Source organism: Blennius ocellaris (assembly GCF_963422515.1).
Source record: "Blennius ocellaris genome assembly, chromosome: 19".
NCBI classification, from domain to species: Eukaryota; Metazoa; Chordata; class Actinopteri; order Blenniiformes; family Blenniidae; genus Blennius; species Blennius ocellaris.
Genome location: NC_137668.1, coordinates 14,219,115 through 14,290,693, shown reverse-complemented (window position 1 = coordinate 14,290,693; position 71,579 = coordinate 14,219,115). Strand labels below are relative to the sequence as shown.

Here is a 71,579-nt window from a genome sequence, read left to right as displayed (position 1 = left end):
TTTGGTCTAGTATGAAGTAAAAGTGTTGAGTGAATAGAGGACATCGTCTAAGGTTGGCTTTGTTTGCCTCAGGAACAAGATATGTCTTCATCTTGGAATTACATGTTCTTTATATTGCTATATTGTCTCTATGGGTTAAAATCTCAACCTAAGGGCGACATAGTGTGTAAGTAACTAAATAATCACAGCATTGTACGTCCTGGTTCATCAACAGAAAATGTGTATTTGCTTCAATTAATTATTACTCAGCAATCTTCTTTACTTGCATTATCAACCAGTTGTAGCAGGTTCAATTGTTTATATTGTAAACTTTCTTTAAATGGGTTTGAGCTCAGGAACATACTTCTTTGGAGCACCACGACGCTCTGATTCTAGTCAGAAGATTCACTATTTAATGAACTGGCAGTGTGGTGAGGTATTGTTTAACATTCTCGCCATTCAATGAGACGACTTGGATTCACTTCCTGCCTTGGACATCTTTGCAGTTTAGATGATCTTGTGTTTGAATGAGTTTCTCAGTGTGGCTTTGTGAGTTAGCTGTAATTAAAACTTTGCATAGAACACCTCATTAATAGAATAGTTGACTAACCCCACAATATATGGGTAACTTGTCCAGGAAGTACTCAGCCCTTTACCCAAAGTCATCTGAGATCAGCTGTCCGTGATCCCGACTTGCTGAAAGCTGATATAGAAGATGGATGTATAAATGTAAACTTCTATAATAATATAAAGATGCTTAAAGAGATATTACCCGACTCTGGATTTCACTTTGTGTTGTATTTACTCTCAGATGGATGTCATTTTGAATAAAAGTGGAGGTTTAAGTAATGTCCAAATGCAAAATTGAAATTGCTTTGTGGTTTATTGCACTCAGACAGTTTGTTTGAGAACATGATCCCTTCAGAATCCCTAAAAACCTCCCGTTGAGTATTAATACGTCGAAAATGACATTTTCTAATTTCAAACTCTCTTAAAGTGACCCCTTATTAGATAAATCTGCACAGCATATGAGCAATTTTTTAATCAAGTATATGTCACTTTAAAAGGAGAGAACATATCAGAGTTGCAATAATTTATTGACCCCAAAATCAGCCATGAGATGACGTAAACAATAATTTTGACTTAACTGCGACATTAGGTCAGGCTCCATTGAAGAAAAGAAATAGCATTTTGCTTGCATCTTATAATCCAGCAGGCTGCCGTCTGCAGCCTGTGTCTCCACTGTTTGACGTGAATGCATTTTTAAGAAGTACACATAAATTTCTCTGTTGTCCTTCGCCTCTGATTAGACTGAGATTCATTTCTGCAATGGTAAAGGTTGAACTGACCTAGCCCCGTAATCGCAGAGTGTTGTGCGTTAGGAGGGGGGGAAGCAGCCTGTGCCATATGGCTAACGATCACAATAATAAATCAATTTCAGCACCCAGTCATAATTTATCTATGAAATTATGATTTTTTTTTTTTCTTCCCTATTCAGTTGTTTCCAGTCAGTTGTCATGGCTTTCCAGGACCTCATTTGAAAAGTGGCAATGAGACAAGCAGACAGAGTTTTAACCAACTGCCGGGATTTTTTTTTTTTTACATGGGACTAATCATGAAGCATTGATTGATCGAAACACTGTTATCAGTGGACGCCCCAAATCCCACCCTCACCCTCCCGCCCTCCCCGTATGTAAATGAGTAACCTTTAGGAGGGCTCCGAGTGGCAGCAGTGGCAGATGGGCAGTAACTGTAATGGGTTGGAGGTTGGCTTGAATAAATATCCCATAGTCTGGAGCTTACCTACTGTCTACAGTGTCCAACTAGGCTTCATGACAGAGTCCACCACAAAAGAAAGGTTACAACTGCAGAATCCAAAGTCACTGAGAAAAGTACAACTGAAACTAAATGGCCAGTATGTGTTTCATGCCCTCACAAAAAAAAAAAAAAAGTCAAAAGTGCAGTAAAAAGTAAAACAATCAAAATGATAGTTTCACTTTCTGAGATAGATAGATAGATAGATAGATAGATAGATAGATAGATAGATAGATAGATAGATAGATAGATAGATAGATAGATAGATAGATAGATAGATAGATAGATAGATAGATAGATAGATAGATAGATAGATAGATAGATAGATAGATAGATAGATAGATAGATAGATAGATAGATAGATAGATAGATAGATAGATAGATAGATAGATAGATAGATAGATAGATAGATAGATAGATAGATAGATAGATGAAAATATTTAACGAGCTATAATGTGCTAAATTGGCAGCTTTAAAGGTGCTAAAAGACAGTTGCCTTTGGACAAAACCAAGCAATCATCTTCCCTCTTTAAAGTCTTTGTGTAAGCTAAGCTATGTATGTGGCTGCTGGCTGCTGCTTCGCATTTAACTAAGACACATTACAACGATATCATTGTTCTCATCAAGGCTCAGTCATAAAGGAAATAGGCCCAATTTTACAAAATGGTGAAGATTTGCTTAAAGCTACTACCTCCAATTCAATTAAATTCAATTTATAAGACATCCACTCGCAACAAAGTCAATGTCAGGCCCCTAGTAAAGTGGAGACATTCGATTATTACAGAGAGAAACCGACTTGCTCCCTCCTCAGCTGCTCTGAGCAGCAAACATTCCTTTGAACTATAAAAAAAAAAAAAAGCTCAAATAGTTGCAACAGTCTCCCTCAGCTGTGACGATAAGAGATCTGTAGAAACCTCATCACTGCAAAACCACAATAACATTGGCTTGATCTGGTTTCAGAATAATCAGAAAAATTGAAATTCACATAGACAATTCTTTAATTTGAAACAATAACTCATAAAGTCAGCAACATTTTTACCAAGCTGTTGTAGCCCTGCACGCCAGAACGAAGCAGACGACAGTAAAACTTTGGCTGGTGATTAAAAAAACGTTTGAACAGCGCAAAAGAAATGATCGATTATATATCACTTGCAGATATGCAACAGTAAAGGTCAGTTGTGTAGACCATGTGCAACAATCTGGATGAGGAAGAAAAAGCTTATTATTCTCTCAAAACCAACTGAGAGCAATTGTTTTTATTTTTTTGTAGCATCCAGCTTGTCTCTATATTCTGATGACATAAACAGAGCCGAGGTGGAGAAAACATTTTGTTGAGAAACTTTTTTTTTTTTTATTATAAATTTTTCAGAATAGCACATGAATGCAACATAAACACTGGGCAGGTTGGAGTAACCAGCAAGCACATGACGAGGTTCAGATGAAGCGAATAGACCTCCAGATACGCGGAGAGACCAAGGAAAGAAAGAAGCACAAAAGAGTTGGACAGTGAAGAAGTAGTGACATTCTAGTAGTGGCAACAGTGTGAAACAAGGACGGACATTAGAGAAGTGTTCAGTGTCTTAAGGTGGACATTAAAATCCTTGAATGTTGAAGAAAAAAAAACAAATTGTTTAAGGACATGTCAAGCTAGTTAGTTCTCATCTGACTGTATAAAGTTAGGGCTGTGAAGTTTGCATGTTGTCAATGTGCTTTTCTCCGTGGACCCCGGTTTCTCCAGACAGACTAAAAACCTCATCTGAAGAGCAGCGTTTTCTCAAAACTGAAATTGGAAACCACCCCTCTGGAGAGGTAACCTTAATATGATGGAGCTATTCCACTGGGATAATATTGTACTACGGTATATGACTTCTTTTTTCTTTTCTTTTCTTTTTTTTTTTTTAAAGAAAACCGGGATAAATTTAGAAAATGTCTCACAGTTATATAAAAAGGACGTCCCTTCAAAGTGCAATGTGCACCACTGGATTTGATATAGGGTACATGTGGGAATAAAGGAATCGGCTCTTTAAATCCTTATCCCAGTGACAGAGAAAACACAGACAACAGTGGCAGTAGCTTGTAATTGAAATCCTTCAGGGAGGGTGGAAAGGGGAAAAAAAAAAAAAGAAGAACTGAATACAATAGAGAAGGAAAACTAACAGAGACAGACAGAGGATTTGATGTTGGGACGGACATTAAAGTGAGAGAAAGCTGTAGAGACAAGTGAGGTCACCCTGCTCCTCATCCGGAAAAGTGGCAACACAGACAGAGCAAATGAAAACAGGGCAGCAAAGGCTCAGACCCTACCGGGAGGCAGAGGTGGAAATGTCCATTTTCCCCCGCAGCCTTAAATTAACATGACAGCCAGTGGCTTCTTGCTACCGCAAAAGTGAGTGATTAGTATTATCGTTTAAATTGTAATTTGGCAGTTAATTAAAGTGACCTTGGTTTCTATTGCTGCATCTGTAAACGGGCGACCAGAGTGCCGTTCCGTCTCTCAGCCGTCTGTGAGGCCGCTGTCACAGGGGCCCGCTACAGGATTAAGTCACCCCGGTGACAAAACCAAATTAAGCAGCTGTCACCGCCTACCTGCAGCTCGGAGCTTAAGATGATCAACTTATGACCGGTCGGGGAGCAGAGCCTTTGCCTACTCTCCCTCCACACATTATCGTTTTGTAATTTATGATTAGTTTTAAGGCTTCGGGTTTTTTTTTGTGGGGGTTTTTTTTTTTTTCTTTCTTCTGAGCATCATTAAAAGGGAGATGTTAAGAGCGACCTGCATGAAATCGTTGGCGCCACGTGTTAATGTTTGATGAAATGTCTGTGACAACATCTTTAAAACCCAGTGGAGTGTGTTTAACAATTAGTTGTGTAGTTTTGCGCGTGGGAAATCGCTTGCCGCGTTCTCCGGCTCAGATTAAAACATGCAAAATAAATAATTTAGCAGAAATGCAAGCGTTTGAGCTTCTCTGTGTATAACATTCTCTAAACATTGAAATCCTGCGGGAGAAATCGGATGTGACGGAGGCAAACAGAGGTAACCTTCATAACTACTGTTGGGTGACTTGACTCAGTCAACACCAACATGTTATAATACATATTTCATGCTGTGTTGCAGTGGAAATATTTGAATTGTACATACAGTGGATATAAATGTTACAAACAGTTCTATTGTTCTAAGAGGAACGCCGCTAACTCTAACAGCTTTGGAAACTACGTTTATTTAACACAACAACCGGTTGTACATTAATATTGCATGCATTCAAAACTATGAAAGGAAAAAAAAAAGGTACTTATAAATAAATTACTGCAAACTTTGAAGATTATCGTATGTCCATCCTAACCATCCATCTTCTATAGCTCTTCATCCACTCACATTCACACTTAGGGGCAATTTAGGGTCACGAATTAACGTCACATACGTGGTTTTGGAATGAGAAAACTAGAATACCCAAACAAACACCCGGTTAAGCAGAGGTAGAACATGCAAGCGCTGCACAAGGGGGTTTGAAAGGCTCACTATGAGTTCTAACTATCACATAACTAAACAGTTTGATCATTTTTGATATTAATTTGAAAGCCATCATTCTAACTAATAGGCCAACCCAAAGACTTAATTCATTTAACTTAATTAAAATGGTGTGATTTATCATTTACAGTAGCACCGTGGCCTCAAGTTACATCACATTTAGGTATATTTCACACAGCGAGACAGAAATACACAAATATATGGTTGCCAGTGTCAAACCTAAGTACTATTTCAATGTAGGCATGTGTGTGATCAGCTGAAGTGCCATTTCAATAAACCAAATCCTATTGTGTCTCCACAAGAACCAATCAATGCGGCAAAGCCGAGGACTGTGCCGAGACATTTCCGCGTATCGCAAACATACTCGCTCATCTCAGCTTCTCTCATAAACTCATCAGCTTTAAAGGCAATTTGCCAGCAGTATACTCACGAAACCGCAGCTTCACTGAGCTGAGGTAGAAACAGGTGGCCGACACAACGCAGTGGAGGGGAGGAAGGGTTTTGTGTGATGGTGGGGGTGAGTTGAAGTTGGGTGGGTGGGGTGGGGGCATCGTAACAAGCACTCATGTGACAAAAAAAAGGCCCATACAGTCTGACAGCAGGTAAATTGTATGTCAGGAAGGTCTGCATTTCAATCCTTGCGTATTTCCGACAGACAGATGAGACGCCTCCCTGCACTGCAGTCGCAAAGCGGACCGATTCACCGCTAACTGTTTTTGATTAAAACGTCAATAAGGCTGTGGGCTCCTTTCATCTCTTGGGACCCGAGCTGTCCGTCTCCTCGCCCCCCCCCCTGCAAACCAAAACCGCGAACCCCCACAAACAGGGTCCGGCTCGTGACACGGGCGGCCATTTATCTACTCTGAGAATCGTGTCAGGTAATAAGCCGCATCTCCAGAGAGCATTTAGCCTGATAGGAAAAGCTGATTGGGACAAAAGGCTCCTGAATCTCATTCTGGCTCCCCCGCAATGGGCAGGTGACTTCCAAGGTAAACACGCGTCTCTGGAGGATGAGGTGAGGTGCGAATGAGAGACGGGGGTAAAAGATAGACGGTAAAGGCAACTGAGAACGCGTCTCATCGCTGCAGCTGCTCCTAAACTCCTGTTCCACTGTCGACAACGCAAGAACCCCCCCCGGGGTGCTATTTGTCTCAATCATAACCAGAGGATACACGAGGGGCAATTTCACCTTAACACACTTGCATATGTACCAAAGTTGCTGTGGCTCATTGCTCGAGGCAACATGACAACCAACTACTGACAAAGAGGAAAGCAGCTACAAAATCCTCAAAGGTGGGGAAAAAAAATACACTCACTCGAAGGAAGAGGGAAAAAAAAAGAAGACATGAACTGATGGCATAAACAACCCGGCCTCTAGATTACAACACTTACCCAGAACAGGCACACGAGGATGCTGTCTTGTTTGGCTTTGTTTGTTTGAGCCTGAGAGAAACAGAGAGGAGAAGGCAGCATGGTCAGAGCAAGCAGCAGCTGTATCCACAGATGCTCATGTAAAAACATCCTTATTCACATGTTCCCCTCCACTTGTTTGTTTCCTGGTAATTTAGCCCTTCAGCACGCAGGGAAAAAAAATAAATAAATAAAAAAATCCTGCTTTGTTTTCATACTAACAAGGCAATTAGCAATCATTACAAATTTCGACTGTGGGTTGCCCACAGGCAGATAATGGTAATGATTTATCAAATGAATTTATTCTCCAATTTATGCATGTGTAAATCTGTATGCTTGTTAGAAAGAGAGTGAAAAATACAGAAAAGGTTTTCAACCCTGACTATATGCATTTGTTTTTCACTCACTCCCCACTTGTTACTCCTTGCGTAGCATATGTGGATAGCCTGAGTCACAGCGAGCATGGGGGGCAAGTACAGGAGGTAAGAAATAAGAGCAGACAGGAGGCATTGACACCAAAAGAGCTGTAAGCGGTACTCCTGACTCCCCAAGGACAGTGTGTCACTATCAGAGGACTGAGGGAATGAGAGGAGAGGGGGGAAAGGGATAATAAAACTACAACTTAAACAGCTTCGGTCACAGCTGAGAGAGTAAGGCTTTATGGCAACTCACAAAAAAAAAAAGAAAAAATCTGAGTGAGACCTGCATTGCACTCATATGCATACGAGAACACACTGGGAGATTTGGTCCATAAAGTTAAGTATTGATTTTGAATACATCTATCATACTCAGAGCTAAACAAATTACATTTCTTCATACTACTTTTAAAGTCCATTTCACTTATCTATAATCTAGGCTCACAGATTGAAGTCACATGCATGGTTTCAGACTGTATGTAAACTCCACACAGGATGTCCAGGGCTCAATTTGAACCCAAGAAATTTGAACTCGCATATCTTAAATTCGACGTGGGCATAGCGTTACTCCCACAATCCAAAAATATGTGTTTGAGGCAAATTGGTGACTCTGAACTGTCCACAGTGGAATGGACTGGCGGTACTCTTAACTTGGCCTATAGCCAGCTGGGATCGGCTCATTTCTACCACCAGATCTGAAAATATTGTCAAAGCTGCACTCGCCAACATGTGTGACCTGAATAATACTTTTTTTTTTTTTTTTTAAAGAAGAAAAGAAGTCAGGACATATTCAAGCAAGTCACTCATTATTATTTTGTTGTTGGTGGTCAGCCAAACCTAATATCAAATTTGAAAAATCCTCCTGAAGATTCGGGCGACTATTGACAGAAAAACATAAGCAAAAGCTTTATTGACAGTGGTTAAAAAAAATAAACTATCCCCTCCTGTCTCAGAGCTTAATGAAATTCAAGAGCCTTTCTTTTACCACACAATATTTAGTGTGACGTGTGAATCGGAGTGACCTCACACACGGCAACCACTGGCGATAATCAAGCCGTTCTATTAAGTGTTTACCTTTTAAAAAACCGTCACATAACAGATGCATCTCCTCTATTTGTGTACATGTTCATGGTCCCCAGCCCGCTGTGGCCTTATTTCCTATGCAGGTTCATCTGGATGGAGGAAGACGAGGCCTTGCTGCGAAGTGGCCCGACCAAGTCCCCAAGGCCAAACCCTCTGTTTGAGGTCCTCGGGGGGGGCAAACCCCCTCCCCTGATTACCTGCATCAGTTCATATGAGCAGCTATGACCACCATATGTGAAGCTGTAGGAAAGCAGATGCTGTTTCTCCATTTGTGAAATCAACTTTTTGGAAAGCAGTCAGCATTTTGATGGTCCAAGTGAAGTGAGTGAGAGAGTGGAGAGAGGGGAGAGGGCGAGAAAAAGAGGCAGCAGGCTCAGTTGTGGCACACCGCAAGGCCCGCTCGCACGGGTGAGTAAATGCTGATCTTGCAAAGTGTGTCAAGTCACGCATTCATCTATGCAAGTGCAAAAATTAAAAAAAGAAAAAAAAGCATGCATACACGCACACCGTCCTGATCTGTCTGTAGCCGAGCAGCTCCTTTGTCAGTCATCTGTTGATACTGATAGACATATACGTGGGTGAGGATGCATGTCACGGAGGGGAAAAGCTGAATGAAATGACAGACCCTCCCACCATTGCTCTCTACCGCTGCCTCCATCTCTCTTCCTGTCCCCAAACATCTCACCCACAGCAGCCTGGGAAGCTATGACAAGCCTGACACCTGTCAGTCACACGCTCACCAACAGGATGGAGAGGACAAGCGGCGTACACAGGTCCACATGTTAGACCAGAGCAACGGGGAACTCACTTGCAGCCACCAAGGAGATAAGTAAATAAAGGTGTGGCAATTCAATTTGCAGAATGCACGGGAATACAAACCCAAAATGTTTTGTGTGTGGATAATATTAATACTACAATTAAAGTTGTGCTGACTTGAAGTTTGAAAGGTTAGATTTCACACAATTATGTGTCACCGCAGTCACCGATTCCCTCCTGGCGACAAATTTCATTAACAAACCTGATGTATACAGCACACGCAGCCACAGTTCAAATGGAGGACATAAATTCCAGCCTGTGGGGTACAGCGGTCACATTACAACTAATCAACTCCTCTCCCCATACCCTTCCAGAAAAAAAAAAAAAAATCTTCTGTTCAGATGGGATGGGGGGGAGATAAAGGAAAATATGATGCTTTATTTCTAATCAGCATAAATTACCAGCATCCATCAGGTGAGGCTCAAATTAAAATCCTCATCTGACAAAGCAATGTGAAATGTGTGAGCTCACTCATGAATCAGTGTGATTTAATCCAATCTTGTAAGACCCTAAAGACAAGATTTCCACTAAAGATCACGGAAGTGTCCTTCTTCACCTGCTATCGCCGGGTCTTAAGGGGAACATTTGTTCCTAAAGTTCAGCTGGGTTCAAAGGCGGTCACAAAGAAATCATTATGTCATGTCGTCTTACCCAAACAAATGATCTCGTTTTGGAAAATATTGTGCCAATCTTACATGCTATAATACAATACATCTTCGGGAATACAGTAAGTGGAGTATAGCTATTACATAATCCAGCTGTGTCAGGCCTCACTGTGCAATAGTCACTGTTACTTTAACTTTCTGTGGAGTTGGAATAAGCTGCATATCTGCTGCTGTGGCGTGAGCCCACATGCTGAAAAACACTTTCAATACTGCTTCAGCAGCTCTTTAACACAGCCCTGACTTTCAAAGTTGATATTTCATCATTTTTTAGACCTGATGATTTTCATGTCACAGAGGAAAACAGTGTCCAGAGGCAAAATTAAACAACCACAGCTTCGGTAGGAAAACAGCATGGAGGTGTAATTGGAAACCTACCGCCGGAGATATTTGTTGTTTTGTTATTGAAGTGTCACGTTGGAGACGCTGATTAAGATGCTCTAAGTTTGTAAACATCCGCCAATTATTATTGCCGCCTGCAGCTTGGCTCAAAACGTCACTGTGCGCACGCACCAAGCCCCTCCCACTTTCCGCCGCAGAACCGCCTTCATTTCAAAGTGATGCGTTCACGAGTAATTGGAAACTAGGAACTCTTTAATATTTGAGTGTTGGAAAAAAGTGTCTGAAAAGCTGAATATATTGTAAAGCTCTCAGATAGAAATTTGACCTCGCTCATCACAATGTCTTTGACTTGAAAAGAGTAGTGGTGAATCAATCGATCCATCTTCTATACCGATTTAAGACAACTTTCATTGTAAAATAACACAATTAAAATCACCAAACTGGTATATAGTCTGAGCTAAAACCATACACAACCATGAACAATATTTTAACACTGTGGCCTTGAAGACAATAATGCTGATCATTTCTTGTAGTGGTAGCATTTGTTTTGAATTTATATAGACCACCTAATTAGAAAATAAAAGTATAGTGAAATATAAGTTGTAACTGATTCGTTATATGTTTAATAATGGCACACCCATTCACTCGGCGTGAAACAGAAAGAAGCATTCACAGTTTTGTATATGACTTAGTGCTAGTTAAGGAACATCTTTGTTCTGAGAATTACAAATGACTTACTTTTAAAACCAAAAAAAGAGGAATACTAATGTTCATCAATAGAAGGAGCTTGCCTTGCAAATGAAATTATGGTCCATGTGCTTTTCCGATAGATAATATTTGGAAAGAAATGAACATGTTAAAGCAACCAGATAGATATGGGTGATATACAACTTAACAACTAATTGTTAAAAACACTCTATGATTCAGCTCTAATGTCATGCCATAAATCTATTGGCAAAATAAAGCCAATTTAATTTGGGTACATTTTGAGCACATTTCTTTTAACCTTAAACGTAATGGCCGGTAATGGTACTGCTGTCTTTGCAGAACATGTAGGAGCTTCAATGCACAGATTTAAGACAGGAGTCACAGAGACAGCACACCCTGGGTATCACACCTAAAAGCCACTTCGGTGGTTTTCAATTCAACCTATGAAACTAATTAGTGTAATTGATCTAATTATTAGTTAAAGTGCACATATTTAACATTTGTAAAAATGTTTAAAAGTGGATGATTAAGAGCACTCTGTAACACCACTATAAAACATGAGAAGTAAAGAGAGACTACAATGGAACTTGTCCAATTAATCAAATAAGTGTGCCAATTAACTAAGTGAGTGCTTAAGGGCTGCAGTGGAAGAGGGGACAATTGATTTTCTGTGAAAGTACTCAGGGTCACTCATTTTATTGGAAATACGGACTGAAGATGGTCAAGAGGCTTAATAATCCACATATACAGTGAACAATAAAAGTGCCTACGGCTGAATTTTTATTATGAAAGGGGAATGGAAAGTGTGATAGAAATGTTCATATCTGCACCTTAAAAGCAAATGAAACATTCAAATGTTGGAAAAGCACGTTGGCTGGCTCGATTTCTGTCCAACATCAACATAAATGTGCCGTCTTTTGTAAATGACAATATCCTGGGCTGGTTCTGAACCCTGTGGCAGGGAGTTCAAAGACAAGAAACACATTCAATCAGGACAGCCTTGGAAGCAGCTCTCCCTGCCTAGATTGGTTTTATTGAACAGATGGCATTTCAATTTTGAACTTTTGCACTGGTGCAAAAAAAAAAAAAAAAAGCTTGGAGAGTCAGGCTGTTTTTCTCACATCATTGACAGAAGCTGCGCATCAGATGAAGGGGATGTGTGAAATAGCATTCCCAAGCATTTCTGTCTCCATGCTCAGGACACAAACACTCAGACACAGACACGGTGCGGAGGCCGGACCATGCTGCTCTATCAGATGTTAAAACAAAAAAATAACAGAGGCAGCAAAAATGAGTGCAAACCGTCCTCTGAATGTAGAGGGCTTTCATAGTAATGAGCTATATTGTATGCTGTACAACGATGCCGGGTTTGTGTGACTGCACACGTGCATGTAAATGTGTAATTAAATAAACAAAGAGATGCAAATCACGGGGGTCCTGTCGCATCAAAAAGCAGGGAACCAGTCAGTTATCTAATGTCTTTCTACCACCCTCCACTGATATTGCCCCACATTAGCAGCATCATGTTACCAATTTTCCCCCAGTACCATTGCTCGTCCTGGCAGCCAGCTTGCACACGCCGGCACGAGTCGAGAGGACAACTGGAGAAAGATCACAGTTCAGGCTCAGTCAGATGGAAAATATGGAAATCAGGCGGTGGACGGACGGACCGCTGTGTGTTCCCCCTGTTTCAGCAAGCTGCCACAGTTTGACTGACAAACTGACTTTTTGAGGGGCCTGTGCCCATTCCAGTCAGAGTTTATTGAAGGTGATTTTGATCTCCTCCATGAGGCCACAGCAGTGGTGCTGCCATCTGTCACCTTGATTGCATGGCGGCCTCTCCAGGGGGAGCGCCATGGCTCCTGATCGTTTACAGATTGTGCTGCTTTCGCCTCCATAAGGGCCACATGCACAGGGCCAGATGGTGAGCATACACGCTTATTATGAGTCTTTATCTCTGTGCAGGAAGGAGTGGAACCATTAGGCCTCCCTCAGGATCTCCACTCCTCTCTGCAGCCATGCTGTTCCTCCACAAATACAGTCCTCTTCTTCAGCTGTCACTGGCCTACGACAATACTCACACACACACACACACACACACGCACACACACGCACATGCACGGCACACACGACCACTTGTCAAAAAACAAACATGAATATTCTCAGGGCATGTGAGGGTTAGTGCTCCTGCACACACACACACACACACACACACACACACACACACACACACACACACACACACACACACCTGTTTCTAATCCTGAATAATGGGGAAATATGGCATGTGGCAAAATGCTAGGTGGGGATGTGCGTTGGTGACATTTGTTGTCATGGTAACGCACTGTCATTTAATAGGCAATGCTGTTTGATGTGTGACATCTAGGATTATTGACATATGCCGTCAATGTCACACCTTTACATAATATGTTGACAGCCTGGTGTGGGATCATGGCAAAGGCTGCGCGACCACATGGGCCAATGATCAACACTAATAAGTGCCTCTAAAGAGGCATCAGTGTGCGCCTGGAAATTGTCATAATAAAATAATCAGAGCACTACACTGTGCAATAGAGTCTGTGTGCACAAATGTCTCTTCATGCATGAGTCTGATTCAAACAGATTCAGCCTGGTATGAGACATTGGCAAGAGGCTGTTGTCCCTATCCTCTGACATATGTACTGCATGACCAGGAGGGTGAAGAGTATGTTCAGGATTAAAAACTGACATGTGTAACGTCACCACGCATTTGTCATGCCCAAAGTTCATTCACTATAAAGCTATTCCCTGTTTGGTAAACTGTGTGATTTTATTGAGAGGCGCAATGAAATTCATAATGATTCAAGCATTTACTGTGTAATGCCTTAATGAGCATTACAAAGCTCTTCACCAGAGGTAATATCCCACTTGATCAGAGATTAACAAAGAGCATTTCACCGTGCGCTTTAATGCAAAAGGCTTAACTGCTCAAAGCATGGCTTCATTTCTCTCAATTACATCTAATCTAATGTTTGGGTTCTCTCTGTAAAGATGCACTATTCAGGCACATACTGTAGTTGACCTAATGAGGGAAAATAACACTCCCTTGCATAGATAATCTCTCAAAACCATCATTGTAGGAAGGCCACAGACACAGAAAATCTTCCTGTTTCTTTGACATATACAAAAAAAAAAACAACTTTAAATTGCTGTTTGTTAAAAAGAGCCAGCTGATGTCAGGAGAACTTGCTGTATGCTCTTTATTGTCCTTCGCTGCCCCTGATTTCCTGTCCTGGAGCAATGCAGCAATGTGTTGTACTTTTAGGACGACAGCCGGCTATCTGTGAGGGTGAGCCTCCTTGTCAGTCTCCAGCACGGTGCACAAACTGACATACTGTATGCCAGCCTGTGGTCATATTTCGGCTCAGAGCAAAGCAGAAACATTATATCAACACAGACTTACACCACAGACCGGGCAAGCTGAAGAAGCCTCGTATATGTATTTCAATATCCATCGATGGAGAACAAACGCAATTGCAATAATGTTCAAACTCGTATGTCGCATTTCTACATCCATTTGCATACAGAAGTATTACATCTCAATGTACCACAAGGTTATCCACTGCAATCCCATACCCGAAGAAAGTTTAAATCACGGACTGCCGCCGCGACACGCCACAAATTCATCATAAAACGAGGGAGTGCCTGACAGGCTTAAACGTTGCACCGTGACGTTACGACACTAAATTCGAACGGGATCACAAAAGAAGGTCAGTGAGGCCCCTCAGGGGTTGGACTGTACTGAGCCTCACCTGAACGGGACCCAAATGCTGACCAGTGGGACGTCGGGGAAAGTGCCACAAGCACACGGCCTTGTGGGCCCGTCACAGACTGAAGGTGTCACCCAGAAAACAGCAGTTAAATTAAGCTCTATGGGCTCCAACCAAAAACAGCCTGCAGCATGCAAGTGCGTTCCAACCAAGCCATTTTTTTTCTTTTTTTTTTTTGCCCAATAAACCTGCGGGAGTGTAGAATGAGGTGCTGATCTTTCGCTTCGGAAGGACATTTGTCAGTCAAATGTGATTAGAGAAGCTATACCTCTCTTGCAAAGAGTATTTTGTTTTGATTTTTGCATTAAGGGCCTCATAGGTGTTGGATGCCACGATAGAGAAGAAATCACAAAACCAGATATAATCTGTGTTTTATTTGTTTTTTTAACGCATCGTTGGAGAACCTCTAACCCCGAGGCCCGGCTGAAGTCAAAAATTCTGACATGAAATAGACATTTTCACACAAGACAGAGATGGAGTCATTGTGAAACTAATAATTTATATTCCTCACAATGCATCAGCCATGTTTTATAGGGGATTTGGTGGCCAAACTTCCATGTAATTGAAGAGGCATTGCTAGACCCCACTGGAGACATACCATCGGAGCACACCAGAGCTGAGTTACTTAGAAGAAGCTTCTCCTTGTTTGCGTTGGAATTAGCTCTGAGAGCACAGACACACATACACACCCATTTCAGCACACTCTCACTCTCAGCCTTTTTCACCCTTCTGCATCAATCTGTTCCCAAGCTGTTCCCACATTTTGGTGAATTTCCCAGGCTTATTCCTTGGCAGAAGTGTGCACTGGGGCTGATTACTTTAGCGTGAACCCATCAAATCTGTCCAGTCTCCATGCTCAATGACTACCTACCTTCCGCTTCTTGCAGAGAGCAGCTCAAGGAAATGTGCGTGCCGTCAGTGTATAGTTGTAAGACGCAAAATTAACATTGCTTCTGTCTGCACAGACAACGGCAATATCTGTTTCAGAACTCCACCGAATCCTCGACCGTCCGACGCGGAGCAACCATCAGCAACAAATCCAAATCTCATTAAAGAATATAAATTCAAAATCTATTCTGGCACTCAATCCAATGCAGATTTTCCCCCTCTTTGTGTGTCATAAATTACAGTTCTGGTGCACTGTGCAAATATTACCAAGCTGTAAGACAGCTGTGCCCCATTAAAATGTGTTATGGTTGCTGATTTCCTACAGCACATGGTCATCTCGCCAAATCTACAGCCAGTAATTAGCAGAGATGAAATGTTTAATTGTGCCTTAATTTTGATAAAATTTATCTGTCAACCATCCTATAATCAGGCATTATGCTCACAAATCAACGTCAGCAGATTTAGGCAAGGAGACATCCACTAACCTGACAGACATGTCTGGGTGTCACTGCTCTGTTTTAACTGCTTCAAGCCCAGAAAACACAACAGCGTGTTAACACTGATTACAGCAACGCGAGGTTAAAACAAAGCGACGTATTTGACTCCAGCGGATGATACAAAGTGCGCGCTATTACTGCCCCGACAGCAGCCTATACAGTTTGATTATGTGCCCAGTTTAATGTTGATATCCAGTTCACCGAATAGCTTTTGAGACAATGGCCGAGCGCGTCGTTCGCGCGCCGTTCGTCTTCCTGTGAGGAGACGACGCGATGCGGGCATGAGGGTGATCTTGTCAGAGTCGCAGGACAACAGGAAGAGAGCCTTCTATGACAGATGGACGATAGGAGTGCAGGAGTGGGAGAAGGTCAAGATGAGAGACACACAAAGCCTTCTGCACTGACTGAGCGAGAGTGTGCGATTTCTCAGGGTGCTAAAGCAGGCAGCCCTGCCAAAGCACGGCCCAGGCAGCCTGAGAGGGGCTGCTTGTGGCCCTCCTGGGGGAGACAGAGACTCATGATGAGGCATTGGAGAGGTCTATGTATAGGCTCTGACAGGAAGGGGAGAACTGGGGCTGTGAGTCATGGGTAATAGTAACATTAGCAATGGTCGGGTTATTTAAGAGATGCATAAATGCTCAATCAATTGAAGACATTCAGTTATCCGCTTATGTCTCTCCGTCTCTTTAGCTATGGAAAAATATATCTGGTACCTCAAAGATCAGCGTTTATTAATAGCAGTTTTATAAAGTATAGAATGAAAGCAACCTTGAATTGAAACAAAGTGTGTTTGCGAGATTGCACACAGTAAAGGACAGCAGCCGTTTTGCATATTTATGACTAATGTTGTCCCTGAGAGAGGCCACCTCCTCCCCGGGGGCATTATGGGCGATTATTGTCATCTCAATGCGGCCAGTTATTCACCAACATGCACCGCATAAAACACATCATTACAAAGGGCCACGGCAGGAAATGAGATGTGGGGCAGGGCTCCAGGAGCAGCCCTTTCTAATCACAATGGCCAACTGTCACCCTCTGCATCCGCTTGTCTGCCACGGCTTTAAGCAGCAGTGTGGAAGGATTTCACTGCAAACTTTTGAGTGGATCTGCAGTGGTAGGACATCCTGCATAACATGTGGCACCCATGATAATTACGGCAGAATTAACACAGGCGGGTTTATGGCCCTTCTGCCGCCAGGAGATGGCTGCCAGATAGACACAGGCCTCGTGTTTGAGCAGCATACTTGGGTCCAGACGCCCACCCGTCTCTAACACTTCTCACTACAACAACTGTTCTGTAGGAGAGGACCACTTTCAGCAGAGCTGCCTGTCACAAACCCTCTCATCCTCACAGCAAAGTCTGCATAAATTGAGAACAGTTCTTGGAAATTGGCAAATTGCAAACACACACAAGCCAAATGAATATTGTTAGTGCTGTGCTTATCGTCTATATTTCAACTCAATATTGAACCATTTAGGCACTGGAGATTAAATCATATTTAATGTTTTGTCTCATCGCCCAAATGTATTATCGTTAACATATGATTGAAATGTACACAATTTTATATATATATATATATTTTCTTTTTTTTTCTTTTTTTTTCAATTTGAAGATCCAAGAAACAACCTGTGAGATAACTTGGAATGATATCTGATCCTCTGTTATGACCACTGGCTTTCATTGTGCAAATGAGGAGATACGGAATTGCATTGGTTTCATGTATATATGGTGACTGAACTTAATAAGCAGGCTCATCAAAGCCTTTGTGTCTCTCAGTACAAAAAAAAACTCCATCTATAAAGTGCCAGTACAAGGGAGGCGACATCAATAAGGAAGAGCCAGCCACCCTCTCGTCCTTGATTTCTGTGGTTTTTTGTTCTGGGATTAAAGAAGAACATTTGCGATTTGCATTTTAAAATGTCATGATCAAAAACAATTACCCTCCTCCTTCTGTATTTTTCTCACCACAAATGAATCAGATTACAGGCCTTGGTGAGCACTGGCTTCTTGTGGCCTTGTTGCGTTGACAATATTTGAAGTTTCCTGCAGTAACTTCATTAGGCGTATTTTGTCCAGAATTAGTGGAGCGTGCTGAAAATTGCTAATGACAGATGTTTCTCCACACTGTCACACTCCTTGTATCATTTGATTTGGAAAGCAACATACGGTGTTCTGCTCCATCAGTATGTCACAGACTGTCTGCAAACAGCTGGTCATAACTCAGTTCAGTGAAAACCATTACTTTCCAATGAAGTGCTGGACACGTTCCAAATTGGGTTTTGGCATGGCCTCAGCTGCACCCATGATGCAGTGCAGCCCCGTATTGCAGGTACACACGGAGGGGAGAGAAGGAGGGGTGAAGGAAGCAGGTGAAGAGGTTTCAGCGAGCTCTCTGTCTCTCTGCTCTCCAGCCGGGCGGAGCGGTCGGGTGGCGGATGATGATTTCTGGGAGAGCGGAACAATGACGAGAATAAAATATGACAATATTTCTTGTGAGGAGCAGGATGCTGGGATTTTGTAACGTGGTTATGATTTACTCCTTCCAAACAGTATTTATTGAGGACTACAGGAGCAAAGGAATAAATCTAATATTTTAGTTTGACAATTCAAAATTCATAAAATTTGATTAATTTACATAAGAATTTTTTTTTAATAACAAAATATATTCAGAGCTTCCATTTCAGAATGATTCTGAATCTAGATGGTTTCAACTATGCATCAAAGGTCAAAGGTCAACAATTAATCTTACTGTTTAAAAAAACCTAACAGAGAAATATTCAAGGCTTTTTTAGGTTGACCATAATAGATTTAGTTTGTTTTTTTTAATTGCATGCAAGAGGACAGAGTAATATTTGTTGCACTGAAATTCAGAAAATGAGGCAGTTGTGTGTATTTTTATTGCATTCTTATGATCCAGGTTGAATTAAGCTGAATGCGGCTACTATAGTAAAAAATGAGTTTGACAGCCCTGCTTTAAAAGTTCAGTTTGAATCAAGAAGGTCCCAGTTGGTCATACAGTACCTTAGAGGGAAATAAATCATTGGAAGTCTGCAGGCTTACTTGTGGCTCTCGTTCCCATTCTTTCCAGCCGGTGAATCAAGATAAATTAGTGGAGGATGAATATTTTCTACACATTTGACATTGTGTTTTAAGATGTAAAATATCAAATGCAATAATCTTCATTTAATAACGTAAAATGCAAAAGAGAAATCCCACGATACTTTTAAGTACATGTGGTAATAAAGATTTGTCTTTCTTTACATTTTTCTTCGTTTTACAGCATTTTATAAGGACTGCCATGTTATAGTGCCTCTCAGATAGTGACAAGGGCATTTTTGTGGCTGTCATAATGATTAAAATTGCACATTTTTGGATATAGACATTTTGGTCTTGATGTTTTACAATGTTTCTGGCTGTGGACTCAGGCAAATCACACAATTTAGTGGCAGTTTGATTGAAATAAATCAGTAGCTGGATGCATTTTTGCTCAGCGAGGCTCAGACTGACAAAAACGACCCATCTGAAAATGTTGCAGTGTCCCCGGGAGAAATAAATCAGCTTCAAATACACGTAGAGATGTTAGAGGGTGAATCAACACCGACTACACCTCCAATCAAGCAATCAGTGAAATGATATGAGGGGAAAATTTGTTTTGCTTTCGGCCTGAACACACCTGAAGAGTTCAAAATTAGTTCAAACTCTTGGCAAGAAAGCAAGTAAATATTTTTCCTGAAAGGTTAGCTGAATGAGAAACTATCATGCATTCAAACAAGAAGGTCAAAAATATATGTGATGGGGTTTTTTGTTTTTTCTCTCTCTCTCTCTCTCTCTCTCTCTCTCTCTAAGTGCAATTGGAGAAATCAGTATAATGACGAATATTCCTGCAATTAAAAGGTAAAGATTCTGGGTGTTCGGCTCCACAGCTCTGGCCGGGAAGCCTGTGCAGTGTGCCAGGACATCTCACAGCTCAGCTGCTGCCTGCCTGCAGCAGAAGTGTCATCGACACCTCGCGCCATCTCTAAAGATAAGGCAGTAATGACGTTCTGTATTCTTGGGCTTGACAAGACTGGGTGTTAGTCACTATTTGGCCCAAGTGGTAAAGATCTAAACAGCAAAATAGCATGCTGACAGCATATGCTAAATTAATCTGGAATCGGTAATTTCTGAGCAATCTACCTTTTATATCAAAGAGGCAAAAAGGTTAAATCCGTAAACCAAAAAGTGAAAAATAGATTTTCGCAGTAAATCACATTATGGAAAAAAAAAAATCCAAACCCACAAATGTTTGAATAAATAACTCTTGTGACTGTGGCTTCAGCGATTTATAATTCATAAAATTAAATGCCACCATTGTCACTTTCTTGGTGTAAACAGGGTCAAAAGCACCAGCACCCCCGGTGACTTCTGTCGCTACCGAACATAAAGCTTCCCTATTTACTGCATCACTTCTGTGACCTCTGGCTATTTCTGGTCCTTTTATGTCTTCACTGACTGTACAACAGTGTAACTGTTCAGCGGAAAAACTGACAAAAGACGACCAAATTGGATTAACGAAGACAAATGTGTGAACTGGCTTGTATGAATGTGATCGTTCTGCACCCTTTGGATGGTCTTTTTGCCACAAAGGCCTGTTCTCTCAATCACTGTAATAAGGCTGATCCCAGTCAGAGCCGTGACAGTTCGGAGATGAGGCCGCCCTCGTTCAAGAGGAGACAAAAATGATTGGACTAACAAACTGCCATCTCCCTATGAATGCACAGCAAAGTGTGAACAGCAATACATTCTCTTGGATCCCTGGAATAGTGAAAATGCATTTCAAAACCTCTCAATTTGTGTATTTTCCCCTAATTTGAAAAACTTGTCATTAATATAATGCAGACGTCTGAGGGCTGCAAACTCGTCTGGCAAAACAAAATGATTTGGGCAAGAAGAACCAACTCACTGTTTCGATTATAGAGCTAAAACAAAATATCAAAAGGAAAGATACAAACATTTAAAAGTAAAATGTAAACGGGCATTAAAAAGAAATGGGTCAGCAGGTTTACACTGAACTCTTGCCAGTGTAGCATAACAAGCAGTTGCAGCTGCAATGTTTTCTGTGTGTCAAATTTTAAATGATTTTACAAAAAAGAAAACTGTGATTGGTGTCCAGGTTGGGCTTTGGGGCTTTTATTTGTGAATTACACATATTTTTCTACAGGTACAGTGAACGAGTACCCTGAACTAAATAAAGCAGTATAGAAGACAGACGTAATACGTGTCCTAAAAGCTTTTTAGTCTCATTTAATTGAAGCTTAAACTTGTTTATTGCAGTTCCAAAATTATACAAAATGCCTATTGCGCAGCTCAAAAGTAGAATCTTTTGTGTGTGTGTGTGTGTGGTTTGTACATCACTTACAAACAGTAAAATAAATTTTTTTTTTGTCTGAGTATTTGCAGGGAATTTCAAATTACACTCAACTTTCTTAGTTTCTTGGATGGGAAGCCGCTCTGATGTACGCGGCAGTGCTATCTCATTATCTCCACTGCCATTGTTATCAGATCATAAGTAGAGTGGAAGTACACAGAGCATCTTTAAGGAGTATTGTCCCATTAGGCTGCTGAGGCGTCTCCCACATGGATAAAAAAACCTTTTCTTTCTTGTATTACTGTTGCCTCTGTGAAGAACAGTAATGTGTTATTGTTGTGTAGCCACGACAGACTGGAAAATGAAACATCATTTGTGCTTTCATGGTCACATAAGCATGGAGCACACTCTCCACAAAGCATGTAATGCCTTTGCTTTTAATGGGATGATATTTATTTGAATTGTAAATAGGCATGTCTAATTGAACTCTACCTATCGTTACGCTGCGAGTGGCGCCGAGATACAGTGGCTCTTTTGCTTTATAGGTGCATAATAAGGCAAAAGTGACAGCGCTAATAAAGATAACATAACTAATTACCTTTAATAAATGAGATATTTTACCATTTTAGTACGCTGATCCTTGTCTTCTATTCCCTGACCCCAAACTGACAATTGTGTTAATTACATCTGATGAGGTTAGTTGACACAAATTTAAAATTAACTACATGAAAGTGAGAGGAAGAAGACATGGCCCTTGGAGTCATCAGCTCAATCAACACTAATGACTCTAATGCTTCTTTGAATTTAATACTTATCACAGTCCTAATTGAGAGTCGAGCCACAAAAAAATCCGAGAATGTCGAGAGGAAGCAGCGCGGCGTGATTTCAGCCGCAGTTTTCAGTGTCGTTGAACATTGCCGTCATGGAGCCGGGCCAGGAGTGTTGTCAAATTAATGACGGCGAAATCTTCTGGACAAACAGAGAAAGACTTGAGAAGTTCAGCGGTGTATTTTTACCACCCTTCATCCATGCCTCTTGCTCTGCTGACCTTTGCGTTGTCTGTGCCGTTGGCTTTTTTTTTTTTTAGTGGATCAGATATCCATATGCAGCGTCTCTACGGTCACTCTAGCATGCCCTGAGACTCTGATTTCACAGGATTCCTCCTCAAAACAAAAAAGTCACATTTATCTCTGTAATTGGCCTCAGCATTTAAGTGGATAATGTGGTTATTACTGCATTCTTTGTTTCATTTCTTCCCCTCCATTGCTCCCCCCCCCCCACCTTTCTCTATTTCTCTTGCCTTTTTTTTTTTTTTTTTTCCAGTGAAACTGTCGAGCTGGTAAGTTCAATGCAGAGGCACGTTTGCACTCTGGAAAGGTAATCTAGAAGCCAGTTGAGCCATGACAAATAGGGACAGCTGGCCTAATTGAATCATTTGAGCTAAGACAGCTCAACTTGGTTATCCCCTCTGCAGCCCACACTGATATTAGTGCAGGAATCATTAGCCATGAAATCATGTCTGCTCTCTCTGACTGCATCCTTTATGACATGACAGCCAGCCCAGCCTGTCTCTTCCACTCTCACACCAAAAAGAGCCCTTCATCATAAACAGGCTGAGATGGAGGCAACCAGGACTGAGCAGGATGTCTTTTTTTTTTTTTTTCTGGCTGCTTGTTCTTGTTAAACTATTTCGCAAAGAAACCATGTCGTTGAGTGCTGTTCTTACATCGCAGGGATACTGTATCACCTTTATTCCTTTTTTTACTGTCGGAGACAGAAATTCTTAGATATTTTCAATCTTGAATGTCATTATGGGGTTAATTCTACGAGTATGCGCTAATAAACTCACTACATGTGTTGCTTTTGAAGATATTTCCTCCGCCCTCCTTTGGTAAACCTGATTCCATTGCTTCCTGTCACACCACATGGCTCCTAATGAGACACAATTACTTTCATTCCTGGAGACCATTTGCGAATAATGTAATCAGGTGGGCATGATGGGCCTCGCTGAAGGATCATGGAGCCTTTTGGTGGAGGGAAAAAAACCAAAAAAACAATGGATGCCGCATGTTCTGAGCCCCCTTCTGACTCGCAGCCTGTCTTCCGTGGTTCCTCTCTACAGGACCCGCTTCACGCCAGGCAGTGCCATGGGCATCGACAGAGCCGGGAAAGACTGACACCTCTAGCGAGAGTGACATCATGTTCAGGGTGAAGCTTTGAAGGATCGGTGCATGATTTCTTCTGATTGTTTTAATTGAACAAGGATTCAAGCCTTATTTAACAACTGAACTATGCACGCGGAATACAAAACTTCTTTATGGCCCCTTAAAAGTTCATTATTCTCCTCTCCTGTGTAGTGATGTAGGACATGAGGCGGTGTAACTACAGGCTCAATGGATGGTCCTTGTGCTCCGAGTAATAATGGACATCCATCCCAGAGTGAGGGTGCCTGGCTTAATGGAGCTCAGACTGGGGATACTGTGCAATGTTCAGGCCCATTTCCTTTTGACTCACATTCCACTGTGGGTGGCATGACCCCAATGAGACGCCTGCTTTCCCCAGGTGGCAGTGAGCGATGCTCCTCCACAGTGTAGGGGCAGGGGAGCGAGGAGACCCTCCTTCGCCCAGTAGGTTGGGCCTGGAAAAAAAACAAGACACCTCCCCCCCCCACGCCGACTTGCACGTCCCCTTACGCACACATACACTCACTTGCACCCCCTTCACACCCTCAGGGTCTTCAGCCCGCTCTCAAGGAAATCTCGACATGAGCAATTATTGAGGGTTAGTAAGTGACAGGTCTATTCCAGGTTTCAACAGGCAGGCGGAGGAGAAGCAGGCTGACGATCGTCTGGAATTACCGCTCGGGTAGCAGCATTGTGCTGAACTAAGTGAGCTCTCTCTCTCTGTCTCTCTCTCGCTCTCTCTCTCTCTCTCTCTCTCTCTCTCCCCTCAGGGCTTTTTAGACGAGCTCAGTGCTACTCCCAGGATGTTTACACATCATTAAGGCTTCCCTGTCTCATCTCTGCTCTGTCCTTTAAAGAGCAGGGCTGCAGTCAGTTTGAGGTTCAAGGAAAGACAATTTCTGGTCAAGCATGAGAGGAAGAAAAAAAATAAAAAAATAAATGCTGCAGAAGAGACAGCACATTCCTACAGACAGTGAGAAAACACTTCAGTTCATGTCAGGAGGAGCTGCTTCTGTGCTGTTGGAAACTTTTCAGACTGACTTGATGGTCCAACTTTCAGAAAAACCTTAAAAAGCTGTTCAAAAAGTGTAAAACTAACGTTTTTTTTTTCATTGTATTATTAGCCATATCATTTTTCAGCTTTTTGAGAATAATAGAAACTGTCCAATTATTATTAACAAATGAAAGCAATCAGTAGTTGTTTGCACACATCATCAACAGAGCTTGAAAAAGAACTTTATAAATATGACTTCTGAAAGAAGACGGAAAAAAAAAAGAGCTGGAGCTGAAAAGTCTGGTGTGTGGCAGACACGTTAGACAACACTGGTAATGAAGCATTGGCAGAAAGTGATAATTATTTTAATTAATGATAATGGTTTTAATGATTCAACATTTTGGCTAATTGATTATGATTGATTGCACATTACTAAACAAGGAAAGTGAATCAGGGAGGTAATCAGGGAGATGACAGCACAGGTCAACACTACAGCGTGACGGAACATACACTACACATGCTAATCAGACCCGGAGAGACGGAGAGAGGGAGAGGCAGAGGGAGAGACGGGCAGATGGAGGCAGGGTGGAAGAGATGGAGTTAAAAAAAAAAGAGGGAAGAGGGTTCTCTAGAATAAAAGGCAGAAACAACAAAAGGGAAATGAACAGAATGAAGTTAAAGAGCATTGTCGTCGTTGTTGTTGTTGTTTTTTTGTTGTTTTTTAATTAGCTGCAGATTTAAGGTGAGCTGTTAAAACAAATCTGGAAAAGCTGCAATAAACATTTCATTTAACTGGCTTAGTCTGTTAGTTAAGTTTTTTTTAAAGCAGAGGATGTTAACATGTGTGAGAATGAAAGCCCCACTCGCTGCTTCGTCTTACTTCAAGGAGTCCTTTTTCGTTGAATGTCTGACTTCCTCATGCGTGTTTTTGTTTTTAATTAATAAAACATATTGTTGCTTACTTGTGTTTTGATTAGTGGGCAATTAAAGACAGAGATGATTTCGATTTGAAATATCTGCTGCTTCAGGTGACCCTCACAAGAAGCCTTATAAAAAACTGTGTGACAAATTCAATACACATTGAATAACATATAGGTGTGTCATTGCTTACAGAGAATTAAAAATGATAAACTAAAGTCTGTGCATGATCTCGATATGGAAAAGAGTCTGCGTTACTTTTTCCCCCCCGAGAGGTATCGGTTGCCCCAGTGTCTCTTCAGAGCCACTCCAAGTGTGTTTGTTTCAGCGGCGGAGGCAACAAATCGCCTGCATCCTCATCGCATCATTCAAGATCGCCTTGTGACCCGGGCAGCGATTATCATCTGAGGATAGAGTTGGTCTTTCCTCTCCTCTCCTCCAACCCCCCCCCCTTGCTTTCCTCCAATGTGCAGACACTTGTCAGAGGGATCTTGCCATTTCCAGGACTCCCCCACTCTGCCTGCGCCTCCATCACCGGCTGCTATTGTCTGAGCCCATATCGCCACCCATCCCAAGGAGCCCCTGACATGCAAATCTGTCCCCTTGATTTCACTTTGGAGAGACGGTGAGAGGGGTGGTGGAGTGTCCTGCCCTCTGACTCCCCCCCCCCCCCCCCCCCCCCCACACACACACACACACACACATACCTCCCACCCCCGTCTCTGCCTGGAGATGGACCGGGTTTGAGTTTAATTAATGAAATGTATGATAATGTGATTTCTTTAATAGAATGACATAGTCTAATGGTGTTGTGTGATTATGATTAATATAGTGCTTTGGTGGATGAGAACATCAGCCAAGGGCTTAAATGAGGACCTTCTCTCTCCAGCGGCCGGCCTTGGACCCGTTTCAGCTCTGGTGTCCGTCACTGACCTGAGGAAGTCACTGCAAATTTGAATGAGCACAACTATGCTTTTACTGTTTTCTCAGGTCACGTGGCGGCAATTTGACGGATTTATCAACGTCGCTCTTATCTGTTATCTGCATTTAAATACAAATCTGTTGGCAGAATATTAGGAAGCTAGCTTTACTTGAAAACCATCAATTACCAACAAATTCATCTAAAGCTTGCAAATAATTTGAACTTATTAGCAGATATGTAGAAGCTTAACCAGTTGCCAAGTCACTTCCTTTTCCAGAACTTTGCCACCGAAATGTATCATTGCATGCTTTAACCAGTTTCCCCCCCTTTATTAATAATAGAGCTGAGTTTTTGCAGTTAAAGAAAATGTCAGCAAGGTAAGAGACAAGAAAAGTCTGTAACTGATAACTAAACAAAAAAAGACAGGTTCAGAGGCATTATAAAGCTCCACTATGTCGATAAGAACTGAAGAGTCTAGCGGTAATGCGTACAATGTACACAGAGTGTCAAATACCCGTGTGAATTTGACTCGTATTTTGTTAAGAACACGTCATCGTTTAATCTGTACTTTCAAATGAGTCGGAGAAGGTTTATGGTGGTGTTGAAAGAGGTTACAAGGTGAGATATTTCCTTGCCGAGGCGATGGATCCAATGGAAAAAGCCGCTTCCAGTTTTATTTCGTTGTTTGAGCTGTAATGTCAGCCTCATATAAACACGCAGATTTATGTCTCAAACGGTTCAGTCATATTCTATATATCTTCTTTTTGTAATGATCCCAAGGGTCAAAGGTTACCGTTTTCTCTTTTAGACGTAGACTGGTGAAGTGGCAGTCAAGCATGAATCATATTATCCTTGAAGAGATTAATGTAGCCGAGTGAATGAAGAGGGTAATGATGTGGACAGAGGCCACTTATTCTCTTTTTATAATGGGAGCAGGTACTTTGATAGCTGCGAGGCAGTCGCCTCGTTTTCCAAATATTGAGCCTAATTTTAAGCACATGGTGAGACAGCGTGACGTTTTATTTTGGCTCGCCAGACGTCCCCATCCACTTGTGGTAAATCGATGCAAACACTTGCCTCTCAGAAACAAAGCCTCTCACCACATCCACCTGTGTGAAGGTTGCTTGAAGGACAAAAGTGAAGCTATTGTCTGGAGAAACAGGAGGTTCGAGGGGAAGTGTGCCTCCAAAACCGTTTGTCACTCTGATACCTGGTAAATGTGATAATTAATACTGTAATTTAACTAAACCCACTCTGTGAGGTCTGTAATTAAAACTGATGTACCTACTTAGCACACCAAGCATCACAGGTGGGCCCAAATTAATCCGCAAATAGAGCTAAATTGCCTGTGCTTAGCGTTTTTGTCAACGTCACTCAGTTTGGGGGGAAATATCTGTAATTAATTCTGATATAACAAAGCCATACATTTGAGGTTAAATCCAGCCTTGACAACAGACGCGATGACAGCGAGAGACCTCATCTCGTCGTCCCAGATGGGATCCGAGACTCTGCTTTCCTCCCAAGAACTTGGCTGAGACTTCCTCTGACAACTGTTTGCCGCAATGAAAAGAGGAGATAACCACAGATAGAATCTCTCAGCCTTTTTCAGTTCTGAGTGAATCAAAATGAATTGGAGTGAACGTTGACTTTCCAGGCAACAGAATGGAAAATTAAATGATTAGTTCTGGATGGGAGCCAAATGAATGAATGCATTTCTGATTTTGACTTTGCAACGAAACGAAGCTGCATCCGCAAAATCCTTTATGAACTTGTATAGTCTGTGCTTCAGCTCTTTGGACTCGGCAAGAATGCTTGTTATAGGCGACGTTTTGTGCATTATTAGGCATCTTTGTCATTTCACACAGTATCCTGTTGTTCGTTTTTGTGTTACGTGTTTGGGAGCGTTTCATTTTCTGAGGTTTTAATCATAACTCATTGCTAAAACTTTTAATTTTGGCACCATCAGTCCCTAAAGGATCGCTTCACAATGTGACATGACACATCAACAGCCAAAAACCTTTTCCATACATAAAGAAATTCAGTTCATTATCAACTGTAAAGCTATGAAATTAGCATATGGATAATGTATCATAAAGGTGTACTGAAATTAAAGAGTGTGAAAAAACCAAAGGCTTCTGGTATGAATGCAAAATGTTACTCATTGTTCCCTCCTGGGTTTTTGTTTTGGTTGGTACGCACGGCACAGGCCGGCGCACGGCTATTGTTGAGGAAAAATAGTAGATTAAACTGAACGACAGTCAAATCAAAGAAATAATCACATATTTATGAATATTTAATATGGTCATGGCAAATAAGGCAAGTAATTAGGAGTTTCCATAAATTAGCAAATTGTTATTTTATGATAATGAGAGATCTTCAGCTTTTTCTCATGAATAATTTATAAAGCAACAAAAAAAAAAAAGTTTAGCGGGAAAAGAATGAGGAAGTCTGACGCTCGTGTTGATCACACACATGCACATGTGCCGAGACACAAAAACACACAGCTTTTCCTACAGTTCCTATTGTTTTCTTCAATTTGTCACTGGATATTTATTAGGTTGGAGATGGCAGGTTTTTATCAGTCCAATGTACCATGCAGACGGGTGTCGAGTTGTTTGGAAGAAGAGGTGATACTGGCATCGCCATCAGACGCCTGTTCATGCACTTTATTCAAAAAGCACAGTTTATCCCAAAAGGTACAGAAGAAGAGTGTTGTATAGAGAAAATCCAGGCAACCTGGCATGAGGGAGTAGACAAATGTACAATTGGCTCTCGAATGTTTGACAAACGCAAGAAATTTTGGGGAGGAAGGAGTTGAACAGCGATGATCCTGGCACGCATGTAGAGGAGAGGGGGGGCGGAGGGTGGAGGGTGGGAGGGGGGGGTCGCTCTAAAGGGGTTAATATGAAGGCGGAGTAGAAGAGAGGGTGGGGCAGAGAGGGCAGCGAGTCAGAAAACAAGAGCAAAACAAATCTGTGATCTGGAACTCGGAGAGCAGCCACTCAGGAGGGATTAATGAGAAGTAGGAGGCTGTGAAATTATGTGGCCTTTGAGTGGGGAGAATGGCCCTAGCAGAGCATGGCCCTGAAATGAGGTGAGACAAACTTCACCTGATCCACAATTAACGGCATCATGCGGATGGGTGACAAAGAGTCACAGCAGGGGAGGGAAAGGAGAAGGCGGGTGGGGGGTGGGGGGGTGTGGAAGCACAATTCACTTTGTGGCAAATTATCACTCCTGCAAAAAGGGGCAGCCATCAGAAACCAAGACTCAATGAGGAGAGAAGCGGATTTTACACACCTGTCTCTCTCTCTTCTTTAAAAAAAAAAAAAAAATGACAGCGACAGGGATGAGAGCAGAGGTGTATGCTTAAAAAGGACAGACAGTCGCTGGGAACGGAGACAATTAACAGTATGGAAAAGCATAAATAAAGAGCGAGGAGACGGAGGAGGAAAATGGGGTACAGTTGATTGCACACAGGGTGAGGAGCAATAACAGGAGCACAAATGATTAAGTGGTGTTAGGGACGAGGAACACTTGTTTGCAAGGACAATCTTTGTGTGCTTTTGTTGTCTGCCGGCCGCCTTTATCTTTGTGTAATTCTCCGTCTGATGAAATGTGTTTAAAGAGATGAATTGGGATCGGAGGAGCCGTCCTGACATGATTATGAGGGATTCATCTGCAGCCATCTGCCACCGTTATGAAGGGGGGCATGTAGGGGGGGGAGAGATAGAGAGAGAGAGAAAGGCAGTGAGATAGAGGGAGGCAGGAGGGAGGGAAGTGCAGACCTTCTGTTCAGCAACCCTGCCACAGACCCACTATTACACAGGCCTCTGGCCTCCACTTTAACATGAAGACTCGCTTTGCCTCGGCAGTGAAGGTGAGTTCAATTAAAGAAGCAGAAGTGGGTCATAAAACTTGTGCACTTATTGTTTTACAAGATTCAACAGCTCATTAAAAGCATAATTATAACAGCAGAGGAGAAAGCTCTGAGGTGTTATAAAGACACATGATAACTACTGACCTCAGAAGCACAGTCAGATATGCAAAGGAAGAAAAAAAAAATTTAACTTCATCCCTTGCTGCGAAATTTTCCAGGTACCACTGGTATTATTATATTACGCCTTGGAAGTGGCACCTACAGACTACATCATATTCACACACCAGTTGGAGGAGAGGGCAGAGCAGATGGGTCCATTGCTCATCACAACGTCCACTTGTTCTAAAGGGGAAAGCGGGGGCCTCAGACAGCATGTCTTAAGTTGTGTAATAGGCTTTTGGTGTCACTAATGAAAGTCACACGTTTGCTTTTTTTTTTTTTTCTCAGGTTGTTTGTTTTTTTCCCTTTTTTGGACTCGAGCGATTTGTTCACACTGCCTAACATCACAAAAATATAAGTAACTTGTACAACCACTATGATCTCACAGGAGAGGGGCTTTTCAGGCAGAAATGATGGGATTCATCACTTCTTTTGATCAGTTTTGATGAGTAATGCCACAGTGTCTAATGTGTGACAGCAGTTGCCATGGCATCTGGCTGACAGTTTTTTTTTGTTTTTTTTTTGTCCCTCGTTGTAAAATCATAGTCTGTGTTATTTGCTTCTATAATCTTGAGTTGGGTTTTACACTGACAGCTGTCTTCTTTTTACGATTACCGTACTTTGCTCCACACGTGGAAAAAAAAAAACACACCAAAAAAAAAAAAATGCCAGATCTCTTGTGATTGAACAAAGCACCTTTTTTCTTTCTTTGCTCACTCCACCACTGAGCCATCACTTCATATTACAGGTTAACGTTACGGTGCTTAATTATGTGCCTGCTGCTTGGGGCTTCTAATAACCTGTCATTGAGGGGAATTTGAATGTCACACCATTTTGTTGGGCCCTAATGGCAGCAGGCAGATCCACTGATGAGCCGTTTTGGGACAATTACAGCGGATATTCAAATCACAGGTCTGGGTTGTGTGAACTGCACCGTGCACAAACCTGACAGGGGGTTTGGCTGCGCGCGCACACGCGCACACACACACGCACGCACGCCCACACTTGTTGTGTCTTGACCCTTTAATCCAGAATCCCCCCCCCCTCCCCTACCCCCCCGACACCTCATACAGTCCCACTGTAGCCCCGACCGCTTTTATTATCCGTCTAATCCAGATATCAGCGATTTCATCAAGCTGGGAAGATATGCATATCATGAATTATTTTGACACTGGGACCTTTTAATTTTCGCCGGCAATATTTCATCCCACCAATCAGCGGTTGGAGTGGCTGTGGTCGGGCGGACGCGGCAGTGTCAGAGGACGAGACTCCCTCCCCCCCCCCCAGGCAGATCCAAATCATCCGGGGGACAATAATGAGCTATGGCCACAATTATGAGCCGCCTGTGTGTGCATGCATCTCATCAAGGGCCCCGTGCAAGCTGCTGCAGGAGAGGAGGCACGCAAAGGGACACAATGCACAGCTCATACACTGCGCATGAAATATGTCCAAATCAAAGCAGAGACACAAGCACTTGTGTTTTCACACATCCAATGTAATCAAAGGATTCTGCACATTGAAACGCAGCAAGTTTACACGAGGCGATCCATTGCACGCAGCAAAATGCAGTCCCCGCTGTCTCAATGGCGTACCGTTTTGTAGTTTGAATATAACGTTTAAGATCCGCCACATTTGCAACTGCTAAGGCTGTTTGTGTGAATTAATTTGCTTCATGCAAAAACCTGATGTTGGTATGAAATTTGTTACATTGTTATACATTAGGCCAAGTAACACTGTGATGACACGATAATTAATGATAATGAATGCATCATATGCAATTCAACTATCAATATTTCTAACACTTGAGCATCTCTGTGGTTAATCTGTCTCTTTGTTGCACGAGGTACATACTGGTGATATGCATGTCATTGTAAATTGTTGAAAATAAATTGGAATTCAATATGTTTGTTTTTTTTATCTTGTATTAAATAAGATCTGTGCATGGAAATACGCTTTTAATATCGTGACTTGCGTCACGTCATTGTGCTGTTTACAGATACATTTTAATCCTATGACTGTATTGTGCCTGCTTCTGCAGTAATAATCAAAATTCTTTGGCGGTATTGTTTTCTGTGGTTAGTCTGTCTTATTATCACAAGCGGGTTTAATAAGTTCGGATTGTGCCGTTTTCTCTTCCTGGAAAATATTTGGTCTGATTGTAATTCTATTCTATTTCAGGAAATGATCCAGACACTTGTAATAAGACAACTTGCAAACGATTATACGACAGCTAAAGATCTTTATGGACAGTGTTTCAGTGCTATCACTTCCCTGTAAGCTTTGAACAAGAAGAGCTGCCAGGTTGTAACTCACACGTGAAGTTGTAAATTGGTGTAAATTGGTATTTACGGAAAGCAAAATGACATCATTAACCACATATTTGTTCACACTAATAGAGTCTGCTCTCGCTGATGTCTAAAGAAATAAAGTATTTTTCTATCTATAAAAACAAAGGTATTATGAAACATAAAAAAGAGGCTCCTATGATGAAGATGTACAGCTTTTCTGCCCCGTAAGAGCCCTCTCTCGATATGTTTGTTGCCCCACACACACTCACAGAGGACACATGTGGACTAACACAGATGCATTATATACCTTTGGCACACAGGGACTCATAGTGTGATACGTGAACTGTGTAAGTTAATACTCTGTGTCTTTACCCAGCTCCCTGTGGGGCGGGTATTACGTGAGCAAATTGGATGCTCGAACCAGTCAGTCCGTGACCTTCCCTCTTCCTGGATGTTGACCCCCGTATAAAGAGAGACATTACATCTCGTTACACAACAACACGGCTCCAGCGCTTCGCTCCAGATAAAGAAAAATGTCTCAATTAAATCTTCACTGGGGCCCCCTGCAGAAGAGTTATTGTTATCCCAGTCGCGCTGATCGCTACACTCACACATCCTCAAAAGTTATTTGACATAAATTGCCGGAGTCACATCATTTCCTGCCACACTCTGAGCGGGATTTACTGCTGATCCCATTGACTAGGAGCCGAACCGCCAATAAAATTCCTCAAGGGCCTATAGGGCCGCGAGATGCGCCTATCTCCCCCCTCGATCAGCGGCCCCTCCCCCCAGCGGAGATTAACCATGCAAATACACACAGGTGGGAGGGTGATAGTGACAACACATTTATACACATATATGCAACTGGGCTGATATGAGGAAGAGACGTGTGCACAAGACAGTCTGATTACATTCTATCTGATGGGTGGAGATGAGAAAAGGGAGCAATTGCAATATACGGCTTATCAAAAAGGGAAAGAAGAGCAAAATTATCGCAAGCTTTAATTTGAAAATGAGAGGCGTGTACGCCACGTATATATTCTCTGGTTGATATCCCTTTATGTGCCAAAACTACTTCATGGAGGCGAAATATCATTACGGGGCAGCACATGAAGCCTTGAAGAAAATCATTTGAAAGGCAAAACCACTTAACATTGGGTGTCTGGGCACTGAAAGGAAGGATACACAATATTAAGTAGTTAAAAACAACCTTATGGCTGCGTTAGTCGCGATAGGTCTGCGCAGATTAGGCCGAGGTGAATAAAGCATGCTAATGGGCGACGGTCCGATGATGGTTATGGTGGTCGCTGCTCAAGTTCAAAACCTACCAGATGGAAACGTGGCTTCAGTACGAGCTCTCAATAATCATCTTAGGTCATCTAATTACAAACAAGTGTTTCCATCAGATGTGATGAGATTACACTGTGGACCGCACACTTTAGAATCTGTCGTCTTTGTCAGGCTTACTGTCTCTCTCTAGTGGCCATGTGTGAGAAATGTGAACGTGAGGAGTCAGTCACTGGTGTTTTTTAGTTGGTTTTTTTTCATGATTTCTACAACTCCAAACATTGTTCTCAGACACAATCTTCATCGTGAACAATGAGCTCTGCCCCGGCAAGCACATCTGTGATAAAACACCAACGAACTTGCATAGACATGCTAATGTACTTGCAGAAAGTTTCTCATAAACTATTACCTAATGGGCAAAAGAGACATTAAATATGTCATTAGGAGGAATAACTTTCATACTAAAATGTCAACAGTTTTGCTTTGAGGACGTACAGTGTGGAGACCGTTCAGTATTTATGATAATCACGCCGACATATCAGAGCATTAAGATGTTACATTTCTGCTCCTGACTGATGTAGCGTGAACATAGCATTTTACAGATTTACATTTACATATATTTTGTTAAATGTTAAAAACAAATACGCTTTTTTTTTTTTTTTTTAATCAGTCTACTGCAGTAGTGTTCATTTTTGTTAAATGTAAATTAAGACTTCAGGGAAAGATTGTGGGCCCTCGGAGTGTGTGTCTATCCCAATAGGGTGGATTGTGTCTGGGGCACAGGAAGAGATGGAGGGATTTCATCAAGATTTTATCTCTAGAGGATGAGGAGTTCATTCTTTAATATGTATGGGGCAAGGTCTCTGTAAGATCGAGAGAAAAAAAGGCAGCTTGTAAAGCAAACAAATACTAACCATTCTGTTGAGTTACTGTACATTTGGGTTATGGGTTAAAAGTATGTACATGTTTTCTATATATTATTCATAATTTATATTTATAATACACATTTGTTTAACACCTTTATGAAGGAAAAAAAAACATTCTTTCTCACATTGGTTTCACAACCTGCTAAAATGCTCAAAATGCTACATCTGCAGGACAAAAGGGACAAGAGCATCATCCAGAAATAACGTCTTACAATTATGCCGACAAGAAATTTGCAGTTTGAATTTGCTCATGAAGACAAACAAGTTATTTCATGCCTGCATCTCTTGTTCCGATAAGGAAAAGGCTGGTTAAACTGGTCTGCACATCAGTTGCACCCACCTCGTTCTCCTGGCATGCTCTGCCTTCGCCTATATTTACATGTGCTCAGTTCCAGCCCTGTCACCTGAAAAATGCAGAAAATGTATAATAATTATAAGTATTTTCTTTTAACTTTATGTCACCCCGTATAAACCATTCAGGGTCATTGTAGTTCCATTTGTAGGATGTCTGCATGTCAGCCGAGACATACTCCTGGATGGTGATGAAGCCAAAAGCTGCCTGACAAATGACTGAAAAGCTACACTAAATCATGAAACGTGTCAAAAGCTTTACGGAACAAATTAAGTAAGTTTGCAATCGGTTACCTCGCCACAAAAATCCTCCTTGCTTTTGTTCAGTTGGTTTCACATTGAGCTCAACACAGACACAAGTAACTTACTTACAAGCTGCATTAAAAAATTTTATTTTCTTTTTACCTTTTGCCATCTTTAATGACTACCCCCCCCCCCCTTCATCCCCAAGAACTTTTGTCAGTATGGACAAAACCGCTTGAGATGCAAGATCGGCCTCGGGGAAAAAAAAAAAAATCAAAAGTGGCCTGTAAACACTAAACATAATTTCTTGTCACCACCCATCTGGCTGATGGAGCAGCTAAGTGAAGGCCCTCTCTTCAGCTTGGCACAGCATTTCAGTGGAGGCTCAGCAGCAGCAGCAGCAGCAGCAGCAGCAGCAGTGGCTTCAGGGCCTCCAGCTGGGGCTGGCTGCTGCCTCTGCCTGCCTGCCTACCAGCACCCAGGCTGGGGGGGGGGGAGAAGTGGTGGGCAGGCCACAGGATCGCCCTGGGGCACCTCACTTATGCACCAGTAAAGAAAACTGAATTTGGCCTCTCCCTCTTCACCGCCCTGTTAGGAATGTTTGCTGCCCTCAGCGATTTGATGTGACAAAGTGAGGGCCGGAGCGCAGCACACGTCAGGAAGATGAAGGAATCAGGAGAGGGAGGGAAGGGAAATAAATAAATATACACAAGCAATTTCAATTTGAAGTTTTATGATCATTTGCTTTAAGAGTGTAAGGGAATCTACAGTTTTAATATTTGCATACATTATTTTACATGTGCTGACACGCTGTACATATGAAGTTACATTTTTTTTTTGAGGCTTTAGTCTAAAGACCTCGGCTGTGTATTTGTCAAGATGTGGTCAATCTAAAAGTCATGGGCATTTTACACATTGATTAACACACAAGGACACACCTGAACAATATTCAAGTATTTCTTTCCCGTATGCACTGAGAAAACAAAATATTAAAATCAGGCTGCAACAGAAAGACTCCTCACTCTGACAAATGGACAAATCACAAAGAAATTATAATACTAGAATAATTATAATACCTTTTTGTTGAGAAACACCGTTGCGTTCGCCACTGCTGTGCTATGATGACAACGTGAAAAAACAAAATTATTATTGCTCTTCTGAGGGGACGAACACAACCGCTTCATGTTATTCAGGTTATTCCGAGCCGTTCCTCTGTTTGACTCCAACCAAGAGTGACGTCTCCGCCCCATCAAAGGAATAAAGGTCGCCTGGTCAGCAGCGTGCGGAATAATTGTCTGACTCTCACACGGGGTCACGATAATTAAACCTGGATTGAGAATTAAGTGCTAAAGTAAAAGTAAATCCCTCACAGAGAGACTCGGGGGTCAGCTGCTACGACTTCCTATTCTAATTTGGGACCGAAGATGCAAAACAGTAAAAGAGCAAAACGAAAACATCCTTCACGTGTGACGTTTCAGGGAACCAGGCACCATTTACAAGCTGTACATAACCACATCTTTTTTTTGTTTGTTTACAGTATAATCAATACTGCTCATCAGTCAGTCCTCTATGTGTGTGTGTGTGTGTGCGCGTACCAAATGGACAGGAAATGCTTTAAGGACATTGCTGGCTAAACTGAAATTTAACCTACGTCATCAGCAGCAGCGGCAACGACGGCGTACAAACGTCATTGAGATTCCTTGTAACACTGGTGAAACACTGGACGGGCAGGCCGTTAAACTGGTTTCGTCTTCCCCATGCTGACCCAGAGCCTTCGCTAAAACGACAGTAATGCTGATGTGAGACGGGAGGCTGGAAGCAGAGGTAGCCTAAAATCTGTGCAATCGACGGAGGGAGCCGCGTCGACCAGCCGCAACCACTACAGAGCTCACACTCGATTATTACTGCATGATTATTACATTGCAGGCATGAAGACTATTCAAGAAAAGCAACTATACACACTGCAGAATTGTGTATAAATCAGCCAATTGTTAGTTGTTTTTTTTTTCAGATTTCAATGCAGTCCTAACACGTGTGAACCTGTGGGTGGGTGAGCTGCGGCCTCTTGCTGGTGTCCCATTTACGATTTCTACTAAACCTTCAGTGAGTTTAAATATGAGGACGGACCTGTAACGTGCTTGGAGCTGGCAACAAAATCATTGCAATGATTAATGAATAAATAATTAAGAGTGAAATGTCGAAAAGGCACGCACAATAATCGCAGACGTAGGCATTGGGCAAATTTGGCACAAAAAAGCATTAACAGCATGCGAAACAAAGAAATATATAAACAGGGAGGGGGGGAAAGGGAAAAAGAATGGGCAAAGAAAAATTATGAAATTATAAAGATTTCAAGTTAAAAATCAATTGAAGTAGAGAAAAAAGAAAAAAAAGAAACCAAAATCATGCACAAAAATCTCGTCATTTTCATGGGCTTCACAATTAATGCGCCTTCCACGTGAAAACTGGAGTCGGAACAGTCGTACACATTTGTGGCGAGCTATTTGGTTTCACTTGTTTAACTCCCCCCCGGTTTATGTCTGTGGAGATACGAGTGTAGCTAGTATATGCTTGTGTACATACAGCCAGCCGTGGATTCGTTGTTCGATATATATGTAGAGATATATATACACACGCTGTTTGAAGTTATTGCAGGTTTCGCTCGGAAAGTCCAGCACTTGTTGCACACCGTGCTCTGTGCGCCTCGAGAGTGGAGGGCTCGAGGCGCGTGTCGCCCCGCGAGGCTGGGTTTTACGTCCAGGACTGGGGCTGTGAGAAGCTAAGGCTGCAGCTGGATTGGTGTCGTTTAGACAAAACGGGGGTGGGGGGGGGGTGGGGGGGAGAGCACAGAGAGGACGGTGGGGAAGTCGTCACCAGTAGAAAGAGCGCGTCAGGAAGTTGGCGGCCGTGCTGAGCCAACCCATGCCGTCTGTGATAGATCCTACGCGCGTGACGGCCTTGTCCGGCTCCTGAGACGGACTCTCGTCCTCGGGCAGGTAGTCCGGGATGTCTGTGTTTTCCTCGACCGGCACTGCCGAGTCCTCCTGGAATGGCACCATCAACTGTAGGAAAACAAGGAATTTATTAAATTAAAAAAAAAAAAAAAATAGATATACAATTTGTTATAAAGGAATAGAACCTGTCATCACTGTTAAAGCTTTTTCTCACAACTGTACTCATGTCCAGTTTCCTGTAAAATACATGACTGAGTGAGGCCTGCCCCCTGCTGGCCACAAGAAGCAATTACTCCTTGTAACGTTCCCTTTGTCTCTTGAAAGCCTTGAAGCAACCTGTACTCAAACTGTTTATACAGTGGGACTTCACATATTAGTTCAAGTACAATTTCTACAAGTGAAGCCACGGTTTGAACTGGGGAAAGTGCTCCACGGTGGCGAGGCTGTTAAAAAGATGCGGGAAAAGCCCGATCCCGTCTTTGACAAGCACAAGTCGGCCCGCGGGGCGAAAGGCAGAGATGTGACTAGCTAATCGTGTCAGTGTGAATAAGTCTCAGCCACAGGCAGGGGGCCAGCGTTGTATAGAGATACACACAACATACAGGCAGCACACTGACCTATTAACAGCCTCCTCCCAGCTCAGTGGTGAACAACACTGCTCCTGGAGAGCCACTGCCCTGCATTTTTTAACATCTCTCGGCCATCGTAAATGATCCGGCAGACTTCCGTCTTCCGTCACCGCTTCGAGCTGCACTTACCTCTCCTCCACTCTCCGTCTTCACCACCTGCTGAGCCGTCATGACTTTGGTGGAATTGATTGCCGTCCCCAGTGCCTGTGGGGAAAGAAGAAGTTTGTTTTTCTTTTTAATTTCAGTTTGTTTCAATATCTATCTTTTTTTTTTTTTTTATCAAACATGAACTCAGGGAAAATTGTCTTGCAATGCTAAACGGTGTTTTAATTCATCCAACTTTTCTGTACTGGACAATATCTGGCTTCAAATATTGTGCCTCTGGTACCAACACTAATATTTACCGTAATGTTTTTTTTCCATCCGGACATTGGAGCTTTGATTACATGAGTAACAAAGCCTACACATTAAACTTACAGCATTGTGTGTTCTAAAACCGTCACAAACAACCTCAGTTTGACGTTTTGGGCATTTTACTGTCGGTCAAGCAACAAAAAGGCACAAGATGATTTATAGACAAATTATTTTACCAGAAATAATACATGTACACTTGAAGTGGTTTGTAACAAATAGTAAAAAGGAAGCATGCACAACAACAACAACAAAAAATCCATAAAGAAAATGTAAGTTTCATTTATCAAAAACAGTTAAAATAATAAAAAATAAAATCAACCATCCGTACAAGTAACCATAAAAACAACCTACTGTATAATCTGATAACAACCAAGAACTACATGCAACATCACAGTTGTCATTTATTGTCTTGGTTCCAAAAAGATCCCGATTAAAAACACTGGATCCGTTAAAGTCGTACCTCGGCTTTCAGGTCCGAGCGGATCCTGACGACGCATCTCTTGACGGCCATCTGGAAGGTGAAACTGATGACTCCTCGGATCTTTAGCAAAGCCTCCTCACACAGACTCCTTCGGGTCTAACAACAGACAGAAACCAGCGGGGGGGGAAGTCAGGGGAGGAGGAAACGGTTCAGGCCGTGTTCGAAGCTTGCAGGGGCAAAACGTACGCCGTAACATTTCCCTTCTACCTTACATGGCCTTTGTGAAAAGCAGTGTTTGACATGAATAAGGGTCTCCGGCTTGCCGGTGTTACGCGTTTCACCTACAGCGATGGAGGGGGGTGCAGCCCAGCGGAGGCCGTCTGTCTGCTGTAATGGAACCTGGCTAGGTGCGGGCTCCCCCCCCACCCCACCCCCCTGCCGAGCGGCATTCAGGTTCAATCTGAGCGCCCCGCTGCTCAATGGCTGACATTTACGAGCCGACCCCTCCGTCTTCCAATCGCGTGCCAGACGAGACGCCGCGGAGAAGCTTTGGCAAACAGCTCGGATCGTGACAAGCCGCGAACACGCTCGACTCGTAAAGACATTCTCCCGCATCAACAGGTCGTCCCGCCAGCGAAGGGCAGACTGCGGGCCCGATACCCGGCAGAACGCTCACCGAGTCGTCCAGCCCGTCGATGTGCAGCACCACCGTCTTGGCCCTCTTGTTATTGGACCCCAAGAAGAACTGGGCTTTGCGGCGGCAGGAGGCGGCCGCCGCTTCGGCTTGCTCGGCCTCTTCTTTACCTGCCGACTGCAAGATCTCATAGATTTCGGATGCCAGCAGCTTGGTCTCCCCGGGCGAAGTGCTCCTGCGGGTGAAGGGAAGAAGAAATTAAAAAAAAAACCCGTCATGAGAAAGAAAACATCCCACACTTCAGCACATTTTTTTTTTTTTTGCAAAAAGTGATTTATGTACGCAAGCCGTCAGTGCCACTCAACTGAATGTTCTCGATAAGCGCCAGGTAATGCTGACACGCTGTAATTGTCATACATAAAACCTAGTGAAGCCAGAAATAGGTCAATTTATGCTTGTAAACTGTAACTTTGTCTTGTTAGGATATCTGACAGACAAAAACAAGTGAAGGACATCCTACAGCTTGCGGGCCTGACAGGGAGACGGTGTGAACGCTGCCTGTGAACTCATTGGGACCCCGGCAATTACAGATCACAGAAATATAATTCTATTCACTTCTGTCAAGTTTTTTTTTGTGCAACAGTCCCAGCAAAAAAAAAAAAAAAAAAAAGCTACAAAAACATCATCTGCATTTGTTCTGCAAGATTTCTAGGGAGGGATCTGGGTTACTGGCGCGGGCTGTGCCATTTTATACGTCACCAAAATGTCACTCCTCCTCCACTGAACATATTCGACATTGGCTGCTTGGCATAGCTGCCCTCTGGGAGCGGAACGACCACGGCACCACAGGAAACATTCCGACGGCGTCTCACTGAAAGCTCGTCAGCCCTTCGACAAACTGAAACACCGCAATCGGCTGATTTATCCGATTATTTCACACTCGTGTGAAACTGAAAGGTTGGCAGCGGCTCGTCAACTGTCACACTTTTTAATCCCTTGAAGGAGGCTAAATTACATTCACACCTATTCTGTGCAACTTCGCTAAGCGCTTCCCCTCAGCCATGTGTTCCCACTTTGTCCAGCTATATTTGACCTCCACACAAAGACACGGCAGTTGAACTCGTGAGCCAAAAAAAAAGTTATTTCCGTTTCCATAGGGCTCCACTTAGTACCAAGTGTGACAGGCTGCTGGAGTGACTGACTGACAGCAGAGCTGGAAAAAGATCCAGGAAAAAAACCCCAAGCATGAAAACAAATATAGACAGTTTAATATAGTTTAACTTCTACATAGCTGACGGGATAAAGTCGATATGCACATTGATTTACGTCCTTAAAAATGTTTCCCTGTATGCGATTTTTGTTCTTTAGCCGTTGACAAAGCATTTGGATGTTATGTCAAATCCTCGTCAAAGTTGTCTCACATTCCGACTTACAGAGGAAAACGTTTAACAAAGACACGTGAAGGGAACCATCAACACTGTCTTGATGCATTTCAGCAAAGGAAACAAGAAGTGCTTTGCATTCATACATAGACTGTCCCTCTGCTTGTTATTAATATCTGATCAATCACAGACATGGAACAACCTGCTGGCTGCAAAGTGCCACGTTTTATTAAACCAAGAGAAACCGCAGTGTCTTATGATGGGCCGGCACACAATGAATAAAGTCCCGGTGACATCGAGAAGTTACTCCATTTCACTAAACCCATAGGATCTTCTACAAACAATGACACGTTTGTTTGAAAGGGAACAAACTGGTCAGAAGGCGAAACTTTTAACAGTTACGTTTGCACCATGACTTCCTGTGTGTCCGTGACATTTCCGGAAGGTTGAACTCATTCTTCCATCAATCATTTTGAAGACTTCGGACTTGATTTTCAAAAGAGACAAAGAAAAAGCGAACGATGGCGCTGCTCTTGCGTTCTAGATCACCGTGCAGGTGTGAGAGGAATCCAAAACACAGCTTGACTAAATATTGAATCCTGCAGACCAACACACTCCACCAAAGCTGCAGCGGTCGCGATGCTCTGATCACGTCTTATTTCAATTTGCCATTTGTTTAATTGTCAAACTTGCTAAAATCCTGAAGGTTCCAGCCATTTAGCCACAGATAACGAGGTTTATTCACACGTCACTCCTAATGTTATGGCTGATCGGTGCAAGAGTAAACTCACTGGGAGTATTAGGAGACAATGTCAGCCATTAATATTTACAGGACGCATGAACGGTGTTCATGCCTTGCCACTGTATTGTAAATAACTGAGATCATTCACCCTGACAGGGCCAACAAGACGCCGTCAGGATTGGACATTTTGCAGACTGGCAAAACATAGAGACTGTAGGTTCAGGCTTTATATAAAGAAAAATGCATCGTGAGCGTGTGTGTGTGTGCAACAGGAACTTGCTTCTGCATGACATTCTGCAAACTCAGCATCATGCCCAGCTCGCCCTTCATCTTCTCCCTGTTGGCTCGACATTCTGCCAGGTAGCGCACGGCCTGCAAGGACAAGGGTAACGGTTATCTATCCGCTGCCAATACGCTGAAAGACACCTCGCGGTATTAAAAATGAGAACACTTTCAAAATGGCTGCGCGCGTGTGCGGCGAAATATTCCATAACAAGTACAAATTCGCGCGGACTGACTTGGTGTTTGCGCTTCATGGATTACTTGTCAAGAAAGTGAGTATATATACATAAAGCCACTTCAAAGTGCACTGGCAAAACAAGTTGTGTACTGGACAAAAGGGTGGCTGTGGAGAAAGTGTGCAGAGGAACCTATATGAAGACTATCCGATGTGTTCATACCACAACAGACAGCAGATGTCACTATTGTGACACTGTGCTTTTGAAAAAAAATGTGGTGGCTGGCACCACCTGTCAAGTTTAGTAAAAACTAATGGCCACTAAAACCTGCTGTGATCCTGCTGGACATCAATGATAGGACAAAGACACTGAATGAAAAAAAATGTCGACACGGAATAACAAGAGTGAGAACTAAAAACTATTTTTGGCAAACATGCTGCTGTTAAACCAAATAGTTCTTAAAAGAACAAACCCATAAAAAAAAAAAAACAATTCCATAGATGCTGCTTACCAAAAGTGCCGAGTAGACAACCTGTGGGTTGGGATGGTCAAAAAACAGGATGAGACCCGGCAGACAGCCCTGGTCTTCTACGATGGCTCTTCGATTCAGAGGGTCGGCGGCAAGATCCCGCAGCTGGTTCACCACAGTCAGTGCATCCATCTCCGCACTCATGGTGCCGCTCGTCTTGTGGCCACACTCATCAAACCAACTTCTTCCTTCAACAGAAACATTCGGGGGGGGGGTTGAAGCACGACATGGAGCTCATGTTTAACAACTGTTTTGTCAAAAACTTATTAAAGGGAATGTCTTTATTTAATCTCGTCATTGTAAAATGTAATATTCATGACAAAAAAATCAAATCTTCATCTGCTTTAAATCAAACCTGCTGCACTTGCTGAATATATTCAAAGAAGAAGAAGAAGAAGAAGACAATAATAGTAAACAAAGATGGTCTGATTGATCAAAATTACAATTAAAGAAGAAGAACAAGAAGCAGAAGAAGATAATAATAGTAAACATAAAGATGGTCTGATTGATCAAAATTACAATTTAAGAAGAAGAAGAAGAAGAAGAAGAAGATAATAGTAAACATAAAGATAGTCTGGCTGATCAAAATTACAATTTAAGATTTTAAAAAAAATTAGGAATCGTCAAAGCCGAAATTAAAGAGGCACATTTTAATGATAACATCTATTATCCACAGTCTTTCTAAACTAACTGGGAAAAATCAGTTTCACCTTACTGTAATTGGTGTCAATGACATGTGCTATAAAGGCGTTTTACTATCATCTACATTCCAACATTCTCTTGAACTAGATTTAATGTTTCATCACAGAATGTGGACATTCACATCAGCATAATCTGACATTATAAATCTATTATTCAACTGGCTTTTTTAATCTGTGTGGCCATTTAACACATAGCGTTAGCATGCCAGAGTTGGTCAATGTTAACGTTATGCCTGTACACGCTGATTGTTTACTCCAAACGCTGTCAAAGAGACGTAAACAAAGCAAAAACTGTTGATTTGTAACAAAGAGAGTGTCCACGACCCCCAGCCTCACCTTAAATCTCCGCCCTGTGGTACAGACGGTCCGGAGCTAAGCTACGCTAGCGAGGGCTACTTCACTGTTAAGGCATACCTTATAGTCACTTTTCACCAAGATGACGGGACAACCCCGGCCGCCTTCAGTGACAAGACTTACAACAGCTTCGCACTGACAAACAGACGTGTTATGTATTACTTTAAAGACAATTAATCTCCCTAAAGCCGGGCCTGTGTCCCTTTCTTCACTACACTCCGTTAGCTAGGGGCCGTGCGCCGTGTTTGGGTTCTGGAGCACAGCAGTGGGTGCACCTGTTTTGTGATCCGGGACATCCCGGCTTTCCATGAGGGTTCCGACAGCAAACGCGTGACAATATCCACCGGGAAGTGCAGTGAATGATAACAAACGTACACAGGTTTCCGGATATTTGATTGGACCAGAAAATCTGATTGACTGTTAGAACACCAAATCAGATCAACGATTTCTTTTCACGTTGAAAGATAATTGGTTACATTTCTTGTCAATCACATAACACGGCGCTGTAATCCCTAAAACACAATTCCAAGACTCCGCCCACTTCGTAGTCACCTTCTGCCGTGGATGCGTCGGCTTTACAAGGTGGAAAAATTTAGTGCCCGCCTGGTAAGTTAGCTTCTAAAGTCACTCACAACCTTTTATTGAACATGAATATAACTTAAACTTGTGAATCGTATACCGGCTATCAAGCATTAATATATACATAGGTTGTCTGTCTCAGACTAATATAAGTTTGTTTTGGTTACGTTGGAATGCTAACCGTTGCTAACACCCGCTAGCCTCTGCGCGCTGATCGAAAGTTAGAAATTATTAGTGCTTAAATTCACTCTCCAGGTTTGTTTATACATCAGCAAGCTGTAGGTTTGGTGTTAAGGTAGTCACAACTGCGCGTATTTTTGTGTAAATGTTGAAGGCGAACTCTGAAGGCGTAATGGCGTTAGTTTGGAAACTAGCAAAGTTACTAAGTGCAAAACAAACAACGTCGCAAAAACATTAGTTATTGATACAAAGTCTTTCTCCGCCTCTGTGTTATCTGACCTAATATATTACTAGTTTGTATGTTTTCTTTTCTTTTTTTTTTTTTTAAATAACCATACTTGGCCTAACTTTCTGCTATGATCACAATAGTCACATTCTTTCGTGTTTCAAGTCTCTAATATGCATCTTTTGCTGGTTAAATTTAAAGCTTTTAATCATATATAAACAATCCCAGAATTGGAGAAAGGACACGATTTCAAAACGATATTTTGATGTCATCTTCGAGGGTAAATCTCAGGTTTATCATAGTTTTGCATCAAAAGCTGGTCACGCACGAATTTCTCACCTTTGTTTTGTATATTCTTCCTAGATTCCTATTTGGTAATGATGTTGGGGCCTGTGTCCATCTTCCCTGCTGGTACACATCAACAGATATGAGTGAAAACAATGCCCGGATCGAAATGGACCTGGTATGTTGGCACTTTTATGTTGCTACCTGCAAAGTGTGCACATTGTCCAAACTCTCACTGTGTTCTTGCACATCTTGGAAAAACTACTGTTGCATTTTCTGTAGCTTATCATTGAGGCCTTTAGTCGATTTGTAGTCGTCTGCTTATTCTGGACATTTGATACACATCTAGGTCCAAAACACTTCTGTGCAATACAGCGCTATCATGACATAGATATCTAACTTACTGCCAGGATTGTGGGTATTGTTATTACAATATTAAGCTTTTGCTTTGTTTGCTTTTTAAATGCAAGTTCTCTTCTCTTTTTTTTATATTTACACTTCTTATAAATGACCTTCAATTGCCTCATACCGGTGTATGAATGGTCCTGTATGAGCAAACTTGAGATAGGGTGACTTGGAAAAGGTTGTCACGTCATTGCGTTTGAAAGCGTAACCCTGCTGCGATCGCCTCTATTCTCAATGAATACCCGTGCCCTGTTGATCTCTCATTATTCACTAAAACAATATTTCAATTTGAAGGTACAGAATGTGAAGTATATTTGAACGTTTGCTGATCACTATTGTCCGGCAGGCTTTCGGATCAGCGAAGCCCTATGGTTCCTCACGAAGTATCGTGAGGAGAATAGCTGCTAATCTTCCCATTAAACCCTGCCCGCGGGTTCATTTTCAGGTAAGGGAATCCAACAGCTATCGCCTATGGTCTTAAACTGTTTTCTTGTTTCTATGCATGACAAACCACCGTGTTGTTTGCGATGCTTGGAGAAGATTCCATAAAGTCTTGCTTCGTCTCCTTGAACGTATATATATTACACTTGCATGATTTTAGTCCCGTCTCCTCTTTTAATTATTTTTCTGCTCGATCTCTGTCGGAGCCACTGGGATGTGACGGCTCACGTGCCCGCCTCGGCTTCTGTTTTCCACTTTGCTTCTCTTGTTTTCACTCATGAACCATAAACACAGTGACGAAGGTGTTTCCACGTACAGAATCGAATCTTGGTTGGTCGGTGGGAAAATCCCATAATGCTTCACACTGTGAGGGTTGTGTTTACTTTTCTAATATTTTGCATTTTCTAAACGGGGGGTTTACACCACCTCATCTGATCGTGGTGAACAATCCAATCAGAAGTGTTCCCATGACGCCATTTCATCCAGGCCATTAATCTTCTTCGAGCTGATTGCATGTGGTCTAATGTAGCTGCGGCCGGTGTCTCGCATGTTCTGTGTTAATTGGAATCGGGAGATGTTTGATTTTTACGTGGATGCGATCGTATAAACTCCCTCTGCTTTCCCTTATTCTCCCTTCTCCTTTTTTTTATCACTGCTGTCTCTTCTCTCTTCTTCCTCCATATCCAGCTGCCCTCCCTCGCTATGAGGAATGCAGTGTGTCTGCTTTAGGTCAGTTTCTTTCAGCTACTCTCTCGCCGGCTTGTGGCTCATGACAAGACTGTCTGACTCACCTGAGCACTTTCTAAAACGAGCGCGTAGCCTTTCTTGGCGTCGACTGCTCTCTTCTCGCCTGCTGAGTTTTTAACCTACCGGCTCTCACGTTATACTTATTGCAACACGTGTCGTGTGACATGTCCTGAATGTTGGCGTCTCTCCCTCCACGTCAGTTGTTTCCATACAACGAGGATGCCGGAATCCTAATCGGCACCAGGAGGCAGAGCGGCCTGGTGGCCTCTTTAGCCGACGTCGCCTGGATTGACAGAGATGAGGAGGACGATGGTGGTGACGGTGATAATGAAGGCTTGTTTTGCAGGCCGAGGTAAGACCGGAAAATAGTCCAAAAGTGGATACAAAAATCCACTTTTGATCCCGTTTCTTATCTCTGCTTAAATGTTTCCTCCTTCAAACAGGTCCAGAATTCAACCTGGGCTCATGTTTCGGACACAAGCTCATTCTCAGAGAAAACCTCTGACGCGCCGCCGGTCACTGCCCAGCCTGCATCGGGCGGCTCCGGATCCTCAGGGGCCGACGAGTGCCAACGACGAGGCCATTCAGAAGATCGGCGCACTGGAGACCGAGCTCGCGAAGCTCCGAGCTCAAATCGCACAAATCGTACTCGCTCAGGAACAGAATGCACAACCGGGTACGTTTCCACAAAAGGTTTTCGAAATAGTACACTTGTCCTGTTTCATATTGCAAAACAGCCTTTTTTCAGTTTTGCTGTAGTAATAGCCTGTGTCCTCTAGAGGGCAGCAGCCGTTTGGATTCACAGCCGCTGAGCTTGTTCTTTCTTTGTTTCACCACCTGCCATCACATCGCCACACAGGGGTGCCTCCTCCTCCTCCTCCTCCACCTCCACCCGGTGGCAACCCGCCCCCTCCCCCACCGCCGCCGCCCCCTCCCCCGCTGCCACCACCTCCGAGTCTGCAGCGGACATTTTCAGCCATCGATTTGATCAAAGAGCGCAAAGGGAAAAAGGCCGATGGCCAAACGGCGGTGGATCCGAAGCCAGCGGAGATTCCCAGCATGCTTGACGTCCTGAAGGACATTGGCAAAGTTAAACTGCGATCAGTGAAGAGGTAGGCCTCAAGAGAGAGCAGACGTGAAGGAGGCTCGTTTTTGTTACATCAGATACCAAAGACCACGTTACAACTTAACTGCAGCAGAGTTTAACAAGTTAATTTGACAAAATGCAAGTTCTCGACAGACACAGTGTTACGCAGTGCCAAAAACAATCAAATCAATAAATACTTGCTTGAGTGTAAATAGAATGCATATGAAGTCCTTTAACGTGTGTGTGTGTTTTTCCGTGTGTGTCTTTTGCAGCCGCCCGGTAGAAGACGAGTTGAAGTCCAAAGAGCCGACGGACGCTGCAGCGCTCATCGCCGAAGCCCTGAAACGCAAGTTCGCCCACCGCTATCGACACGACAGCGGACACGAGGACAAGGACGAGTTCGCGCTTCCCGAGCCAGAAGCCAGACCCAGAACTGAGACGCCTCTGGTGAGAGACGGCCGATTGATTGAATATTCTAGGATTAAAACCTCCTCATTGTGTGCAATGAGTAGGAAAGTTGCGTTTCGTCATTAACGTCACTCTTGTCTCCTCCAGTTTGGGCAGCACATGTTGAAACCAACTGGAAAGAGAACGGTGCCGTGAGCCGGTGAATTCACACTCGAGGTCAAGAAGTTTCCACAGACGCTCTCCCGGCGCCGTTTTGACTCGTTTGTGTCGAGGAGCGAGGGATTTTTTTTTTTTGCCTGATTTCAACCGGCGGTGCCAATCATCAGTCATCTCGTCGTGTTCCGTGCGGTGATCATGCTGCAAGTCTGGGTGTTTTTTTGTTTTTTTTGCACTTTCATAAGTTATATCAGCTTTTCTGTTTTACATGCATGAGTTTCTATGTTTTGTTGTCTAACCCGGCGTCTGTGGTTCACGTTTGTGATTTGGGACCGACCCAGTCCTGATTGGAACACTACAACCCTTATTTAATGTTTATTACTGCGTTCAATCATTAGTTGGGAGTTTAAACTTGTGGCATGTAGTGTCATTCATCTGTTCCCTTTTTTAAGTGTTTAAAGCCGAAGACTTTCTGAAGAAAGGAGCACTTTCTGACATGTGGACCAATGAGCTGCAATATATAAACTCGGGGAGGCCAATTAATGTTTTGGACCCGTCTATTTATGTTGACGTTTAAGTGGAATGTTTAGTTTTAACAGATTTAATTATTTTTTCCTCTATCGTGTCCACAGTATTTTTACCTGTTGTCCCAGATCGAGTCTCTCCATTCCCCGTTCTTCTTTTTCTGGTTCAAAAAGAAGCATCCAAGTGTTAATTCATTAATAATCCCCCCCCCCCCCCATGTATCGTTGACTTATAAAAGCCAAAGACATTCCACGACTATCCTGCAAGTTTTTACTTGTTCTATGTCTTTATATCTGTTAAGAGTCCCCACAGAAACGTGTGAACTCCAATGTCGCAGGTTGTCGACGGTACAGGGGGTGATGTTTGTTACTTTATCAGTGCCTACCTCCGTTTCCTTCTGTTGAAAAACACTTGTGTGGCATCCTTGTCGGATAACACTGCATTAACTGTATTTAAACAGGCGTAATGGGTCCTAAGGTACCCGGGATAATCCCTGTCCCAAAGGAATTAAACACTTTTTTTGTTTTTTTTGTTGTGCCACTAGCCATCACAGTTACCGTGCCTCAACCTAGGAACTTGTGTGGGTTCCTTTTGAATCATGAATTTGAAGGCAGTATTTAGGTTTTAGTGCTCATTTGTTCCCGTTTCTGTGCGTATAACCGCTGCTACAGGTCGACTGAACTTCAAGGGAAGGTGGACTGGGTGTGTCGGTAGTCAAATTTAGTTTTTAAGACTCGTTTTACACAAATAATTTGAAATGTCAAATCTTTCAATAAAATTTTCTATGCTCTCATTGGATTAGTGTCATTATTGTAATCAGACTTGATGCAACTTTCATTTTCTTTTTTAAAGGGTTATTTGTCCCGTTTAAGGGCATGTTTGCATTTTTTCTTGAACAAAAATCAAACAATAAGAATTTCTCAATTTCCACACAATACCCCCCCAATATCCACACTTATACTTTGTTTCTCACAATGTACCTTTTCATTAACTGCTGGGATCCATAAAGATTATGTAGAATTCTTTGTTTTGGGGTAAATGCTTTTAATTTCAATAACTAGTTAGTCTTTATATATAGCCTTGTAACAGTTACATCTATCGCTTTGCAATCAAACATGTTTTATGTCTTAGTCTTCATAACGATTACAATAAATGGTTTGAAAATTTCCCTCAAGCTTGTTGGCACGCAGAAAAAACCTGCTGAATACATGAAAAGAATGGGAAGGTTTCGGCACAAGGAGAGTGAACCAGGTGACAGGCTGGATTGAAAGCATCAACCCGTTATCCATAAATGTCATTTCAGAAATATGTTTCAAGTCATCGCCTTAAAACTGGGAATATTCCCTCCCGTAGCCACATTTTGACCTTCACCCCAGAAAAGAGTTGGGGGGGAAAACTACTAAATGTAGACTTTTTCCTCACCTCTGCTGCATATCTGACCCATGCAGAAGTCAAACATTCATCAACAACAGGTTTTATTATTCAAATCGTAACTGCAACAGGCATGTATCAAAAAGGTCAATACAGCAAAGCCTTTACAAAATCTGGCTCGACACTGAAGTCTTCCCAAAAATGGCTGTCGCAACAAATTGTAAACAGTTTTATCAACAGTCTTACAGCACTTACAGCAAAATACAAATCAGCTAAAGTAAGAAAAGCACCTGTTATCTTCCAAAATGTTCAAACACAAGTTGTGCCACTATACAGAATCAAAGTCGACAAACCAAAACACAAAAGAAATGGAATGTTCAAATTCATTCGATCGTTTTGTTTCCGTACAAAAAAGGAAAAGGAAAAAGAAGAAAGAAAAAGAAAGGACAGCTGGAGTTGTTCCTCACGACAGAAAGGCAGAGGGATCGGACAGTGCATTCAAAGACAAGCACACCATGCACTTGATGGGAAAAGGAGTTGGTTTGGTCACTTAGCATAGTTTGTGCATAGTTATAAGGCATCAGTTGAGCAGTCCTTTAGGTTTCATGTGGCTGTGAGAGACATTCTGTGGGGAGGGAGACTCCTTCAGTAGATCCGAGCTGACAAAACAAAACAAAACCAAAAAAAAAGGAGAAAAAAAACAAATAAAAACACGCTTGCATTATCCGCAGTCACCTCCTTTATCCCATCTCCCTCTACAAAGAGACTGGCAAAACCCTGAGCGAGTGGAGTTGCGTGGAGTGGAGTTGCAGGCGAGATGCATGTGCATGTGACTGTGGAACAGTCTGGAGTCTGGCGAGGGAGGGCCGGAACCCCGAAGTTCGACCGGGACCGGGGGGGCGAGGCGGAAAAGCGATAATCCCAAGTAATGCCGCCGCGGGAGGCAAAAAAAGCTTGCGTGTCCGACGCGGGTTGCGCGGGGTGGAGTCGTTTTATGGCATCTGGTGTGTTTTGAAGAAGGTTCTGCTCATGGCTTCAACAGTGGGACGACAGTTCGTACGAGTGGTTCTTCACATCTGTGCTTCGAAAGGCAAACCGTGGAGCCGACGTGATTCGCTTCAGTTCGAGGGGGGAAAAAAAAAAAAAAAAGATATACGACAAACGAGAAGATGCGTAAACAGTCTTCGTTAGAGGCAGCAAAAGGACTGGGCTTGTCACATTTTTTTTTTTTGTTTGTTTTTTTTTACATGAGGAAGAAACTTCAATACAAATGCAACGCGGCATTACGCAAAAGAGTCCGAGGAGGGCGTCGGGTCTGAATACTCCAGTCGTCTCCGTCAGTTCAGATCATTCTTCAAAATCTTTGTTTTCAAATGGCACTTCAAAATACCAGAAAAAAAAACTAAACAAAACTATTGTCTTCTTCAGTTCTCATACTGCTTTTCCCCCCTTTAGGTTCACTCACAACAAAGTTGTGTGTTTTCAGTCAGTAATGCCAAAACTACAGTGGACCAATAAATAAAACAAATAAAGCAAATAAAAGAAAATACAGCAGTAGCCAAATGAGGTATCTATGTATTGCTCTATGCCAAAAAAGAGGAATTAAAATTAAATAAATTAAATAAAATCAGTGGTTTATCAAGATGGGAGGCCAAAGCAAACAAAACATAAACAAGGTTGTGAGGATCAGGCGGGGCGGGGCTGCAGGCCCTCAGTGTCCATGAGGCCCCGAGGCGGCGGCGGGTCAGGGGTCAGGAGGTCGAGGTGAAAGGACACGCGAGGCGTGTCAGGATTCTCTGCTTCCCTGAGGTATTTCTTTGGAGCTGGTTCTTCCTGCGCCTGCAGCTGTGTCACCGTTCCCACGCGCAGTGGCCGCGGCGGCGGCAGCGGCGTCTTCCGTGGCGGTGCCCGCCACGCTGGGCTCCGCCTCCTCGGAGGCGGCCGCTCGCTCCTGCTGCAGGCCGCCCCAGCTGGCTTTGTTCAGCCCCATGTGGCCCAGCATGGTCTGGGACAGACGCGTGTCGGAGAACCGGGCCCACTCCGCGAACAGCGGCTCCGCCACGTACGTCATGAAGCCTGGAGGGGGCAGGGCGAGAAGGTGCCAGACACCAGATTAGGCGGGAGTTAAAAAAAAAAAACACCAGCTAGAAATAATTGACCAACGCAACACGGCTGCGGCGCTCACCGATTTGAATGTTTCCAACAGAGTTGGTCTGTCGGTCGCAGACTGGGCTGACTTCAAGTTTGTGCTTCTTCTCAATGTCTCCTGCATGAACGTACCAAATTAAAAGATTAATTTACACGTCGAGTGTTATTTGAGGAAACATACAGGGACGACGGATCACCTTGTTGGAAGAACTCGGCCGTCACTTTCTCGCTCCACTGTTTGCTGAGCTCCCAGGGCCTGCAGGGGTTACAGATGTCTGCGCACTTCAGAGCCATCTGTAGGGGGCGGCAGTGAGACGCCACAATGAGAAAAAAAACAAAAAACGGTTGGTTTCCGCCAGTGTTTGTACAGCAAGAGCAGGTGACCGACCTGCAGGATGAAGTGGCGGTGGCTGGCGTTGCTCAAACACAGGTTGTCCTGGTCCAGGTGCGTGCGGAACCTGGACAGGTAGTCGTTCTGTCTGCTGATGTCTGTGGCCAGGATTAAGGAGCCCAATTCCCTCTCCAAGTTCAGGCTGAGGACAGAGAATCATGCAATTAACAAAAATTATTATTTTTTTTTTTTAATAAAATATGACCCATCAATAACGTGTGCGACACAGTTTGTGTTTTTTGTGGGTGACGTGTGAAACGTCTGCACGTCAGACTGACCTGTCCTCAGCAGGCAAGTGGGAGAAGAGCCCAGTCTCTCTGAGCAGACCCACTGCCGACTTCCAGTGGTGGTTTTCCAGTACTGAGGTATTCTGCGGATGAAAAACAACAAATGATGCACCAGAAAGATCAAACAAATGCCCCATAGGCATTTACTGGTGTACAGTACTTCATGAGGCCGTCAGGCAGGACAGTTCCTGGTCTTACTCTATAGAGTTTGGCGAGATAGTGGTCAGTCTTGATGAGGAATGGCTGGTTGACCCCGGGATGGTCCAGGTCGTGTGTCGCGGCTGCCAGGAGTCCCAGTAGGATGTCGTAGGAGGTCAGGGACTTTGCAAGCTGCATTCAGACCGAGGCAATAAAACGAAGACGGTTAAATTGCGGCTCTTGCCTTTGAAAACCTGGAGCAGAACGCCGCAATGAACGTGGCCGTGCCGGCCCTCACCATGGGCTCCTGCATGTAGCAGTACATGGCCTGGGTGACGTCCGCAGCGTGGACAGCGTTGTGATATGGGTTGCCAGTGTGATAGTCTTCCTGAACCATGACCAGGAACCTCCAGAGCTTGACCATGTCCAGCTGGAAGAGCTCGATCAGGCCGTACTGGTTCAGCAGGTGGGAGGTCAGGGTGATGAGGCTGTTTCCTGAGCGGGAGAAGACGGAGAGGAGTCACGTTTTTAAAAAAGACGCCATCAATCTATTTGACTCACTGAATTCAAAATCGATTGTATTAAACACACTTGATTACTGTTGGTTTCGGTTTACTGCACTACAGTAAATAGTTAAAAGTTAAAGCAAGTGCGTGTTTAAATGTACATTTAAATGCACAGTTTGTATGATTTTTCACCTCAGAATAGCAGAATATTTATTGATCCTGAAACCACTCAGAGAAGTTCTAATTTATTTCATTTGACCAAGTTGCATTCTATCTTTTTGTGGGTACACAATACACTTGAGGGGAAGAACAACATGAATCAGTCATGCAAATGAAAGTGAAAATGGTGACTTGTGCATCGTCTAGGCAAAAGAAAATGTTGCTTTTCTTTCCTTGAGCGTTTGCTTTGACTTTCAACTAAGCAGTTTCTTTTTCTGCATCTGTATACAAGTGTAGCACATGCTTCTCTTTGGACTCTTATTGTTGAAGGACAAATTAGAAATATTTTCTGATCTATTGAGCTGCTTCAGTGGAAGCCGGTTGAGATTCGCTTGTGGAGTGACTTCTAATACTCTTCTTTGCCTTCCAACAGGTGGCACTAGTGGTAAAACTTTGAATCTGAAGCAGAGTCCAAGCTGCACTCAGTTGCACCCCTGATGTTACCGCGACATGTAAAACAACTACAACCCCCAAGATCAGATTTTACCAACCATTTGTCAATCTGTCAAAGAGGAAAATGTCAAAATTCCAGTTCCCGACTTTTTCCAGCATGCACTGCAAAGAGAGAGAGAGGGACGAGAGGAGAGTTTTGAGAAGCGGCGTCGGCAAAACACAATGCAAGCAGATGGTCCACTTCTGCGCGTTGCCGTGGCGCCGCTGTCCCGAGGCGGAGCCCACGTACTCGAGCCTGTCCGGTGTAATCTTCGTCGAGGATGTGGAGGGGGATCTGCTGGGGGAGTCCGCTCAGCAGGCGGGACGAGTGCAGGTACCTCTGGAAGCTGAGCAGTCTGTGGACCCTCCGCTCAGGACCAGAACTGGCCGGTGTGGACCCCCATCCCAGCCGTGCTAAACACACACAGATCGGGTTTATTTGTTTGGTTTTTACAGACGTTACAACACATGAGCGGGAGCAACAATTTCGAGGATTGCGTCGTTTCAAAAAAAAAAAAAAAAAAAAAAGACTCATTAGCCTCCGAGAACCATTTGGTTTCGTACGAGCTCGGTGGGGATCTGACACCACCGCGGCGATATGCAAACAAGTCGCTGCTGACACAGCCGCCCACTCGTAAGCCTCTCGTCTGGGATCGCACTGCAGACATGCTTTGTCAGTGGTCTCTCACGCGCACACACACACGCGCGCGCACAACAAAGGCACGGTGTCCGAACAAACTGTGTGTGCGATCCGGAAACACGTCAGCGTGAGGCAGGATTACTTTTAGGTCAAAATGTCGACACACACACACACTCACACACTCTCTCTGCTTCTTTGTAAATGTTTCACGTTTTCTGAGGAGCTTCCTCTTCAATGTGTTTTGCACACAAACCCAATTGATGAAGAAGAGTAGCCTCTGCCGGTATGGAGCAAGGTCGGCGAGTCCTACTTACTGTGAAGAGTTCGGAAGTCGATGCACAGGTACGGGTGGGAGCTTCTTCGTTCCGGTTCAAACCCAACCTGACTTCTCACTCTCACATCTCCTGGAAGAAATCAACACTTATTTCCTCAAGATTCAGACATTCCTCAGCACAAGTAGCATTTACACAAAAAAAACTTGATTGCATCTTGGAGTTGACCTTGCCAGAGTCCCGTGAAGATGGGCTTCACCACATGACGGGGAGCGCAAGTGACTTTCAAAAGCACCGAGAGAACTGAAACCCAACCTTCACCTCTTTTTCCAAGAGTCTCAAGGCAGATGGTGTGTTTATCATCACAGAGAGTTTCTTTCATCAGTCCTTCTAAGCCGAGACTACTTCTGGTTTTCTGCCACAATTCAAACAGGGTGAGAATTAACAACTTTGCTTGTATTAAAAATCCAGAATTTTTTTTGGGTTACAATTTGTCCTGTTTCATACTCGAGTCATTTTTCATGCGCTAACATTTCGACTGAGAAAAGTGCTGCGACTCGTGAACATTTTTAGAAATCCGTCAAGTTTTTCTAACAAAACTGTCGATGTTGACTGACAAAAAAAACAATAAATAAATCCAGAAAAAAAACCACCAACTCAGTCAACCCAACACAATACCGTCACGAGGACACGCTCACTGTGCACAGAATTGCTGACAGAAAACCCTTCATTTTTGTCTCAGCTTTTACAAACGCTAAACGGGACTTGTGGTAGAAGCCATCGTCTCGTTACTCCCAAATCAAGCAAAAGATGTGTTTTGAAAATATTATTTGGACCCAGGCCGGGAGCGTACACCCAAAGTCCCAGAAGAGGAAATTCAACAGACAAGTCAATCAAATGGGTGAGCATGCAAAGCCGTGTCAGGACGGTCTTGGTCTACGATTAGTACTCTGAACCGACGAGTAGAAATCTAGAATCCATCTACGACTGGTTTTAGTAGTCGGGCAGAGGAAGAGGGCTCCAGGCTGCCGAAAGACTGCGGTCGGGAGCGGTGAGAGCGGACTGACGCGACACCGATGCGGTCAAACGCAATTGTGTCGTTCCAGGCCTCACGGTCTAAAATAAGGCGAGCTATTTTGTAGTGTGCTGATCAAGGTGCTTGAACGGTGCAATGATACGTTTCCAGCATGGCACGGCAGACTGCGTCGTGTGTGCATCGGGATTTTTTTTAAAAAGCAGTCACACAGGCGTGTTCCCACGGCCAAAAAAACTAAAAATTACTATTCATTTCAAAACACAGTGGCTGAAAGGTTTGAGGAGTGTTCAAACGTGAATGCGGCCAGCGGAGCCGAGGCTGTGGCGTGTCACGTGCAAAAAAAAAAAAAAAACAGAAACTATGACAATACAAATCCCAATAATCCCACCCTCTGCAGCGTGAGCCCACATCTGTCTGTGTGCATCTGTCACATCTGCGGATGCATGTGCTGGTGCTCGGCACATGTGTGCGCGCTTATGTGATTAGTGTGTTTTGAGTGTCACGGGGTCCATGTTTCCCCTACAGTGCATTAGCGCTGGCGCTCTGGGGTGGATGTAGGTCATGTCATTATAACTGATGTGGCGAAAGCTCAGAGTCCCGCTATTTGAAAGCACATCGGCATTAACTTGGCAGACTGAACCCTGGCCCAGGCAAACACCAGTCTGCATTAGCGTGCCTCTCCTCACACTCAATTTAATATAAAATCTACGGAGACAGATGCTTTTTGCCAGTGACGTATGAGACTGCCATCATACTTAGCCAAGTAAATTTTTTTCTTTTTTCTTTCAAAATAAAGCTCCTTCAGTGATAAACTGCTGCTACTGTGCGAGGATGCACATGTGGCAGCGTTCCAATTATGACCAAGCCGGAAAGAAACAGAGATATATGTATGTGAATATGTCAACGTTGGGAATAACCAACAGTCACTTTGAAAAGTAATTTGTCCTTTTAACCGTTCGGCTCAAATCTCTTCACCTGAACGCTCCAACAAATGTTTTTTATCGGGTGTTTTAAGTTTACTCGCTGCTGCACTGTGCAAGGTTGAATTCATAAACTCGAGTTTGACAGGTTTGACTGCACAGGGCTATAAGCAAGAACAACAACACTATCCTGTCATCTACATGCACTGCTGGTGCCTTGAGGGAATCAATAAAGAAAGCTCCCACTGAACGGAGTATTTGTTCCCGTCGCATTTATGCAAAGCTCAGTGCAGAAATATGGTGATAAGTTAATCATTGTTTTGGTGCAGCGGTAGTGTCTCTTTGATCGTTGTATCATTTGTTATTGATAGCAGAGGAGCCGGAGAGGTCACGTGGCGCAATGGAAGTGGCGGCGTGAAAACGGCCATCGATGACAGAAAACCACAGCTTTTAAGCCGCGATAAGTTAGTGTCAGTCAGATCAAATCAGATATCTGACAAAGACAGAGTAACATTTGGGCCACTTCTATATCAGGGGTTTCTAAAGGAAGCCAGAAAAAACCTTGGGCCCAAAATTATGACTTTTCCCAGTCAGATTCTTCTTCCTTTCAATATTAAAGAGGAAAGAGAAACTATATTGTTTTATGACACTAGCCTAAACCATAAAAATTATGACGTAAAGCTGTGAATGTTGTTGGACCAACATCGGGTCTATAGAGAACATCTAATCGCAACATTATCGCCAAAAACCTCATTGATTAGAAAGCCAAAGCTGATCTGGCTGCTTCCTCGACGCATCTGACTCCATCTGCCCTGCAGGCCAATGAGCTCTTCATCATCCATTTTCTAAACTGCTTATCCTGCTTAGTGTCACTACCAGAAAGCGAATACATGCAGTGTGTACACAGAGACACGTACATGAACAATACACACAGCAAAAAGACTCTTTTGCCTGCTCAGGGGACAAATGTAATCCGGCACTCCAAACAAATCTGATCAAACGTCAAACACTCAACAATGCAGATATGAACATCATAAACCTAATATGACCCAGAAATGTAAAAAAAAAAAAAAAAAAAAAAAGCCAGGGATTGAGTGGATTCTGGGCGTGCACTTTAGTGTGCCCCCATCTCTTCATAATCTCTCCATCCCTCAGTCCCCTTCTGATCCATCCATTTCCCCATCTCACTGCTGGTTTTAAGCCGGTGCATATTAAGAAATGGACATGATCGTGGAGCAGATAAACCTCCCGATGCATGCGTGTCTACTGGAGATGCACGTGTGTGTGTGTGTGTGTGTGTGTGTGTGTGTGTGTGTGTGTGTGTGTGCACACCGAGGATGGGGAAACACTTACCTAGCATACGAATGTAGAGCGCTGTCTGGTCGGAGCTGTCGTAGGAGATGGCCCCGCGCCTCTGAACAGAAAGAGACATCGTCAACAGCCATTCCAGGTTCAATACCATGTTGGAATTATATCATTACAGCGGCATAATGAGGTATTGGTGGTGATTGTTGAGCCCAAAATTGAGGTGTGCGCAAACAAAAAAAACAGCCCCATCTCCTTCCAAAGAGTCTTGGAAAAACACAGGCCTGGTTTTTAACGTTTGAAAGTATACACAGAAGTTGGTAAGTGCAGGGTGGTGTCTTGCTGCTACTGTTGGTCCTAATCTGCACTGTTTGCGTGTGTGTGTGTGTGTGTGTGAGCGTTTGACGCTGCCGTTATACTGATAAACATGTTCCAGTTCTGCATCATCGGCCCGATACAGCTCTGCTATCAGTCATGTGAGAAACACATGTGCCATGTGGACACACACACTGTTTCCATTAAATAGAATTTATTTTGAATCCCATCCAAATCAATGAGAATTTTTTTATTTTATTTTTTTGTGATATTATAACTTCCCTTTCACAGAACTGTATTCAACACATTGAATGGAGGGACACAATGGAATATTGACATGACCAATTGCAGAGCTCTATATAAATGTTTAGGTTTTGAATTAAACCGGTTTGTTTGAATTACAAGTCAATGCCCTTCCTAAAAATTTGTATTGGATACATTTCTTCTTAAAATTTATTCTCAGAAGAAGAAAAAAAAACTCTTCAGGAAATGTTCACTCTGCCAAGTTCAGTGACCATCTGCTGACTGTTTATTCGGTAAAAGTTGATCTAAATCGAGTTTTGGACACTTGATTCCGATGCGTTTTAAACGACAGCGGCACACTGAAGAAGCACAAAAAGATAAATGTTAAGAGGAAAGCAGAGCAAGCATGATGAGCCAACATTAGAGAGCACTTATCACAGTTTTGTAAATATCGTCAATGTGCGGTTGTGCTGGGATTCACCGTTTGGCTTTTCTTGATGCAAAAGACACACATTTGCGCTCAGCTGGAGGATGATAAGACACAAACCAGTTGAAAAAACAATTTTGACATGGCGCAATTCCAGAAAAAAACATTGAAAAGATCAATGTAGAAGCTGAATAAACCAGCATGCAATGCTCAGGCAAATCAGATAAACATCTTCTTGCAACATAGTAGTCACATCTGGACACGATCAAAAATTCTAATGTCTTCGTGATTTGTTTGTTTGTTTGTTTTTGAAACCATGGATGCTGCATCCTGCAGAAGTCAAGAGGACAGGAACCATGTGGCTGCTTATCAGCACATAGTATTAAAAAAAACCAAAAGCCAGCCTTCTAGGAAAATAGCCGAGACATCTCGAAAGATCTGATCGATGCTGAAAAGTATACAGAGGTTTGAGAACAGGATGTGCGCCCCTCCGGATCGTCCATCTTCACAGAAGGATCATGATTCTAATCTTTGCAGATGTGCTTCAGGTCACAATGCCAACAAATAATTGCATTTAGGATAGAATGGTAGCCATTGTTTTATTTACTCCCAGTGTCACGGCCAACTGCTTCATGTTTCAATGAATTGAAAGCTAGACGAGACGGTACAGTAACTATTTGAAACTTTTTTTTTTAAATTATGAACGGGACAATTTCAGATTGTCTGCAAGAGTCTAGAGATATTTGAAGCAAAATGCATTTCGGAGAGGATACTTTTATTTCTGCTTTATTCTTTTTCACTCATTTTGAGTTCTAGAATGTATCTTAATTGAGAAAACTTGTGTTGTACCACCGAGATTAAATGTACATCGAGATAATGCGGGCTGTTCACATGACGTTCTGCAGATAGAGAAGGAAAAAAAAAAAGAAGATATTTGTTTTCAATAAGTCCCAGACACTTTCTGCTTTATCGTGCGTCACCGTGCATTAAAAACATTCACTGTGCGTTAAACCCTCGATGAATTTTACAACAAGTGCGATTTAGCGTCAACAATAAAATATAAACTGTCTTTTCTGTTTCGGCAAAGACAGTTGTTGACCCCCAAAATATGCTTCCCAAACGTGAAAGGAAATATCGGTAAGAACTTTGCATCGGCCATGAATATAACAAAGCGCCAGTTTGCACGCTGGAGCAGGAGGCGGCTGCACTGGTGGCGTCACGAGCTCAGTAGTAGCCGCCGCGGTTATGACTGTGGTAACTACATATTTGCTCTGCCGACAAACAGCTGCTCTGGGCTCCGCCGAGGTGTTGGCTCACCTCTCTGTGCACTCCACACATCCTGGGCTCTCCTCCAGGCCAACTCTTCACTCTCTCTTCTGGAGGGGGGGTTACCCTCGTTTAAGGTTACCCCGGGCCGGCGGGGAGCCGGAGTAAACTCGCCGTCAGGCCGACTGGCCGTTACGCCAGACCGCTGGAAAACAAAGGCTTATGTTTGGGGCTCGCTGACGGCCGACGTGGGGGCTGGGAGTTCACCTCTGCAATAACACCCAACTGCCCTCCGCTTGGCCGTTAAGGCTCCTCCAACTCTCCCCTTCTGGGATTAAACAACAACAAAAAAATGTTTTTCCAGATCTAAATAAAGTCCAGTTCATGGCGCCGATAGAACCCATCCATAATCTGGGACCACATGATGACCAACTCGTTTGGTCACGCCACAAACACAAATGTACCTGCTTGTATACTTAGTACTTGATATTGTTTGGATTAAAGTGACACACACGCACACACACACAGTCTGTCCTCTAAGCTCCTGACAGCCACCAATCCAAAGCTAATATTTTACCGGCCAGCAAACAGCTTGACTCAGGGTGGGTAACGTGGAAGGCTGTATTTTAGTGTCAACAAGAGTCTGTGTTTACACACGGCACCGGTGTTTAGTGTGAGCGTTATAGATTGTGTGTATGTATGCAGGGACTGTGTGTTTGTAAGGGAGATAGTATTGACTGTAACGTGCGTGGGAACTATAATGCTGGCTCTCGCGTTTGGGAGCGAAGAGTGGCCGGCTCTGCCAACACTTGCCCGGGCAAGACCTTTTGGTGACCAGAGTTTGCTACACACACACACACACACACACACACACACACACACACACACACACACACACACACACACACACACACACACACACACACACACACACACACACACACACACACACACACACACACACACACACACACACACACACACACACACACACACACACACACACACACTCCCTTGTGAGCTTGTAAGGAAGAAGCAGTTGCACTTTGTCAATGTCACATTCCTGCTGCAAGCGGTGGGGAAAGCCGTGTTTCACCCTTGAAACTGCAAGCCCACAACACACACACACACCCCCGCCACGCCTTGCACCACCAACACACACACACACACACACACACACACACACACAAACCTTGTGCTCGTGGTTCCTGTCATGGTCCAACGAGAACCCGAGCCACCTCGTGCTTTGTGGTTTTGACATTAAATGCTTCACGGCCGAGCGGGACAGAAACACGCTTTTATTTGTCGTCCTGCGGAGGTGCTACTCAAACACCAGACATCCTGTATTAGCATTTCGTTGTATTTTGTACATAAGCATCACTTGGCATCAGATGTTGTTGGAAGAATTTGAAGGCACCTTGGATTTTTTTTTCTCTCTCTTCTTTTCAAGAAACCCAAGTATTCAAGAGGCCTACAATTACAAAACAAGCACATTATATCAAAGCAATTTATGATACTTTACACAGCCACACAAAAAAAAAATCTTTCTAATCAACTTGCTTAAAGCCACGAAGCTGCAGACAGTGTTCACCCATTACTAGCTAAGGCCTTTCTATAACGTTGGCTTAACAATCAAGCTCAACTCTGTCGTCACGTGTAAAAACATTTCATTTGACGGGTGAATGTGCTCAACTTTCCATCGACTTTATTATAATTACAATTAGGATCCAGCAACCATTAGACCAAGGAACTCCTTTCATCAGCCTCACGGAAGGTCACCTTTTGACCCACAACCTTGAGATCCAACTTTCTACCAATCTCTTTTGTTGGCCATTATGCATTTTGCGTCACGGCAACAGTAAGATTCAGACTTTATACATTGTGTAACTGGAATTGTTTTAAACAGTGAAGATTGAATGTATAATAATACACCCGTGAGTCATTCAAGTGGTGACAAAAATACAATCCAACGTGTTATCGTACAACAGTTACGCCTCATCAAAAGGTAATGTTGCCTTTTACCTCCATGGTTATAGTTTGCGGTACTGCCAAACTGGAGGCTTCGCCAATATTCTGCCTTTATGTTTTGTTTTGTTTTTTTGGGGGGGGGGATATTTCAACAACTGGCCAAGCTGAAGGGAAGTTTATAGTATGAACACATGGATACATTTTCAAGCAAAACCGGTGCAAAGCCTGGGTAAACACGATGATGTGAACAGACATATTCAAGAGAAATTAAAACTGGAATCACAATGCCTTAGATATACAGGCTATTCAGTTACATTTAACTGGTCTAAAGAAAGGACGCCCACTGATGTTTATTCTCTTCATTTACTTGGTGAAAGCTTTCAAACTCAACAAAACCTAGTTTGCATTAGGACTCTTTAAGTAAACACCTTGAGTAGCGGGCTGTTGGTTTTTGCTTGCAGCAGTCCGAGAGCAAACTCATTTTCAAATTGGTTTTATTTGGAGTTTGCCACGAGCACAACAGTCTAGCCATTGTGCTCCCTTGCAATTCCCCGTAAGCGCGTTTACATAAGGCTCTGGTTCCTTATCTTAGCCTGGTCTCACCGCCCGAGGTCACCGGAGTTGGGCTTTTGGAGGTCAGGACCTGATGTCCTAACTATTTGACTAACCGCAGGGCTTCAATGTTTCTCGTTTTCAGGCTACCTCAGTCAAATAGATGCTAACAATTTCACAAAAGCTTCACAAATGTGTGCTCCAAGGACTTTTCTGGAAACTGGATAAACTCTGCAAGTTGAGGTGTCACAAATGTCTGCCTTTTTTTGTGTCCCCACCGACAGCTCCTTTATTCCTAAAGCTTGCTGAAGGACTAGTTTCAGACAGGCTGCGAAGACGTCAACTCTTTAAACACGACGTTTTGAGATTGAGCCGATAGTGTCGCTCAAAGACTTTTGAAGGGAACCCGACGGTCCGCTGGACACAAATGCTTTCTCACACTTCCTCACAGGAGGCCTTTATCGTCTTATTAAGTTGAAAAGTCGGGTCGCAACCGAGGACAGGCCAGTTTCCTTCTGCGTGTCAACCGAGGTCAAGCAAAAAGAAGAAGCCAGCAGTTTTCCTGTAAACTGGCGTATCATAAACAAAACAGTACACGCACACACACACACACACACGTGCATGTAAATTCCCAAGATAAAAGCAGCTGGACCAGTCGAAGTTTCATAAACTGAAAGCTTCCTCCTGAGTTATGACCTCTTGCAGCGCGGTGCTGTGTGGGACGGCACATTCCAGTAACTGAGTGTTAGGCCATAAACACGGGTCGGTTTGGAGTGAAAGTGCGTGTATGCATTCGTGTGCAACCAGCTGTCTGACACACACACACTTTTGGAAGAGTGTTTTCTAAGTACGCTGTCCAGTGTGACACACTCCAGCTGCACCAGGGTTTTCAGAGAGGGCTGCTGGGCTGAGGAGAGGCCCGGTGCCTCAAGGCAGAAAATGACGGCTCGTCAAGCAGCAATATATCTACCACCAGTGTTTGTTTTTTGTTTTTTTTTTATTGGCGGGTAGAGTGTCATAAAATGATTGAGCCCTTTTTTTTTTTTTTTAATACAGAGTGCTTTAAAGAGCCTTGTATACATGGGCTTTTAGCAGTGTACTACAAAACAAGCCGAGCTGAGGAGTGGAGGAAGGGAATGAGTTTAGCTTCATGCTCTCACAGGCCGTCTGCCCCGCACAGGAATTTCATTCATTTTGAACATCATCCCCAGGCTCTAATTGCTTCTAGCCCCCCCCACCCCCTAAAAAAAAAAAAAAAAAAACCTTCTTCGGAAGGCAAACAAAGCCCAGGTCACCAGTTCATTCTGTCTGGAGTTTGAAACCAGTCACACTCTCCTCGCTTGCAGTTTAGGGTCACACGTGTAAAGCCCCCCCCCCCCCCATACTAAATATGATTAATGTTCAGCCAGGGGAGTTACCGTCGTGTCTGTCGGTGTGTTGATATGTGCAAGTGCATTCTCATGGCCGATTGCACTCGACACCGCCGCACAAAAACAGAACGGTCATGTGATAAGAGGGGGGCCTCTCGCAGAGGGGACAGACGAGCACAGAAACAAGGGCATCGCTTACGTTTGAAAGAAGACGGCGTGTAGGGTTTGGCCTCGGTGATACGCGGCACCGTGTGTTGCAGCTCGTTCGGCAGGAACCCGTGTTTAGGTAGAGCAGGGGTTAAAGTTTTTTTTTTTGTGTGTGTGTGTGAGAGATTGTGAAACACCGGGCTCAAGAGTCTGAGCGGCTCCTTCGGCATTCTTACCACATCCTGAATCTACGTCAATCTGATCGCAATGCACAGAAGGAAGAAGAAAAAAAAGAAAAGAAAAAAAAGAAAGCTTATCGGTTCAGTTAAAATCAACAGAGTAACTCCCTAAGAAAGAGGCACTGTACTGTATTGCTTTATCAGGCCCTACATGGGAAACATCTAGTGTGGATGGCGGTGCCAGGTTGCATCCCGAAGCCAAGGCCTATTTTCAAACCCCCAAAAACATGGAAAGGGGGAAATAAGTGGATGTGAGGCGAGTTGACGACATCTCCGGCTGCGATATGAGGGACTGGGCCGACGGCAGATTGGCGTTTTCCACTTGATGTCGTTTTCCTCCCGTTATCACAAATGGCCACGTGACGGCACAATCCTCGTCAATACTGTGCATCTGTTTATTGATGTTGGATCTGTTTTTTTTAAAGCCATAAAGTGACACAGCCTCATCACAACCATGTGACCGTGTCCAACTGTCAATACAGTCACAAAACAAGACAGACCAAAGCACAAGGACACACTAAACCCTGCAATGTGGATCATCTCTCTCTGCGTGCAGCGACGTCGACCACTCTTTACGTTACGCATATATTTTGAAGTTTAAAATGAGAACCGCATGACTTCACGGTGTCCGGGTCCTTCTCCATTTATGCTGCGCCGATCTAATCTGCCTCTGTCCTCTGTTTACACTTCTCCTTTTCGTGAGAAGTCAAAGTGAACCGGCACACATCACTATATTTATGAAAAGAAAAAAAAAACTCATCTTCCACCTCACTTTTGGGAATTAATTAACAACCAACGTGCATTGTATTCGAAACAATAGAGGCATTGTCATGGATAAATGAGCCCATTTATTTGATGCTGTTGCTGTTTTCAAAACGCCTCCTCAGCAACATATTTACACCCAATCCTAAGCATTCCACAACCACTGAGTGGCATATTCTTCTGAGACACCGTTGTGTCTTCAACCCTACTCTTTCGTTCTCTGTTTACAAGAGGAAATGTCTTCATCTGCAAGGGAAGGAGGGGGGGGGGGGGGGGGGGGGGGCAGTGTCGAGGAGAAAGAGAAAGAAAGAAAGAGAGAGAGGGCGAGCTCGTGAGTGAGCGAGCGGAACAAGATAGCCGGAGAAAGAAAAGAGACTGAGACTCCGGCCATCTGTGAGTCTGGCAGTGATCCAAACCACTGCCCACAGAGCCCAGGCACATGCCTAACTGCCTCTTTCTGCAATGGGAGTCCAGCTCTGCTTCCACAAACAACAGGCCTGCAGAACCGCACACAAAAACACAGCAGCCATCAAGGACAAATGCACCCTTATGGTCATAAATAGGGCCCAAAAACACAATATTTGTAGAAGTGTAATTGCTCGGCGACAAAGGCTGAGTGACAGCACCGTATGCCTGCATGTGCGTTTGCCCAATTCTGGCAATACTCGGGAGGAAAACGCAGACAGAACACGGTATGCAGTTCTATACGTTGAATTTGTCGCTTCCTGTTCATTGTTCCTTTATATTTGCACAACATGTAGAATGAAAAGTGTGTGATCTCACGAGGTTTCCACAAAGACATCGTGAGATCATGATTATTTAACTGGAGATTGTCCTAGACCGCAAATCCCGTCTTCACAGCAGTCAACACTAAAAGCACACCTCAAAGTGGCGAATGAGAAGGAACTATTTGGCCTATTGAATCAAGTCCTGAACCCGACCACAAGTCACAATCTTTGAACTTGCGTCTGCCTGCTTACAATGGTGCCATTTCTCTTTGGTTTTGGGAGCTTTACAACAAACTCTTCTTGATGAGAAGCACAATGCAAAAACCAAAGGATGGCTTCAGGCACGTGGAAACTTGTTATTTACGCATCTTCTCAACCGACACATTTTAAACAATAGAGTGGCTACGACTAAAGGGGGCGGAAAAGAGGAATTGATGATCAAAAGTCTGATATGTGGAAACCGTACCCAACACGCAATGACGTCGTTTGAGAAAACGCCGACACCAAAGTGAAAGGCCACTGCCTTTGATGGACCGGAGGCCGTGTCAAAGTCTTTGAGCCGCCCGTCTGTTGGGACGGGTGGTAGGTTGAAAGCAGACACACATGGGTGGCTATGTGGGGCAGGGTCCTCTACAAAAGGCCTAATGGAGAGTCCATTGAAGAGGATGCTCAAACAGTCCCGACACAGTGACTTAATGCCTCGTTAATGGGTTGAGAAATGCCAATGCGAGGCTGTGGGAGTTTCTGTTCGTGAGCAACTAGGAAGGGAGCCAAACACACACAGTAATGCACCCCGCGGCTTTGGTGCAAAAAATACTTAAGATGATCCGCTGTGTAAAAAGTGCAACAGTGTGTAAAAAGAAGCGCATTGACTTGGTGGGCAACTCCCCCCCCCCCCATACCAGAAGAGCTCTTCTCACAGCTGGTGCAGTGCAACAGTGAACAAAAGCCCAATAGTGGGGACATCACCTGAGACACATGCTCGGAAATTACTGCGACGCATTAGAGAGGCAGACTGGAGCACAATGCCAGTTATTCTGTGCAGACCAGAGTGGGGCAGCACGCGAACTCGCGACATGAAATGTAGTATTGCGAGCCACCCCGTTCTGTTCCTTTTTTTAAACCACATGGCAGGTGAAATTACAAAACAAGGCCGGTTTATGAGCGCTGCGTGTTCCAAGACTCCAGGGAAGCAGGAAGCTTGAAGAGTGACTCAATGACTGACGTTTCTGTCAATGTGTCAGGGGAAGTTAACATAAATAACATTGTGGCACGTTCATTCTCACAAATCCCAGAAGTGAGCATCACATTGGTAGTGCTGGCTAAAGTGTAAGCCAGGAAGGGCTTTATATACATGTATATATTTACATATATATATAGAGAGAGAGACACAGAGAAGCAACATACAAAGTTGGTTTTAGGGCGAGACATTCTACTGTGTGTTTTAAGGTCTAAGAGATAAGAATATGCTGTGCTCAGTTTGTGTGTGTGTGTGTGTGGGTGGGGGGGGGGGGGGGGTAATCCAGCGACCACCTGCAAGATTTCACTGAATAATTCATACATTTGTTGAGAAGAAACAGATATTCATAGCCAGTGTGAATCCCCTTACAGTCAACCAACAGTGGGGATGAAACATACACAAGCAAGACCAGCATAACGTTGTTTTTTTTTTAAATGCATTTTCTGTTGTTGTTGTGGTTTTTACCTGTGACAGCTGCCTCGGATCAGGGGCCCCGAAGAGAGAAGAGCTGGAGCTGAAACTAATGGCTCCCCTCCGGCTGAGGACATGCTTGGGAACCGGCCTGTCTAGAGGCAACACCGGTAGCTGATAACATACTTCCATTGAATAGTCAGGGCTGGATCCAGATCAAAAATATAGACAGGGAAAAAAAATAATATCTATATATATATAAAGAGATAAGTGATGCACAAAAAAAAAATAGATGAGTAGAGAATGGGGGAAACCCTCCTTCGCAAAGCAGAAACAAAAAAATCTTTCAAAATTGTGGAAACGATCTGATATTGAGCTGCAAAGTGTTTCTGTTCATTATGAGCGACTCAAAAATAAAAATAAAAAAAACAACTTCCAGATCGCCTTCATGGATGCTGCTGCGTCTCTTCTACCTCCTCCGTTTCACCTCCTTCGGTGTCATTCTGCGAGGGGGAGAAGAAGAAAAAAGAATCATACTGCTGCCGCTTTTGCCCCTTTCCTTCTCATTCTACTCAGATCCGGGCCCACGGACGACGAGACCTTCTTGCCATTTTCTGGGTCTTTATGAAATCGCTTCCTCATTTTCGGAGCAGAGAAACGCGTCCGCTCATCTGGGGCTCCGTGGCGTTTTGGTTTTGTTTTTTTTTTTGGGGGGGGGGTTGTTTGTTTGTTTTGTTTTTGTTTTCTTTTACAAATCCGTATATGAGGAGCACATCCCGGCGTGGAAACAAAAGGCACGACCACTTCCAAAAAATGTCACCAGCATATCATTTCAACGGAGCGAGGCAGGCTTTCCAGGATGTGGGACCGTGGCCGGGGTGGTTTTCTCTCGCTCGCGGCCAAACGGGAGGCGAAATCTCCCGTCAACGTGTAGGGGCTTTTTTCTTTCCCCCCCGTATGTCTTCTCCCTCCTCTTCCCTCCACGGCTTGCCGCACGGCGAATGAGCGGTTTAATTCACCGTAAAGCGCGGAGCGTCCGTCTCTGAGAGGGGAACCCCGACGTTCATCCCATTCACCGCGACTCCGCTCGGCTCACAGGAAACCTCATGGCACGCGACGCACAGCGACCCAAACCCAAACCAAAAAAAAAAAAAAAAAAAATACAAATAAATAAATAAATAGAAATGAAATTAAAAAAAACCGAGAAATTAACAACCTAAAGTGTCTTTTATCTCCCTACTACTACCTACCTACCGTCCTAAACATTAGCCTACTGTATGCTTTTTAAGCGCACACCACCTGCCAGAGATGGTGCTGTTGGAGCGAGCAAAAAACAAAAAAACAAAAGTCCTTGTCCCCGCTCGACCAATAGCGTGGAGGGAGCTCTTGCAAGACGGGCGCTGATTGGATGATTCCACGGTGGGCTGACGAAAGCGCTTTTCTGAGTGGCTGCGGGGCCAGGGCGATCCCAAGACCTATATGAGCAGTCGTTTGCAGACGGCGTGGACTTTCTCAAGGGTATTCCTCCACAACGGGGCTTGCCCTGCAGCGGTCCACATCATTGCCTGTGATTACCTTCCTCTCATGACTCATACTACTTGGGAACTGAGACCAGTAGTTTGAAACGCAGTGGAGGAAATAACAGCAAAGTGATGCATCAAAGTCAAGCGGTGGCAATTCGCCACAAGGGACCGCTTGTGGTTGATCCAGATATTTGTAAAGTTGACTTTGATATATTCAGGTGGTTGTTTGGATTTCTTACACCTACACCATAGGCCGACACAATAACACATATTTCCATATGATGGAGTGCATGTGAGCTCCAGTTACATTCTAACGATCTCAAATAAGTCCCTCGAATTGAAAGAAACTGCCAACATCCATCCAGAGCACTTTCGCAGGAGGGTTCTCTGACTTGCCAGTGAACAAGAGAACAAGTGATGTGCCATGGCAACAGTCAGGCCCTGTGGCAATGCAGGCATAATCCGCTCCCTCGCCACTTCCATGGGGTTGATTGTAGTTGCCCACAGATGATGCCCCCCCACAAAGAGATCCTGCCTCTTTCCCAAGCAACTCAGGCAACAGTGTCTCACACGACAACAAACGAGTGGTAGACTGTGACAGGAATGGAAAGAGTATCACAGCAGCAAACAAGCTGATTGTACCCACACCGATTTGATCTGGTATTATGAAGAGATTGTGTTTTAAGACACTTTAAGTGTCTCAAGAGTAATAAGGCCAGTTTGAGGCTGGCATTCTACCATCAACACACAAACCTGCAGCAATTGACAACCCCAATAGTACTGAACATTTTTCAGTGAAGTTGAGGAGATTTGTTCAGAAGAGGAAGCTCATTAAAAACAAAAAAAGTACACTGACTGAAGCTTACAGCTTCTTATACTAAATTAAACATCCAAGAGTGGGAAAACAACAACGAGTACTTCTAAACTTTTTTATTCTGCAGTGTTGAAATACCTTGTAGCTGAGAGTACATAAAAAAAAAACCTTTCAGTTTAATATTAACAGCTACTTTACCTCA

At 43.4% G+C, this 71,579-nt stretch overlaps 3 protein-coding genes across 6 annotated transcripts; 1 reads left to right on the top strand and 2 right to left on the bottom strand.

Moving 5' to 3' along the window:
* Positions 1-36,163: 36,163 nt before the first annotated feature.
* Positions 36,164-44,887, bottom strand: armc1 (armadillo repeat containing 1). Of its 2 annotated transcripts, none has more exons than XM_080514719.1 (7): positions 44,651-44,887; positions 43,596-43,801; positions 42,907-42,998; positions 40,545-40,737; positions 39,908-40,024; positions 39,163-39,237; positions 36,164-38,512 (listed from the first exon to the last, which is right to left on the bottom strand). In XM_080514719.1, exons 2-7 carry the CDS (start codon positions 43,755-43,757, stop codon positions 38,321-38,323), a joined length of 831 nt encoding a protein of 276 aa, XP_080370845.1. In that variant the 5' UTR covers positions 43,758-43,801; positions 44,651-44,887; the 3' UTR covers positions 36,164-38,320. The 2 variants fall into 2 exon arrangements, with proteins under 2 accessions (XP_080370845.1, XP_080370846.1); XM_080514720.1 differs by having other exon boundaries at positions 44,729-44,887.
* A 351-nt stretch (positions 44,888-45,238) lies between these two features.
* Positions 45,239-50,489, top strand: mtfr1 (mitochondrial fission regulator 1). Its single transcript, XM_080515227.1, has 8 exons — positions 45,239-45,274; positions 46,017-46,116; positions 46,690-46,788; positions 47,732-47,883; positions 47,975-48,207; positions 48,391-48,643; positions 48,891-49,065; positions 49,174-50,489. Exons 2-8 carry the CDS (start codon positions 46,081-46,083, stop codon positions 49,219-49,221), a joined length of 996 nt encoding a protein of 331 aa, XP_080371353.1. The 5' UTR covers positions 45,239-45,274; positions 46,017-46,080; the 3' UTR covers positions 49,222-50,489.
* A 383-nt stretch (positions 50,490-50,872) lies between these two features.
* pde7a (phosphodiesterase 7A) lies at positions 50,873-70,100 on the bottom strand. Of its 3 annotated transcripts, none has more exons than XM_080514675.1 (12): positions 69,095-70,100; positions 59,421-59,481; positions 56,154-56,243; positions 55,450-55,613; positions 55,259-55,322; positions 54,341-54,537; positions 54,103-54,234; positions 53,896-53,987; positions 53,615-53,759; positions 53,424-53,520; positions 53,264-53,344; positions 50,873-53,154 (listed from the first exon to the last, which is right to left on the bottom strand). In XM_080514675.1, the coding sequence occupies exons 1-12, from the start codon at positions 69,230-69,232 to the stop codon at positions 52,865-52,867; spliced, it is 1,551 nt and encodes a 516-aa protein (XP_080370801.1). In that variant the 5' UTR covers positions 69,233-70,100; the 3' UTR covers positions 50,873-52,864. The 3 variants fall into 3 exon arrangements, with proteins under 3 accessions (XP_080370801.1, XP_080370802.1, XP_080370803.1); XM_080514676.1 differs by having other exon boundaries at positions 56,154-56,240; XM_080514677.1 differs by lacking the exon at positions 69,095-70,100 and having other exon boundaries at positions 56,154-56,240; positions 59,421-59,667.
* Between the last annotated feature and the right edge of the window lie 1,479 nt (positions 70,101-71,579).

Coding starts and splice junctions, on each gene's coding strand:
- armc1 (XM_080514719.1), bottom strand. CDS start 43,757: ATGAGTGCGGAGATGGATGCACTGACTGTGGTGAACCAGCTGCGGGAT. Junction 40,025..40,544: donor TCGACGGGCTGGACGACTCG/GTGAGCGTTCTG, acceptor GTCTGTTGTTAG/ACCCGAAGGAGTCTGTGTGA. Junction 39,238..39,907: donor GCTCGGACCTGAAAGCCGAG/GTACGACTTTAA, acceptor CTTTCCCCACAG/GCACTGGGGACGGCAATCAA.
- mtfr1 (XM_080515227.1), top strand. CDS start 46,081: ATGAGTGAAAACAATGCCCGGATCGAAATGGACCTG. Junction 46,789..47,731: donor GCCCGCGGGTTCATTTTCAG/GTAAGGGAATCC, acceptor CCTCCACGTCAG/TTGTTTCCATACAACGAGGA. Junction 48,644..48,890: donor AAACTGCGATCAGTGAAGAG/GTAGGCCTCAAG, acceptor TGTCTTTTGCAG/CCGCCCGGTAGAAGACGAGT.
- pde7a (XM_080514675.1), bottom strand. CDS start 69,232: ATGGAAGTATGTTATCAGCTACCGGTGTTGCCTCTAGACAGGCCGGTT. Junction 54,235..54,340: donor GCTACATGCAGGAGCCCATG/GTGAGGGCCGGC, acceptor GTCTGAATGCAG/CTTGCAAAGTCCCTGACCTC. Junction 53,760..53,895: donor CACTTGCCTGCTGAGGACAG/GTCAGTCTGACG, acceptor CTCTGTCCTCAG/CCTGAACTTGGAGAGGGAAT.